Source organism: Sipha flava, unplaced genomic scaffold (genome assembly GCF_003268045.1).
Source record: "Sipha flava isolate LNK unplaced genomic scaffold, YSA_version1 181_pilon_pilon, whole genome shotgun sequence".
NCBI classification, from domain to species: domain Eukaryota; kingdom Metazoa; phylum Arthropoda; class Insecta; order Hemiptera; family Aphididae; genus Sipha; species Sipha flava.
Genome location: NW_020272220.1, coordinates 413865 through 482186, shown reverse-complemented (window position 1 = coordinate 482186; position 68322 = coordinate 413865). Strand labels below are relative to the sequence as shown.

General features: G+C 28.7%; 3 protein-coding genes across 5 annotated transcripts in view; 2 read left to right on the top strand and 1 right to left on the bottom strand.

Moving 5' to 3' along the window:
- The window catches only part of LOC112680903 (CDC42 small effector protein homolog), a 16562-nt gene extending 11928 nt beyond the window's left edge, over nt 1–4634 (top strand). The window contains exons 2-4 of the mRNA XM_025551138.1: nt 2132–2267; nt 3070–3240; nt 4012–4634. Coding sequence (XP_025406923.1) covers nt 2181–2267; nt 3070–3240; nt 4012–4020 — 267 coding nt within the window. The 5' untranslated portion in view covers nt 2132–2180 and the 3' untranslated portion in view covers nt 4021–4634. The remainder of the gene's footprint in view (nt 1–2131; nt 2268–3069; nt 3241–4011) is intronic.
- A 3040-nt stretch (nt 4635–7674) lies between these two features.
- On the bottom strand, nt 7675–42706 carry LOC112680908 (FH1/FH2 domain-containing protein 3). 3 transcript variants are annotated; one of them, XM_025551147.1, is made up of 24 exons: nt 42438–42706; nt 42293–42352; nt 41610–42219; nt 39573–41552; nt 39417–39502; nt 15708–15817; nt 13458–13516; nt 13129–13196; nt 12826–12931; nt 12560–12766; nt 12317–12497; nt 12136–12258; nt 11902–12068; nt 11552–11680; nt 11246–11443; nt 10877–11184; nt 10669–10806; nt 10166–10324; nt 9624–10061; nt 9412–9554; nt 8929–9308; nt 8721–8864; nt 8565–8643; nt 7914–8002 (listed from the first exon to the last, which is right to left on the bottom strand). In XM_025551147.1, the coding sequence occupies exons 1-23, from the start codon at nt 42462–42464 to the stop codon at nt 8570–8572; spliced, it is 5895 nt and encodes a 1964-aa protein (XP_025406932.1). In that variant the 5' UTR covers nt 42465–42706; the 3' UTR covers nt 7914–8002; nt 8565–8569. The 3 variants fall into 3 exon arrangements, with proteins under 3 accessions (XP_025406934.1, XP_025406932.1, XP_025406935.1); XM_025551149.1 differs by lacking the exon at nt 8565–8643 and having other exon boundaries at nt 7675–8002; XM_025551150.1 differs by lacking the exon at nt 11552–11680 and having other exon boundaries at nt 10166–10326; nt 10668–10806; nt 42438–42694.
- A 21583-nt stretch (nt 42707–64289) lies between these two features.
- LOC112680857 (paramyosin, long form) overlaps nt 64290–68322 on the top strand; it is a 12424-nt gene continuing 8391 nt past the window's right edge. The window contains exons 1-4 of the mRNA XM_025551078.1: nt 64290–64571; nt 64982–65038; nt 68082–68168; nt 68237–68322. The exon at nt 68237–68322 is cut by the window's right edge and continues 81 nt beyond it. Of these exons, the coding sequence (XP_025406863.1) occupies nt 64461–64571; nt 64982–65038; nt 68082–68168; nt 68237–68322 (341 nt within the window). The 5' untranslated portion in view covers nt 64290–64460. The remainder of the gene's footprint in view (nt 64572–64981; nt 65039–68081; nt 68169–68236) is intronic.

Genomic DNA, 68322 nt, shown 5'->3' with positions numbered 1-68322 from the left:
AATAATACATAAATGGTCATTTCTTTCAGTAATTAATTCTATTATAAGTTTATCTTTCTAAAAGTTAATCAACAAAATAAATAATTTTCAAACAAAAAATTCATAATTAATAAATTTTAAACTTATTTAGATAAGGGTAGTATTAGTGTAGTGTATAGGGAAATATTTCAATAGTTTTGATTTTTTCTCTTGTTTATTTTCAATTACAAAATAATAATTCAGAATAATAACAATGGTTTGATTAATACAGAATTTATTGAGAGACGAGAGCTGACTGCTGAAACTATGTATTTTCTTTCATTCGATCCTTATGAAGAAGATACTTTTATTTAAAATTTTTAAAATACTTTGAAGCTGGTTTAACGTATTCAAAAAGTACTCATGCGTACAAAACGTATAGTTTTTTGATTTTAAAAACTTCGGTTTACTCACTGGTACAAGGAACCTCCTTGGCAAGACCGGCATTATGGGGGGGGGGGGGGGTGCAATACTCTTCAACCATGAATGACATATTTATATAGTCGGCAATTATAACAACTTAAGTAATATTAATATTGCTGAATTTTGTTTTAGAAAGTTGACGGCAAATTTATATATTTATAATGTCTCCTCTCCAATCAATATTTGCTAACGCCGGCCCTGCTACTTTAATTCCACTTTTGCCTCGTAAGTAACAGCCAAAAAGAATGTACTCTGAAAAACATACTACAAGTATATTTCTTCAGTCGACAATATTTATAACGCAGCAATCGATGCCGTCGCCTGCATGGAGTGTGACTCATCTGCCACAAAACACTTTTACTGTTCCGTCGTGTTTTCTGTTCGTCGCCCACGAGATGAGCACGGCCCGGCAACCAGTTTCTCCTCCCATCGAATGTGCTATTATATACCATTATATACCATTGTCTCTTTCGTATAATATTACGCACGCGAGTACACGACAACAAAACAAAACTGTCATTAATCAGAATGTTTAAAAACAACACAATTTTTCATCTCCGCCTTCTATTTATAAACGCAGAGACAAAATAACTTTCACTCGTATGTGTGCACTTTAATTTCGAATCGTTTAATAATAATCGTTCGTCGTCGTTGTTATGCGTGCGTGTACATTTATTACGATTACGTCCGGTACGAATTATTTCATTACGAATGATTTCCGATCGTCCACTCATATTATCTAACGCGTTTAAAAAACAATAAATAGTACGTACCAGAACGTTATCAATAATATACGAATACGCATATATGTACACATATATTCATGTGTACATAATTATAAATAGATGTATATGTAGTTTAAAAAACTTCGCCACGACTCGTTTGTCCCGTTATAGAGCTCTTGCCCCGCGCGCGTGATTATATATACTTCATTGCATAGCGCGTATTATTATATATTGTATATATTATTATTATTATTATTATTATTATTATTATTATACTATGCGTTCGCCACAGCCACCATCATCACTGATTTGCGTTCGGCGAGGGGCTATCCTCCGTCGTTTCTGCCATTGTTGTTCCTGGTCGTGAGGTTCAACAACCAGGTATATACATATACCATATGCGAGTGTGTGCATGTGTGTACCTACATAATATCTTCGTCTAGCGTTGTGACCATGCAAATATATGATGGCAGTGTGTCGGTACCAGATTCGAACCAATCTAGCGCTGCGGTGCGGTGTATTCCTACTTCTCTGAATCATATTTGATTTATTTATTCACTAAAAATCATAGGCTATAGCTGTAAAAAAAATCTTTATGTATATAGATATATTTATATCTATATATATTTTTCGACCAACATTTATTGTATTTTGTCGGGTATTGCCTTCACGTGACCCGGGCCGAGTTAGTCATCGGCGAGCAGTGTTTGTTTACGAGTGTGTTCACTGAGTAGCGTGTAGAAAAAACGGAATGTCGTCAATAATGATGTTATTATTCTAATTATTCGTAAATATTTTATGTAGTGAAATGTAAATTATTTATCGATAATCGATATCTATACTGTTGTCATATTGACATACTATTATCACAATGTTATGATTTATACAATGGTGTGTATTATTAGTACACATTGTCTTGACTGTGTTAGTTAATTATTTAGCAAAACGTTTGTTCTGTTTTATAGAAATTTCCAGTTAACGTGATTTGTGAGAGGAACAACGCTGCTGCACATCATGTCGGCGGGATACCGATCAGGAAACATGCCTGGTGAAGTTTTATTCCAGTGGTTCTCTTGCTGTGTAAACCAACGTACTCAACAGGTAATTATAAGCCATCGGATTTACTGTGAATAAAATTTATTGTTTGTTCACAAACGGTGTTTTAAAATCATTTTTTCAATGTATTGTTCAAGAGTTAAATAAATAAATTTTAAAAAAACGATGCTCGTGTAAAGTATTGTAGTTACGACCGATTTTAAATTATTGTTTATTGTCTTCGAGATTCATTTTTTTTGATAAAAATTTGACCTTAAAAACAATTTTTCTCGTAAAATTTAACTCTGTATTAATCTACTACTGATTTTATCACGATGTGAATCAAACATTTTCCGAAAAAATTCGAAATTCTTTAAAAAAATAAAAAGTTAATGATACCTAAGTTATATATAAACATATTTTTTTAAAATATATATCACTATGTGTGATAAATAGTTCTCAACAGTCATTAAAAATATTAAGTATATATTAAAAAAACATATACTTTTTTCATTTTTAAGAATGAATAAACTGGTTTTAAAGCTTGTTTACTATACATTCTTTTACGTAATTTATTGATGTGTTCAAGTTTTCTTGTATACTTACATTATACAAGAGCAATTACATATTATATCTAATTAGATAATAGTTTTAAAGATACGTTTCTTATTTATCACCGTTTAAACATTTAATGGATACAAAATATTTGATTAATTTCAATAATCCTGATCCTATCCTAACCTGAACCATAATATCCGATAGTAAAATAACTGTTGAATTAGTTGTATATATTTTTTTTAATAATGAATTAAAATAAAAAAATGTCTCGTACTTCTGATTTAATTCAAATGTTATTGTTATTATTAAGGGCAAACGTCATGTAAATCGAGTACGCATTGATCGATCAATGATTGGAGCGCCCACTAATTTTCGGCATACCGGTCACATAGGTTCGTCCGATGTTGAAATGGGATCGTCTAGATTGCACGCCATCCATGGACAAATGCAGTCTAAAGGCGGTTACGAAGCTACCATTGAAGTAATTATATTTACCATTTTATATTTTTGTGTATTTTTTGTTTTTATTTAATCAGATTTTGTAATGGATGTGTAATATATGGCGAGTGTGACTACAACACTTTTAGTTTTTCGGCGGTTATTAATTTTTTAACAAACTGGATTCTTTAATTGTTTCCAATTGTCGGTCAATGAATTCAAATGCACAGAGTTTTAATTTATAACATACTATTTTGTTAACATTGTCAGTATAGTTAAGGTCGACGCTAAGATAAAATCGTATTATGGAAATGATTATTGCGGTTTCAATTTCCGGTTCACAATATTTTATTGAATATTTGTTGAGGTCTTCCAAAATAATTTATGTACATTATTATTGAATAATTATTATTTTTTATGTATTATTAAAGTTACTACCTATTACGTAAACATTTATTGTAAAGAATATTTTTAAGTTAAATTTATACGAATTAGGAAAAATCTTATTTTAGTACAATACTATTGAAATGCATTTAATTTAAAATAAGAGTTGTTTTAGATCATCATGAATAATAAAAATTCAAAAATGATTTAAATTTTCAAATTCTTTATTTTAGATTTCTACTAAATGTTTATGATGACTTTTTAGTTGTTTTTGATTTATTTTTTAGTGTTTGCATTTTTTATGGGTTGTGTGTAATAATTGTAAATATCAACTATACATTCAACATTCTAAAAGATAATGCGAATGACATGACCATGTGTTATGTTAATGAGGCGAAACTAATGAACCGTGTTTTTGTTTGTTTTCCAGGCGAATTGAACTCTGGCAATTGAGATGAACTGTGATCGAAATTCCTTGTGCGCCCAAAACAATTTTGGGATTGTTATTCCATTATTATTTTTTTTTTTATTTTTTTTTTTATTAATACTATAGCCAAGTATATGGATAGCATTCGTCATCAGTCAGACTAGTGTTTATATTCTCTATTATAATTATCATTAAATCAACTATTATTTTTTACTTTAATTTTAAAATTTTATTTAAACTATTAAGTAGTTTGTCGTGTCTTTAGTACACGATAGGCCGTCTTAATAAACATCTTGTGCTTACTAGTCTGGTTTTATTTATATATGTATCCATTTATATATATATATATATATATATATATATATATGTTTTTTATTTTATTTTATATGTATATATACATAAAAAATGTAATTAGCTTAAGATTTGAATTCAGTTGTGATGTTTTAGTGTTTTTTGTCTTTGAGTGCTTATCGATTTTTTTTTCAATAAAAATAATGTTCAATGTTGCCACTATTATATGATGCAAATCAAAAACAATTATATCCATTTGTACAATTTTTAATGGCATATATCAGTACCTCAAAAAAATGATAAGCCCAACAAAATTGTATTAACTATTAAGGCTTCTATATTAAGAAAAAATCTTATGCCATTATTATCATAATACTATAATAATAATTTGTACCATTCTTATTACCTAAAAGTAAGATTAACAATACTTTGTATTTAATTTATATCACATATGATTTAAGTTAGTTTTAAAATTGATAATCAGATATTGCATTTGAATGACTTAATAAATTTTACATGTTTGAAAGTATGAAAACATACACTGCCTATATATAAGCTCAAGTGTGTATGTGTGTTATATATTAAACAATAATTTGATTTCAAATATTTATGTTTGTATTAAAATTAAAACAAGAATTGAATAGAATCTTTGTAAAAATAATATAATACAAAATAAATATTTCATATTTAGGCAATAGTGTTGTTTAATGTTCATTGACTTAAGTTAAAATTGATAAAAATGTTTTTACAACAAATAATCGAAATGATGAAACATAAAAAAGTAAATTATTTTTACTATTGTATTTAGAATTATATTATTTTGTACAGAATAAGAGAAGGATCACTGAAGGTATTCCGATTTCACCCAAAACTTTTTTTAGTTAGTGTTAACAGATTTCACAAATAATGTTTTTAGTTATAATGAGAGTATATTATGTATATTTTTTTTTTTTTACTATTTGCTAATTATAGTCTTGCACAATCAATCAATTTATTATTGTGCTCATTTATAAGTCGATAAGTGTTTGGAATTTGCTATAAGATTATCATAAATCGGTAGAGTTCCTAAAACTTAAATGGTTCAATTTCATGATTTTGTATTTTATTATTGAACATATATCGTATAAATATTAGGATTTCAGATATTATTTGTATACCAATTTTATGAACATGATTTTAATATGTAGAAAAAATAGGTACTTTTTATGTGCAAAGCATTTTTTGGTTTAATTAGTTAATATTTCTTCATTCTCCAAAAACATTATTCAAATGTGTTATTATTTTATTTTCATAAAAAATTGGAAAACTAAATATAATGAAGCAGAAAGAAGAGAAAGAAAGAGTATTCTGAACAGTACTCGGATTGATAGTTGTTCTTATAATTTCACAACTTTTTTGTACGAATCAAGACGAGGTTAGTGAAACACTGACACATTGATATGGATCCTAGAATAACTGGTAGTTGTTTCCGCAATCGAAGATCTCGTACGTGAAAATAATTATGAAGATTTGGAGGTATAGCGTACATCAACTGACACTGTCGTGCGTCCATACTACTTTCAGCTAAAGAACTTAATTTTTCTGCGGTAAAAATAATATTTTGTACGTGTAATAGAATTTTTAACTTTTCAAAACAATCGTAACACAATCAGTAGTATGAAATAGGGGCTTCTGGAACTGCCTCTACCTTCCGTGATCCGTTACCATAGCCACCGCAAACTCAGTGTTCCCGATCCTCCACCACTGACTGATCGGAATAAAGAAAATTACAACAAAAATGTAATGTTTCAATTGGGTCTGATTAAAAATAGTGTTATAAAGTTTTGAGAACATTGATAACGAGATGAACAATGACATTTTATAATAGAAGGAATTTTGTTTGTAAAACCAAATCTAAACTGAGAGAGACAACGCAAGTCGAGAGTATAAAACAGTGGTTATCAACCAGTGTGCCGCGAGATCGACTAGGTGTGCCGTGAAAAATGTCTGATATTTGAAAATACCAATTGATGAAACTATGACAGTTAAATGTCAATTAATTGTGCAGATAAGACGATACAAATGTAGGTAAACTGTATAGTTTTAACCCAGCTGGATATCATAGCGTTTAGCCAAAGTTTTTGTTGTTGTCAAGTGGATGAGTGTACCGCGAAAACTTGTGATGTATAATGGTGTGCCGTGAACAAAAAAAGGTCGAGGACCACTGGTATAAAATATGCCATTGTGCACCGACCGAAATATAAAAGGATGGGTGATTCAATTTAAATGTTTAGAAAGGGAATTTCAGATAAATAGTGATCTCGAATTCTATTACAGCAACTTACTATAATACATAAAATTATTGTAAAACAGGTCAGTTACCCTAGAAACCATGAATAGTACAGTGTATATAAAAACTACACTATTATTTTACGTACTTAGTTTTTTTGTTGCACAATTTCGTGAACCTTCAACAAAAATTATTTTTGTTTTGCAAATTTTGAGATATAATTAGGCCTGTGCCTGAGTTGTATTTTCCTTGGTAAAGAAGAAATATTAGGATCCAGTGTATTATTTTTGTGGAAATTAAAAGAAAATACTTCTGTTCAGAACCGGCGCTACAAATTGCAGGGCCCCTTGCGAAATAGTTGAAATAAAATAATACACAACAATTAATATTTAATATAGACTCTATATTTTTTAGTTATATATAAAAAATAAATGTATAAAATTAAATAATATATTATATTATTTATTGTTGATTATATATTTTAAAACGATTTTTTTCTTGACTTTTCGCTAGGATCTGTAGTTTAAATAATTATATTTTTATTAATAATGTAATATTTTCTAAAGTATAATATTTATTCAGTAATGATTTGTTTTCCGCGGGGCTCCAAATATGTGCGGGGCCCTGTGCAGGTGCACTGGTTGTACTGCCGTTGCGCCCGCCCTGCTTCTGTTATATATTAATGAATTCATTTATTTTATTAATTTATGATGTACACATTTTTAAGACCTAATCACGAAATCTTATATTACTTACATATTTGTATTTATTTTTTTATATGATGGTATAGCGTATAACATAAAGATATTTGTTAAATTAGACAAAAATGTAGGTAACACATAATATTTAAATATTTAGGTTTTAGAATATGTAATTTACCGCTATCCTATCTATTATTTATGGATATTTTAAAAAAATGTTTAAATTAATACTACTTGAAAGCTGTTTATTTAAACAAATATCGCTTTATATCTATAATAAAGATTCATATTTTAACAAATAAATATATAGTAAAAATATATCAAAAGCTTGATATATTTCAAAAAAATTACTTCACAAATTGATTTTGATAACAACGTTCATTTACTTTGTATAACATTACAAAACTATTTAATAAATGCTTACATAATTTAATGTTCTTTTTTTCTGTTTGATAAATGCCGTAATTTTAGTTGAATTATGGTACACGTATTTTAGAATATGAGTAAATACACATAGAAGAAGAAGAAAACAAATAAAAAGTAATTTGTTACAACTATTGAGTGTTAAATAAATGTAAAAATAATGAAATAGGAAAATAATTAAGAAACATCTAAATATTATTATCAGTCATAAAATTTGACGTCATGAATATCACAGTTCAGTAGCCCTTTATGAAGGACGCCAAATGTTTTTTGTCTTCGTCGCTCAGACCGTTACGCAACGTACGCCTCACTGTAAATTTACAAAATTATGAACATTTCTTCACGTACATAGAATTAATCGTTACAATCAAGCAATTAAAAGATATTAAGTAGGCACTATAGAGTTACAAATAGTTACAAGACATTAAAAATTGCACAAAACTAGGGAACTAGATAAACAATAGTAGTAACACATCATGTCTAATGCTACGAAACGTCTATCAAATACTCGATAAACACTTATCAAATAATAGCTGTTAGGTGTCATATGTACGATGACTAATATAACGCCATAAGATTGTTGAACTTATTGCGCAAATACTATCATTACATCTTGTCCTAGATGTCGAGAATGATGTATCTTAACATCATATTTTAGATAATAACACGTTTCTTTAAATACGTGTAGTAGAAAATTGTTGAAATGTGTTTTGATATGTTTTTGGATTGTGAAATTAGAGAGAGAGAGATGAAAATAAAATTAATTAATCAAAAAAAAGTGAGCACATGAAGTCTAACTAATAATAAAGTAGGTAGGTTTATTTAAGTAGGACACAACAAAAAACACAAACGAACACAACATTTTAATTTACCAAAACTACGACATCGAATTACGAGAGTGACTGCTACTTTGTCTTGGTATATTATCCCTAGTCCGAGACCTTTTGATCACTGCGTAAGTCATTAAACATATCCAGGTAAAATATATAATATAGTTTCAAGTTAAAATGTTACATTTTATTACTCACGTGATTTTCTATGAGCGTCTTTAGTTCTCTTACGTTCCCGTTGAGCCGTTCTCGTGTTCGCCCCAGGCGTAGCAGTGACAGTTTTCACTAAGCTTTCAATCAACTCATCGTCATCGTTACTTAAGTGAACACCATTTGTATTTCCTGTTCGCGAAAATTTATAGCATTACACATTTTGTCAAAAAGTCGTTGGTGTAACCACACTAACCTATAGAATTTCTACACTGGTTTCTCCACGAGAACATTCTGTTGTGCGACGGGTCTTTGTCCAACAGTTGCCTGAGTTCTGTATCGGCGTCTTCGTTGTCTATTTTCCCCACTTCGGTAATCATTTTACCTCGTGTTTTATTCCGCTCTCGATGACTAGCCTTTTTATGAAGCTGTTGGATGACGCGCTCGCGAGTGGTACGATACTCTAACGAAAACTCGGAAACGATACGACACAATTCATTGGGCTTAGTGAGTTGAACTTTGTGCAAAGGAATACCGAGCCAAAGACAAAATTTATTGAAACGATTCATTACGCGTCGGTGGACTTTACCAAGAACTACAATGCGTTCTGCACAGTCTGCTAAAAATTCTGACATCCTAAAACAAAACATTCGATATTGACACAGAAAATTAACACTCACTATTAAACCATTTATTAAGTACTAATGTGTACATATTGTTACAACGATTTGTGGCGTACTTGGATTTAATAGCAGTTGCACCGTCGTGTTTGCTGATTGTCTTTAAATGATCGAAAGACGCTCTGCACTCTTGTTCGACTTTAGTTAACGTCGCAGATATTTCTCCGAAATCTACTCTGGATGCACGTGTAATAGCACCGATCTATGCTCAACAAATTATTCAATTAATCATTCTAAGTAACAATTATTGTTTTGAAAAACAAAAAATTACTTCAGAGTATAAATCCGTGGACTCGGGGAACTTATCCATAACGATATGACACAAATGATGAAGAAGAGAATGTTTATGTACAGTATCTTTGACTTCTGGTACTTTAGCCAAATACTCTATTTGAAACCCCTTGACCTCGGCGCCATTTAAAAATATTCCCACTGAGAGTAATGTGCCTAGTATTGCTTTAAATGTGCGATTGGTTTTTAATATTTCTATTCCTTGCATTAAGTCCATGAGTGGTTCAGCAATTTCTTTTTCAACATTTTCGTAATCCAGTTTAAAAGACCAGAGTTTCAGTCTAGCCGGTAGTTCAGATATCGACGCTAATGTTAATAGGAACTGTTCAGCACTGCCCAAAGGCAGATCTGGGCACGCAGATTGTGCCTCTTGAATTTTTGTACGCTCTTCTTCGCTAGGTAGCATTGTCATAAGTTTCTGTAAAAAAAATTATCCCAATTAAAAACAAAAATAATGAACATATAAATTTAGTTTTTTTAAATCAAGCATATAATAATTAATACGTGATTTAAATTTATTACCTCAATTCCCTCTCTATTAATGACAGTAGGATCCATTTTCAATATGGCCGCTTTGATGGACCGTGGCGGAGGTAACTTGGTCATGCCGATATTAATTGCATTGGATCGCTTTGGATCTAATACAATTACTTCTTTAGTTTTATTCATTTCTTGCTGTTTCTAAATATGTAAGTCATTATAAGAAAAATAGTAGTTGTATTAACACCCTCCACCCCTTTTAATCACAAGCATAAAGCCTTACCTCCTGGAACAATTTGTACAATCCGCGTTTTTTTCAGTTTGATAGAATTTAAAACAAACAAAATATAATTAAAAAGCTTCACAAAATATTATCAAGCATAAATGCAGATTATAATATTAAGAGAACTATTATAATATTTATCCGAAACCCCAAGTGTGTTACTTTTGCGTTACCCAAAACCATTTGTGAGGCCAAATATACAGCATTTATTACTTTATCAATGATAATAATAAATAATGAAAAATAATTTTTTATAATTTACCTTGGTAATAAAATCTTTTGCTCGAGATTCAAATAAGTGTTCAAGTTTATGGGTATCGACTTCGACAGGACTTAATTCTTCCCATAATAATCGTTCAGAGTTCAATTTAACTCTAGCCATTGGATCATCTCTAACTTCCTGAAAATAATAAAATTATACATTAAATTTAATTTAAAATAAATCGTTTGATTTATTAAATCATAATTACCTTCCAAAATAGTTTTACAGTCTTTTTGGTTTTCTTTGCCACATGTTGTTGCATGGGTGGTAACATAGGGCAAGGTGGCGGCGGAGGAGGAACTCCTCCAAGTAATGAAGAACATGCCAACACATCAGAATCGTCATCAGAGTGTAAAGTAGAAAAGTCTAAATCGCACAACTGAAGAGAACGATCGCACTCGCTTACTAATCTCTCCCATTGTAAATCAGTTTCAGTTTTTCTTGATAATATATCTATAGCTGAATCCGAAGTTGGACTTTTCACTACTTCATTTTTAGATTGAGATTTAGCAAGTCCTTTTAATAAAATTATAAGTGTTTAATTTAATAAATTATAATATTTATAAATATAATATACCTTCCATTGCTTTTGAAATTATTCCTCTCATATCATCTAAAGGTGGAGCAAGTTTGGTAGGTGATTCATCTGGACTGCGTAGACTTGTTAATTTCTGGGTTAAATCTTTTACTGAGCTTTCCCTTTGAACTTCCGAGTCTCCGTTACAAAATGACAAGTTAAATGGATGCAATCCATTTTGCCCTTCGGAACTTTCACCTAATAAAAAATCGTAATGGTCAATATAAATTGTATACAAAAGTATTAAATGAACTAATCTTACTGTATAATAAAATGATGCATGAAAAACAAAACAAATTTACATACCTTGATCATCAGTACTAGACCAATCGGGTCGAGCTATATTGTTCTTATACTGTTCGCGGAGCAAGCTCCGTTGTCTTTGAGCACGTTCCCTTCTTCGTTTTAAGCCAGGGGTCACTCCAGCGTCCTCACCTGATGCAAAGCGAAACAAACAAAAACACTTCACAACGACGGTTACAAATATTAATGCTTCAAGCTAAGCAGAAATAAGCAAAATAACGAACTACTTAGATTATGGTAAAACATTTTTTTTTTTTTTTTTTAATTGAATGTTAGAAAAAATTGTCAAAAACCATAAATAATAAATGGGTTAGATGAGATTCACAAATACTTTAAAACATATTCATCTATACCTGGATGAGGTAATTTATTTAGCTTTGGTTGAGGTGAATTTATATCAAGTCTTTCCATAAGTAAAGGCATCTGAACAGATGGGTTACCAGCCGAGTGTCTTCTAGATTTTCTTCTATCTACAGAATCTAATGAAGAATTCAAGGATTTTCTGTTTCTTAATGTTTTCCTATTAAGTATATTATTTAATAGAAATTAATTTTTTTAAATTTTTTATAATTTTTAATATAACTTACCTGATTGAATGGTCTACTCTGATTGGAGTAGATTTGTTATCTCCATCTTCGTGTTGCAGAACAACTTCATATATCTGAAGTTGTCTGAGAAGATCGAGTTCAGTTCCTGGCTTAGACATGTATCTGAAAACAAATATGTTTATTGTACCTAAATATAATAGTTAAAAAATTTTCATATTACTTTTGTACGACTTGTTCTATTCCTTGTTCTTCAATAGCATCAACTTGATCGTAATACGTATCTTGATCTGGTATACCGTTCAATGTTTTATTTATTAACGTCATAGCATAAACTAACAGTTCCGTGTCAACCATGTCGGGTTCAGTGAGCAATTTCATAACATTACTCCACAGTGGCGTGCCTGAACGAAGATTAAACCGTACAGAAAACATTCATTCAATGTAAATAAAACATGATGTTTACCATTAGATTGATGCACTGCATGAACAGCTTGAATAAAAATCAAACAATTGGATTCGACGTATTCTATAAAGACTAGCAACAGTTTTAACGCAGTTTTAACAACCAATCGAAATCTGGATGTTAGTAACGAGTACAACCATTGAATGGTAGGGTTATCTTCGATAACACCATTCATACCATCCACGTACAACATCACTTGACCGAGAGCTAAAAATAAAATGATTATAGTTATGGTATGTACAAATAAAAATCAATGTGCAAAATACCTCTTAATATATAATTTTGGTAATTTTGGTCGACATCCGATCCCAACTTGATGAGACACCTTAGCCCGTCATTCTGAATAAACTCGTGAACCAAATCCTTATCCTCCTACAACATATTATAATAATATTTCATCTGTATATCTGTGTATATGGCACTCGAACAATGGTTCAGGCTGTTTACATTGCTAATCATTAGGCGCACACGACAAACAGTTTCTTTAAACCTTGAAACGTGTGCCCCTGGCAAACACGCGCACAAAGGAATTATTGTTATAGTACGTTCCTTGTGTCGTGGTCTCTCACCTGAAATATGTGCTTGAGCGCGAACAAACATCTACGGAGCTCCTTACCTTCAGAGTTCATCAATTTGTCTGCAAAATAATACAAATTAAAGGTCACGATTTTTCGTGTACTATTCGGGAACAGAAGCAATTTTCACGGTGTTCATCATTATTCGTTATCAATTGTGCCCTAACGTATTCTATTCACATAAACGTTTAAAACGTACAGCCAAAACAATTCGCGACTTCACGCTATGAATTCGTTCGGACTAACATTGGTTTCAGACAATATAAGAACCACTCGACCATACATAATAAATTTTTCTTATTTACAATTTATGGAATACTTACCAATTATTGTATGTACTTTGACTGACAACTGCGTGCGCAAGACAATCGAATTTCTTTTACTGTAATAAAACATTTTTATTGTTAACAATCAATAAATTATAATAGTTGATAGTTGGATTATTACAACACAATATATTGTAAAATAATGTTTGCGTTTCAATTTTATCATAAAATTAAATTTTTTTTTTTACATGAACATACAAATATTTAATTTTACAATATTACCGTAGTATCCGTATGAAGTTTCTCTTAATGCAGAAGAATATTTAGAATTGTAAATGATAAAAAGTACGGCATGAAAAGAAAGAGGCCGAGATAGCAAACAATTACCGTGGGATACAAAACTATGTTTTTTGAACAGCCCGAAATCGTGACTAAAATAAAAACTCCATCCGACATTTAGATCTAAACGTTCGTTGAATTTTTCTCTTGGGTAACTACAACCCGTGTCGAAGGCGGTAACATAATAGCTCTCATTTATTTATTTAGTTTTTTAACTAAGTGTCCATATCGATCTTAATCTGTCCCCATAACGGTAATTTTTTATCGTAATTATAATACTCTGCTGAAGCTGTGACAGATTCTTTTTTTTGTTCGTTTTATTTACCATGTTTGATAGGACACGGTAACTAGATAATAACAGTAAAATTAGTTCACAGTTCATTAAATAAATATCTAGTCGAGTTCTAAAAAACAATAACTGTTGTATACACCGAATGACAAATACCTACCGAACATTATTGGTTGAAGTTTTATCGAATATTTTCATAGAATAATTACTATAGATCATGCAACTTATTTAACCAAACATTTTGAATATTTTTTTAACTAACTCAAAATAAACATAAAAAACTTTCAATTATAAAAGAATGTTGGAAATAGTAATTTAGAACAAAAAATGTATCGCATACATTACATACAATATTAATTTAACGTATTGCTTATGTGTTGTTCGATGTTGTCACGCAAACCGGAGAAACATTAAAACGATCATTATTATTTTAATACGTTTTTACAAGTAAGAACCTATAAAAAAAATAATTTTATTTTTAAATAATAATTATCACAATGAATTTATGATAACTCTCCATGACGCCATAAAAAATATTCTTCATACTTGATGTTTTAAAGTTCTCCGCAGTTCATTATATTTTCGTAATTACCTGTTCTTGTACACATGAATGCATCTATCCCTCGTTAGTGTATATAAAATTTAAAAAGAAAGAGTTATACTGAATATTTGATAAGTAGTTGTAATCGTTGTTTAAATTATAATGTTACTGTTCGTATAATGGCATAGTTTTATTTTGAATAGTTATTATTTATTGGATATTTAACAACTAACAATAACACGAACGACATATTAAATATATTTGTGTATATAATATACTATTTTGATACCTGTGCTACAACAAATAATATAATTACATCAAAATAAACATAGCAAATTATATTAAAATCTAGGAAAATTTGTTCTAACATATTACGTTTCGTGTTGAAAAGTTCTGGGATTTAAAAGATAATTGTATAACTCATACGTAATCTACCAGAGTTGGGGGAGCTACATGTCGGCGAATCGAAAATAACCTATTCAAATACAGAAGTGTATTGTAATCCCGGTATTTTTATTTCATAAATAGTATTTGTTAATATTGGCTGTTGAATTTCATTCGAAAACGACGGAACTATATCTCTATCAAAATAATCTACAATACACGTACGACACGTAGCTACACGTAGGCTAGATAATTGTTGAATACAAAACGATCGGTGATAGAAATACGAGTTGGGAGTCCCTGTACTCGAATACTTTTAAACCAAAATGTCTGTACCCATCTGTAACGCGTTCCGATTGAAAACAAATCGTTATGTTGAACACACTCGGTCGGGAGAAAAACATCGGACGGGATGTTCGATTGCGTCCGATCTTGGGAGATTTTTAACGTCGGAGTCTCGAACGTGAGAAAAATTAACGTCGCCGGTAGGAACCCACGCACGTTGAACGTAACGGCGATATGTTAATAACACGTCGCAGAACACGTTACGCCTATACTCTTATCCCGGGACGCGTTCGGATGTGACCGTCGTCACGATTCGCGTCTCGTCGCGGTCGCTGTCGACAGCGGTCCGCGGATCAACCCGTTGGACGACGACGACGATACGGATCGTTTCGTACGGATGATTCGTCGACACGACGCACGGATACGACGGCGGCCGCCGCAGCTATCGCGCGTGGATCGCCAAACTCACTCGTTTTGAAATCCTTCGAACTCCTCCGGCTGTTCGGAAATGGACGCCTCCATGTCCAGGTACGATCCGAAGTCGCCGTCCTTGTACAGCTGCAGGGCGGCGTCGTCCAGCTGAAACACACGGAACGGGACGGTCAGATCAGCACGTCGATGGCGAGTCCGAACAACGCTACGGTTGTATCTCTATCGACGAGCCCCGCACTGCACGGGAAGCGGCGACAACGACGACGGCGATACCACGGTAAGTATACCGGGCGGTGAGCGCGCAGGTGAATGACGCGGACCCGCCGACCGCGGGATGTGACACGCGGAGCGCGGCGCGGTGACGACATCGTGCAACGGCGAGTGGTGGCCGTCGGACGAGGGGTAGATGGTAGGGGGTAGGGGAGGGGGCACGGTCACGGTCGACCCGCGTGCGCGCGTGCAAGTACACGGCGGGGTACGCGGGCGGTGGTGGATCCGAGGGTTCCGCGCGCGGTTAATGATGTCGGGAACCGACCACGATTCGCGACGGTAATTATCAACGGGGCAAAAGGTCCGTGAACCTAAACCGACCGGTTGCGACGGATCTGGACCGCGTTTGTCACAGCGCCTTTTCTCTCTATTGCCGCCGCGTGGGAATCTCCCGACCGTGAAACGACTACGCGCGTTACACGATATCATTACTGTCGTTATCATTATCGCTGCTGTACGCACGTTCCTGCGCTGAGCACGCACATGGATATGCCCTGGGCCCACTGCGCGCGTTCGCGACTCGAAAACTTGGTCGGCTGCACGACGTAAGGTGCGCCGATGGTGCGAAGATTGCGACAAGATTTGTAGGACATTGCGCGCCAATCGTTATGAGATATTATGTACCTGTTATGGCTGTGCAACATAAGCGCCCCAAAAATTCATGTTTTATATATTTTACAAAAGTATTTAAAAATATTTAAGATTGTTAATGATAATCGACATGACATAACGTGCACGCAGGTAAGAATGGTCGAGAACAAATATAATTTTAATAAACTGGTTGACTTTTTAATCCAACTTTTTTTCCCATATCCTAAACTACTTATTTCACCATCCTGGTATTAACATACTTCCACTAAAGAACTATGTTATCGCGAGATATCCAAGGGGAAAATTAAGGGATTTAATGTATTATATGTTAGTATGTAATAAATACTTAATAAGTATGTCTTCAATTGAACATTGGTCAAAAGATTAACCACATTAATTAATCTTTTATATTTTATCATTTTAAAATATATTATGACTTATATACATATGCATTTAATAAAATTATATATTTAATATATAATATTTAAATATCTGTAAATACAAATTAGCCCCCTCTACTTATGTCATAATTGTAAGTCCGCCCTTGAATACATCTTTAATTTTTTGTTAGAAGGAAATTCATAAATGAATACGTTTCGCTTTGTAATTTTAATAATACATAAACTACGCGAACAGAACAATGAGCCATATAAAATTGATTTTTTTAAACGTCGACGACATGATTTAGCCGCATTTGCAGTCCGTGTAAATCTGAAACGGACGAAAATCCACAAAAATGTTGACCGTACACGTAATTATTTATATCAAAAGATGAATTTTTCGTGTGACACTAAGAGATACCCGTTCCTGTTGAATTTAAGTCAGAACTCGGACTAAGATCATCGGTATTCCAGGTTATCACGCTCGATCGCGTAGGTATCCGTATAATTGACGGTCACACGCTTCATGCAGTTCTTCAACCGCCGCGAATCCGTAACAAAGACGTGTGCACGCGCGCACGATGCGTCGCCGCCACCACCACCGGTGACCGTTATAAGCTTTTGCGCGATGTTCTCGTAATCGACGACGCCGAATCCGGTTAAATAAGGACCGTTATCCTGAGCGTTAGATCGTGGCACGGAGGAAACACCCCGTGGGGGGTGCGCAGTGCCGTTGCCCGCGGGAGAACGCGATCCGTTCGCCGCCCTGCCGCCGTTGCAACGCACGCGATAACGGGAACGACGCCGATAACCATTTGTACGTGTGCGCGTGGACACGATGGGACGAATAAGACGTACGCGAACACGCCGTCCATGCACTATTATTGTGTTTCCGTGGCGATGGCCGATGAGCAATGGCGTACGGGTCGAACGGGCTATCGGCGCTCGTCATCGCGGTATTACGCGCGGGCCCGTTTGTGCAGTCCGACCGAATGCGATCGGCCGTCAACGCGCGTTGACGGAAGAACGGAAGACCAATATCGGTATCGTTTGATAACCGCGACGGACCGTAACGGTCGCGGACACCGCCGCCACGCGATTTAAACGATTTCTCGACGTAAACCTACATGGGGTCTATATTATAGGAGTCGTATTTATTCGTGTTCTATGTTATACGTTAAAAACTATACCGTACAATATTACAGGGCTTATTTTAAGGTTTGTATTTAAAAATGTGTAAAACTTAAAATTCAACCCCTTCCCATACTCTCAAAAATATTACTCCCTGTGTATGATTATAAATCATACATATTATGTAATAACAAAATAATAATAATAATAATAACGCAGTCTTAATAAACCTAATCTGATGATTAACGGATCCTGCACTTGGCCATGAAGTCGATAACTACAATTTAGTAAGAAATAGATAGTATTTACAACTGCGCATTTTTTGAATTAGAGCTGCGCATTTTTCATTTAAAATCACGCAAAATGTGTACAAACGCACATTAAAATAAGCCTTGCAATATTATCATGTTGGTTTTTGTCATTCATTTATAAAATATCAACGATTCCCAAACTTTTTTGATTTACGTATCCTCGAAACAAAAAAAATGTAATCGTACATCCCTTGAATAAGTAAAACAACGAAATGTTTTTAATTATTTTAATAAATATAAATTACTGTCGATCTAAAAATAAATACTTAATAGTGTAACGTACAATGTAATTATTTGTCTTGCACCTCCTCCAATAAGTGCCTACGCCTCCCTAGAATGGCGCGTCTCACAGTTTGGAAAACAATGTGTATATCCAGATACATTTTAATAAGTGTCAGAATTGTATCATTATGTGTGTATAATAAACGTAGTTGAACAAGGTTTTTCTCAAAACTGTATAAAATCCGTTTATCGAACCGTAAAATCATTAATCAATGATGACTAAGAAATATTATTTAGTAATAAATTCAATAGTTCATATACTGGCTGGATATTTTTAATGCTCACTTATTAGTGACTAATGAAGGTACATGAAAAAATAAAAATCTAAACTATCATTTAAATTCCGACAAGAAAAGTTTCAGTTTAAGCAATTTTGTTCAGGAATTCGGTATTTAAGTCGTTTTTTTAGCACTAATAGACACAAAATCGATCATTTTTGTGCAGTAATTTACGTTTACTGCAATCCCAAGAAACAATCTCTAAGTAATAACAGTTTAATTTTCTAAGCTCTTTCATCCAAAAATACATTTTAAAGTGTAATATAAATCTTTAAAAATTACTTACATAGTGTAGTCATTAACCATGTGTGTCATTAAAAAACAATTTGTAATTTTGATATTATACTTTAAGTAATGCATTTAATCACATAAAAAGTGGCTAAGATAAATTATTATCATTTCTACCAAAATATTTAGCAGTATTGTACAGTATCCGTAGGTACTCTTTCAAATGTTCGCTAAAAATCGAACCGACAATATCGTTTTCACAAATAAAATTCAAGATGTACTAGCGATTACAAAAATCGCTATAAACATATAGATTGTTATAACTGCATTAAAAAATGAATCTAGACAAATTTAAATTACAATATTACTGATTAGAATATTAACAGATAACTAATATGTAACTAATTAAAATGATAAGATATAACTTTAAATAATTATACTTATATGGTTATACACACTTTAAGTTTTATAATTTAAGCGAAAAATTTTAATTATTTTTTATTGTTGCATAGTACGCTAATCTGCATTTCCAACGTAACGTAATTAAAATTTCAAACACATAATGTTAAACACTAAGCACATTATTACTTTTATTCTTAACAGTAACAAAATTCTGTAATTACATCTAGTATTATATTATAGTTAAGACATGAAGAAACTTGTTGAATAGTTCTGAATACACAAATATAATTTGATTATCGTGTAATAAGTAATATGATTAATTAAGTGGTTAATTTAACTACATTGTTATAAATTATAATTCATTATACACGAAAAAAACGTGAACCAAAAAGACTTTAACGAAAGGGAAAAATAATTTTATTTTATCTATGAATTACTAAAACAGCTATAGCCTTAATGTAGAATTGTTATACTAAAATAATATATGTATATTTAAAAGGAAAACCTCTAACGGCTATAACCATTAAACAAACAGCTATAAAATGTATTAAAATGTTAAGAATTTAATTGGTCTTAAAGTCGATAAAAATCGAATAATAGATATCTTCATAAATATACATATATAATAAATATGCTATACACTTTTATAATTATAAAAATACATAAGTAATTTATTTATAAGTTTATGCGATGACTGATATTTTGACAAAATCGCATGTCATATAATAATTTCTAACATAAGTCTCTTGTTTCTATTAAGAGCAGTAAAATAAAATATTTGTAGGATAACATGTATATAAAAAAAATAGAAGTAATCTTGACATTTTCTAAGTCATTAACTTTCTAGGTTTACCTTAAAACTAAATCAAATACCTCAGATATGTATTTTTTAAATATAATATATTTAAAAAAAAAGTTCAATGAATTTCATATGGCAGATCGTTAAAAATTCAAACAACATGGTATCTCGAAAGATCAAAGTGATTAAAGATCAATTGTTATAATTTTTATTATTAGATACTATGTATAATAGTTAAGCATATTTAATGTTGTAAAAGAGAAATGTAGATTTATGTAAAGTAATGCACTATAATATATAAATATATAAATTTTTTTTTTTTTTTTTTGTCAGTAATATAATAATATAATACTTAGGTATTGTATACAAATATTAGCTTAAATTAGTATATTATCCTAGTTATCAAATTATATATTGTAACCTATAATGTATAATGTATATGTAACAAAAAGGAAATTAAATTAAAAGTAAAGACCATGTGTAAAATTTATGAGTATAAGGATATAGTAAAATCATTCTTTTAATCCAATTAATTTTAATCGAATAGTCTGAGTGACTTATTAGTTTCTAATTCTTCATATATATATATATAATAAAGGTTCGTTTGTCTTAGAATTGCAAAACAAATAAAAAATTCACTAAAAAATATATGATAATGTAAATTTAATTTTTTTTTTCTTAAATGATTGAATAGTATAACCGAGCAATGTTTAAACTATATAGTAGATACATAAATCAATAATTTTGTAATATTACATAACTGAATATTATGATTTTAGTTGAGTATTTAACGACATTTTAATAAAAAAACATAATGAGAATAAAATATAATTGTTAAAACATAATATTATTTAACTTTTTAATTCTTAAATTACTAGTTAAATATACAATTAGTATTTTCAAAGTAAATAATATTATATGTAGATTAAATGGATACTATTACAAAATATTTTGAATAGAAATAACACATTACAGCATAGTAATTTAAATATTTTATAATACTTAGCTTAAACTTTATTCTGAAAGTCTCAACGAATAATAATATTGTATGGAAATTGTTGATGAAATCAAAATTGAGTGTTAGGAAATAGTGTAATAATGACAAAACTAAATTTTAAAATACACAGACATTCGAAGACATTCGAAAAAACTAGATCGTTAATCGAACAATATTTAAGAGTTATAGATTGCGAAAATCCGCTTGAAGAAGAAAAACGATCCGTATAAATCGGGAAAATACTTCTAACGAACAAGTTAATCTAACTATACAAGGTCATTATGCTAAGAAAGACCAACATAAGCAACATATAACAGCAATTGTGTTGGCAGTCCAAAGGGGGGCGTGATTCTAATAATGTGTTCCGGTTACATAGTCTGGCAGGTTCTGTTCTGCCCGTATTACGTATTATAAATCAACTTAGGCAGATGGACACCGCAGATAAAACTGGGTGGTGGTAGTGAGGACGAGATCAGTGAAAAGGTGAAGGGACAAGGATTCCATCTAATAAATGACGTATAATAAACTTCAGAACCCCTTGGATGTATGAAATCCGAATAAAAGAAAGAGAACGCATGATAACACTAACAGGATTTCACGTTCATTAGTTGCTTTTATTGAAACCGATTAATACCCACCCCCACATACGAAATGCCGAAATGTCACATTTATTATACCTACACCTACATAATACTTAAAGGTATTACGAAACGTTTGCAAACCAAGAGTATAATAAAATATATACGAGTCGGTACAAAAGTATCGGGTCACAGATACCCACCAGGCTTGGCTGTGAAAAAAGGCAACGAATATTACTATATACACGGATCGATTAAAATCAAAAAACGTATTTAATGTTATTTTATCTGCGTATATACTAAGTACAGCCAAACAATTTATTATCGTATACTGCAATATTGAATAATTGTGTGCCACCAAAGATCTCGAATTTTAAATAAAGTAACCTTTTTTTGTTATATTACTATAAGTATTGTACACTATACAAATTAGTGGTGAATATTTACGACTTGAATCAGTTTTATAGTAATAATCAAAAAATAAGTATGCAATCAAATTTTAGTATTAAAAATAATAATTTTAATTAAAATTGCTTTATGAAAAAATACCTAACTTGAAATATGAATAGTATAAATTGACATTTCTACTACAAATCTTAGATATATTTATATTTTCATATAGAAGCATGAGTGTTAGTCGCCATGTAAATAACTGTAACCTGTATGAATAACATTATAAATATATTTATAACTACAAACATTTTTAAATATTCTTTTTAAATGTACCTATTATATTTAAAGTGATAAGCTAAAAATAAAGCTTTATATAATCTACTTTTTAAAATTTCAAAAATATAATATCTCACTCAAAACTTAACCAAAACATTGGTATTACTCCAACTGTAAGTGAATATCTCATCGCCTGACGTTTATTATTTACGGAACATAACTCAGCATTAACGAACATTGTATAAATAAATATTAAACAAAAAATATATGTGGTAGGTTAGACTTCATAAGTACATATTTTACGAAGACTTCAAATGAAACAGATTAAAATCGGAAGTCCACAAGTAAATGCAAAAAAAAAAAACGATAAGAAATTCTTTTATACACGTCGGTCCATCAAACGGATTTTTTCCTTCTACTGTTTGTAATTAAACACAGTAATTTGCACAGAATTATTGGACGCTAACAAGTAACACGCAATACAAGTAACATGAAAAAAGATATTGGAAAAAATGTTAAGGTCACACAATCTAATCGAAAAAAAATTTGTATGAATTATGGAAAATATATATATTTATACGAAGAAGAATACAATATAGTCCATTATAATAAATAAAATAATCAGCAATGGTTCGTATACAAATTTTTAATAGAGTGTTTGTAGAAAATAAATATTTTTTTAAATCTATATATAATCTACTTTTGGCGAAAAATAAAAGAACAAAAATAATGAAAAACAATATTAATTCAAATTAACTAAATTGGTTCCAAAGCACTAAATCTTCTCATTAAATTTTATACTCATAGTAGAGATGTATTAACAAATCAAAAATTATCACAAATGCTTTAATAATAACTGCTAATGATCCTATAAGAAAAACAATGGGGAAAAATATTAGTTATATGGTAATATATAACAGATTTTCGATTTTATTATACATGAGTACATATTTATGATATTTATTTTTGTTAAAACATTATAAATTATTATACATATAAACCTAGAAAATCATAAAATTCAAGACTACATTTTAATAGAAATATATAAACAGATCAAAATAAATAATATGATGGTCGATTTTTCAATTATTAAATTTTACTTATAGCTCATGGGTCATGATAATATCGAAGTATATTTTCTTACAATATTTACGATTAAAAAAGTATATTTTTTAATATTAATTCTATAAAAAGAACTACACGCACAATGTGTGGGTGTGTGTGTGTGTGTGTGTGTGTGTGTGTGTGTGTGTGTGTTTATATATTGTATTATTCATGACTAGATTTTGTAATTTAATATTTTAGTGTATAAAATAGAAGTTAACTATTTTAGTAACTTCATATAAACTAGTGAATCGTGAAATTAAAATTTTTCATGCGGTACGTTCTACATAAATAATTTTTTTTTTTGCGTTCGATTATCCTATAATTGCAAAACGTCAGAAATTATAATATTATGTAAATATGTTTAAAAATAATAAATGGAATACGTCGGGGTGGGAGAAGTTATATTGAACGGGTAGTTGAAAACTGAAGTAAAGTCTGTACACATGCTCAAGAGTGCACGTGCATGCGTGAGTGTGTACGTGCGTGCGCGCGCTTGTGTTTGTGTGTGTGTACGTGTACGTGTGCGTTTGTATGCGTGTATGTACAGAATATGCTAGATGACCAGCTGGATTGTCGACTTGGAAAAAAAGATTAAAAAAAAAACGAAGACGGATAAACCGGTTGTACGCTACAATCGGGACTACACAACTTTTATCATCGCGTTAATATTATATTATTTCCTCTAAAACTATATACATTCCCCCAACTCGAAACCGTATAATAGCGATTTCTCTCTTTTTGTCCCTGGGAAAAATTCGACCACATATACAGACACAAATAATTACAGCCATCCAAATTATTTTCAGATACCATTTGTACATTTTTTCATTCTTCCCCGATGCCACTACTATCGAAAACGTAGTAAAAAATTAGCGGTAACGCATAGGAATAAAATAGTTCGTTCGTAGTCTTCGTTGTGATTTTTTTCGCGTTCGACCAAAAAAATCGTATTGTAGTACACTCACGGTGCTATAATGTCACGCCGAGGTTCAGCTAAAAAGACAGTGGTTAGGTGTTTTTCGAACAAGTATTTTTTATAATACATGATGAGCGGAAGAGAGGAAGAAGGACGAAAACCTATGGGAGACCAGTTAACACCAATGTAGAGTTTTTTTATTGATAGCAATTTATCAAGTCCTCCAAACTTTCATAATATCTTTAAAATTAAATACATTGAACACTATCTTTGAAATGTCGTGTGGACTTAAACCAAATTATTTTAATAGTTGTTATGTACACACAATATTTTGCTTCATATATAAACACAATTTCAAACTTTGCCATATCTATATTCCATAAATCACTAAAAATAATATCGAAATAGCGATAACGTAAACCAATTACACATACATTTGACAGTCGAATAATGTCATATGTGTACCTGTATAAAAGTTTAACTGACGATAATATCTAACGCAATGGTAATATAATACATTATTAATTTCAGGGTTCAATGAAAATATTAATACCTACTAGTTTTAATTTATAATAGAACATTAATGGAATATTTTATCAACCAATATTCGGAGATGAGGTAGCAAGAAATAAATCCACACGCGGACACAATTAATTGCAATTTTTATGTTGTAAGTACTGGGTTTGGGTTAGGAATAAATTAATTCTCACGCTAAATAAGGTATTTTTATACATAAAATAAATTATAACCGTCATCGAAACTATCATACAGTTGGTATAACATGCCTTAAAAAACCTTCTAAGGTTTCCCGTAGTAAGGCTTCTCTGTAGTACCTACTAATTCATATTTATCCTCAATAGAATAAACGCATCATAAAAATAACATTCACGGTAAGATTTCAATTATATACGTGTCCATGAAACTACGAAAATGCATTATCAATATTTCAAAATTAACATTCCAATATTTATAAACCAAATAGGTAAGTTTCATGGATTAGCGGTTTTGTGCAATGAAAATCGTGTAACTTATTCGTCATATAATTGAAACAAATGAAATGTTTCGTTATAACTTTTTTGATTTTGCGAAATTAACAATTTCATAAATCTATTCATACTTATATTAACCTTAACTAGAGGGATTGATAAATTAAACACACAAAACATATATAAAATATATTGGAAATGAACGCGGATAACCTAAAATTGTGTTTCATCCATTTATTTTTCTATTGAACAAAAAAAAACTTTTCATTGTAATTTTAGTACAACTAATTGAATTATATAGCGAGGAATTTTGGCATAAAAAATGGGTCAGCCCTAACCACGAGTAACATCATCTGATACGCATCCGCCTACACATGGTATACTGGTGTACGTTTACGTCTCTAAAAATAATCACATTGGATGTACCGGTAAATTAGTAATACCTTAATTTTTGTCACGCGCATACGTATTTTCATACAATTGCATGAAACTTAATCGACTGGAAAATTTCACGGCAGAAGAAAAATATATTTTTTAGACCGATGAATCTATTGTGTTTTATATTTTTTTTCTATTCGTTGTTAATTTAATTTACGCACAGAAATACAGATTTAACTTTCATCCTTCCGTGATTTAATGAATGTGATAATGATAACATTAAGTTCAATAAGCAATCAAATAAAAAAATTTATATATTTGATGTAAAAAATAAAAATATAAAAACATAAACCTGTTTATACTTATTCACAAATAATGACCATAAGTAGATTCCACACATTCACTCATTAACTCTTAGAATGAAAAAATATCTTTTTATTGTTAATAGAAAGCCTTTATAAAGTAGGTACTTTAAATGTATGAAAGTTTTTATTTTTTTATTTTCGCCCACAACTTGTTAGATTATTATGCATTATTATTAGAAATATTTGTATTAATTTTTATACAATAGTAAATTTATAATTTAAATAAAAAATATTATACAATTGTACTTTATATATATATATATGTAATGTACAATGTACAAAAATACAAAATTTAAAAATTAATCGAAAATTATTAAACAAAAAAAAACTTAATATTATACTTCTGAAGTATTGTGTAATTATAAAATAAGTTCCTTGAGGCTTAAAAGACTAGTTTTTCACTTCGAATAGATACTTATTAATATTCCTATTAAGTACAGTCAAAACGTCGACAACTATGTAAGAGACAATACAACATCAATGGAAAATTGAAACGTTACATAAATATGGACAAATAGCATGAAATCATATGGAAATATAGAGGAACCTAAATGCAGACTAAATTAAGAATATCGTAAAAGGAATTATGTAAATATGGGTAATGTACAAGTTATTAATGATGAATAATGTTTATTTTTAATTTCAAATATTTGATAAATATTAATGTATATTATACCCATTTTACGAATACCTTATTCAACTTCATTACAATTTTTTAAAAAAAATATACCTACAACATTTTCATTAATTAAATTCATGAATTTCACTCATTAATTGTATACATACATCATTCATTCATTAAACCAATAATATTTTGTCTAAACTTCCTCATTTCAAATTAAATGTAGTAACAATTCTCCCAGGAAGATGTAAACAACTATAAAGCTAAAATATAATTTCCTTACTGTTATGTATAAAATGGAATATAAATTGTTTTATATTGTCTTTTAAATTTAAGTATATTTCACCGGTAGTTCTGTTTACTTGATACGATTCTTGATTTTTTAAATTATGTAATTAATTGTAAAATCGTCTCATTAGTATTATTTGCATGATTGAATAAAGAATATTTCAACGTGTTTTTTATATCTGTAGCACACTAGCTACAAAATCAGACACAGAATCCTAAATATCAGAAAGAATCTCATCAAAATTATGAACATAATGAGCTCAAACTAAAAAAAGTGTTTGAATACTTTAATGGTGACAATAATAGTAATGTATAATATAATATAATTCTCGCAATGATTTTTTTCTAGTCACTTAAAATATGACATGCCAACATGTATAATGTTAAATTTTTTACCAGCTTATTAAATATTCTGTAATCGTAAATCGTAATAATTTACAATTCTTTTTTTTTTCAGAACTGTTCGTGTGACAATATACTACTGAGTAAATCGTATCATAGGTACACGAGGGGAAGGACGCAAGAGTACGAGACCATACCAAAGATAATACGAGCCAGGAATCTACATACTTCCTGAGTGTATCACTAGAAATATGAATCGGCCGTTCGCAGGATATTTCATAACATATTATTATTATGTGTACAGTCGCTCGCACACCCGTCCGTATTTTTGTATAATAAACGTTATAAGTCAAGGAGCGTTGCGTTCAAATAATATTATAATAACAAAACAAATGATTGTTGTAAAGGAAATTACAATGACAACTTATGGTACAGTTGTGTTGTGTAGTGAATGAAAGGAAATGCACGGTTTTCCCCCATTATGTAAATATTCAACAATAATAACAACGCTACCAATCCACACAGGTGTCTAACCGTCCAACAATGGTCTAGTTGTGGCAGTTATAGTAAGATAAGCTGCATAATATTATGTTATTGTATTTTAGTTGGTAAAGAAATTAATATTTTGTCCGACCTCATGATTGATTAGTTTTCACGATGAGTTAGAATTTACCACTTGTTTTTAAATTTTTGGGTGTACCTATTACAGGAATTTAAAACGCGTTTATTCGAGAGAAAAATATACTTCTATCCTAATTGAAGATTACATTTTAATAATAATAATAACGATACGGTTGTAATACGTATACCTAGTTCTATTATACACTTCGTATACAAAAATATGGGAAAGTCTTAACCTTGTGAACGAGTTTATCCTAATCAATCAAATATTATGGTACGTGCAATAAACATTTTAATCATTCGTATGTTCTGTACATGAAAAAAATTACCTATGCACTTAATAAAAAATTATTAGTTTATTAATTCAAAGTCCAAATTCTTAGTAACACAAGCATTTGTTTAATTTTTCGTTTAGTATAAATGAAAGCAACGAATCAAACCCAACACAATTTATAACAATATTAACCTTTGAGTATAATAAATTATTCACGATAAAATAGTAAAATCAAATAACAACCAGTTAGACTCACAATAAATGATATCCTCTATAAATCTTTTTTATTTTACTGTGATGCAAATAAAAATACAAGTATTATATGCCTTAACACGATTATTATATTAAATATGATCACCAAATACAAGTTTTTTAAGATTTAGAAAACAAGTAATTAAATATTAGAGATTATCAATAGATGTAACTAGGTGCAATAAATAATTTCTTAAAGTCTTTAAAGTAACAAGTAATTGTAAATGACATTGCTTATTCTGTAACCAGAGTAACAGCCAATATGTTTTTTATTGTTAATAATTACCTCCAAGGTATGTCTAGATTTTGTATAGAATTAAGTGTTACCATAAAATAATTAGGTCAAAAGTGTTTATTTAATTAAAATATTGTAAACCAACAAACAATAGCATATATAATAAATTATAATTATGATTCGAGATTAAAAATATGTTATACAACAAGAAAAGTAACAGGATATTTCAATCGTCAAATAGTTATTATTTAACTTAAGACAAAAATAGAAATTAATGCGCATCATTTTAAAAAAAAATCTTCATTATTAAAACACGTTACTCTATACATTTTGCATATTACGTATTATAATTATGTACCAATGTGCAGCTGTGTTGTAATGGAATAATATAAATTATTTTTAAAAATATCAAAAAATTACAGAAAATTAATATTTATATATTTTTATATTTTTATGATAAAATCTATACGGTAATGACATTTACAAATACATTCACCATTCGGATCATAGCAAAAGTAATTAACATTAGATTAAATATATATATTGTTATACTTGAATTTTTTTACAATGTGGTTTTTATATGGAATAATAATAATGAAATATAATGGAGACCAGAAATCTTCAGGCTAAACAATAGTATGAAAATCGATATGCAGAGACACGGAACACAGCATAGGTATCAGATTATCAGACAATTATTTTTTTATAATCGAATTCGTTTATTGTTATGACAGAAAATATTTAACCTCGATAACTTTAGCCAATAATCTTTATCATAGAACGGTCCACAGTCTGGTCAAATAAATTTTTTAAAATAATACAACAATAAAGTATAGCGAAAAATAAAAAATATTGTGTAAGACGCGCTCGTTCCTAATAAAAAAAAAAAACAATGAACTATGTATTTATAATATTATTAATTGAACACGATTAGTCACACTCAATAAAAAAATAATATACAGAAGTTTTAAAGTGACTTTTTATCATAGTTCATCAAATTATATCTTATACTAATTGGTAGTAAAACCATGTGTGACAGATAAGCTATTTATTTGTATCTACATAGTTTGGTTTTGTATAATATATTTGCACGGATCAGTATAATCCGTGACATTTATTATTATTATAACTGTTTTTTTTTTTTTTTTTTTGGCAATATTCAAATGACTAACCAAATGCCAAATAGCACAAACGTCATAATGTTTTGTGAAGCAAATAGTTCTGTGATTCGATAATATTGTTTAGAAGCCAACATTTTCTAATGTTAAATAGTAATTATATGACATATAGGTTCAAATACGATAATTTTAGAAAAATAGAGTTGTAGGTTTTCATATTAGCTATTCTAACATAATATACTTTACTTTCACCCTTCCACTATGTACGGAATACGAAATTTTAACAAAAGCGTTCCAGTTTTAAAAATATATCACATATAATATATAGGAATATCGGTACTTTCGCTAAATATCGTTAACAATTTTTATCTCACCGATAATCTTAATGCTACAAGTCGATTTTGATACCCAACCGCCGTACATTCAAATTTGAAAATGTCCAAGTGTACGGTTTAACTCAGAGGTTCCCAACCAGGGTACCGCAGCACCCTAGGGTACCGCGAGATTAAATTTAGGGTGCCGCAAAAATATTTGAAATATATATTTATTTTTAAACGCCTTCATGAAAAATATAGCACTGTGAGTAATAAAACAGACTATACTCTATGTCGTAGAGCATAAAACCTATTGTGTATAATTAATTAGGTATATATAATTTAATGAATTAATTATAAACACATATAATTTTTACATAGTAATACTGAGATGTTCAATCTATTTTAATTTTCATACTGGCTCGATTGCTATTGATTTGATGTGAACTGTTTTAAAGTTATTAACGGTGAAATACTTGTAACTTTATCTTTTCTTTATTGTTTATTAATGCTAAATAAAACCGAAGTTACAAAATATAAATTTAAAAAAAACGATATATTAGTATTGCGTATTCAGTATAAACTACAGAGTATAGGGCATAGGCTATAGCAGTGGTGCCCAACCCACGACCGGCGGGCCACATGTGGCTCGCGAAGGTATTCTATGTGGCCCATTATGAATTTTCAAAAATAAAAAAAATAAATTTAAATTATTTATTTTTATTCAAATTATTCCAAAAAATACAATTATGTATACTTCAATTCATAATCTTTTTAATATACAATAAAATATAATAAAACAAATCCAATATATAAGATTATTTTTGTACTTTTATACTTTGTGGCCCGCTTGAAGATAATTGTTTACCAAAGTGGCCCGTCAAAGGAAAAAGGTTGGGCATCACTGGGTTATAGAGTGCCTCTAAATTTTTAGAAAATAGTAAAGGGTGCATGAGTCAAAAAAGGTTGGGAACCTCTGGTTTAACCAATTGTTTCGAAGAAGACAACAATGAGAAGATTAAATGAATAATTATTAATTAGTAATTAAAAATTAATGTCAAATACTGATTTTTATGTCAGATATTTCACGTTTTTTAATACATATTTTGGCAAAAATAAGAATTTTGTTACATAAAAATCCGGGCCCTAGCAATTAGTATTATAATACAAATAAAAGCTTAACCTACCATCTATAACTTGATACATTTTTCTTTTTACTCCGTTCAAATATTTCAAGTAAATAGTTATCATAGAAAAATTTTATATAGCCAATATTATTTAAACAAGTAGATGTCATGAGTAACTATTATTTTTCCATAAGATGTTGTTTACAATTTAAAATTATCATTGGATAACTCTAATTAAATAATTTTTGTATGGTAATTATCTACAAAAATTAGGATATCATATATTTAATTAATTTATACATAATATACAGAAATATGATATAAATATAATATATTTTACACAATAATTAAAGAAAAATAATGATGGTTCTGTGTTTCGCCAAAGATTTATGATTTAGATAAAAAACAAGAAAGCAACGCTAAAAAACAGAAATTCAAATAGAATATTCAAACAAGTTCGGTGTATGTTATGTTTTACTACGAAGTACGAAAGTAACTGTATCTAAATCAATATGAAATGGGAAAAAAAAATGTTCAGAAGAAAACAAGGGATCAAATTACACAAAACAAAAATTCTATATCAGTTTAACCTCATGCGGTTACATTTGACAGAAATTTGATTAAAAAACAACAGATTCGTCGTTATTTTGTCGAAATATTCTTATAGAAATATCTATGTATTAATAGTGAAAAATAAAACAGATCGATATCGTTTCATAAATGTGGTCATAAAAATGAATTGCAATTAATTTGGTAAGCTTTTATTCGTGATTTTTTCATTAGATCTGAAAGACTAATAGGCAGTTCACACACGCCGAAACACCGCGCGGTGTTTCGGCGTTGAAATGTATATTATACGTTAATACGTGAAATATTTTACCAGAATTAAGAAAGTGGTTTTTTTTATTTTTGTCGGTACAAACACGATAAGTCGACCTATTCGGTTGACAATTTTCAGACGCTTATTTTATCGTTCACGTGGTCGTACTTCAAACGTACGGCGCGGAATAGGTTCGTTGTGTAGGTATACCCACCATGTACATTATAATAACAAAATATTATAGCTACGGCGTTTTTTTCGTGCAGCTGAAGAAAGCAAGCCGGGTCATTTATCCTCACGATTTTTTCGATTCGCGCGCATTAGTAGAGTCATGCGAAAAAATCGTCGTGATTTGTATAGTATTTACACGTTGGATTTCGAAAAATATCATTTTATTCCGCGTTATTCGCCGTTCAATATCGGTTTCGAAATAATAATAATAATAATAATAATAATAATATAAAAGAAATAATAATAATAATAATAATAATTATTATTATTTTTGCAATTATGTATTCATCCAACACCCATCGTATCATAATCATTCGGGTTTCGCATTCGGATCAAAGAGACTCAATCGGGGCACGACGAGCCGACCGGATAGCGAACGCGTTATGTAACTGTGTACCTACCGCACTGCGGATTCGAGTGCATCGGTTTTCAAGGTCGCTCGTCATTATCGCATTGCCATTACGTACTGTTACCACACACGGGTACGTAATTGTAATGACGATCGTAGAGATGTGACCGGAGAGATTATTGTCGTTGCTCGGTGACACTTGTACTCGGAGAGACTTGATCGAGTACCGGCGGACGCGGCGAGTCCTTCACGCGCATCGGGTACATGTAACACCGTCCGCAGGTCTATAACCCGACCGAAAACTATCCCACACGTTTCCAGCGGACCATTTTCATCTTGTGTTTCTAACCGTTGTGTCCCGTGTAAAAGGATTGGGATGGACGGCGGTGGAATCCCCTCATCTAGGCACACCAACGGGACGAAAAAAGAACGTAATAATGGCCAAGATCGAACTACTATTATCAACACCGACCTTATGCGAACGGGGGCAGGGACAGTGACATACGGATGTATTACGTGCTCGGGGCAGGGTTCCGTCGAAGCGTTATTGTTGTTACGCGGCCGAAGAGTTGCGTCGGGGGCAGGACGAACCACCGATCCCGATATTATACACGCGTGTGTACTAGATGACGCGCAGAGGAGGACTTACTCGGTGCGGCGCCCGGAGGACCCTGTGCACGCCGGCGATCTGGTTGATCAGGGGCAACGTGAGGCTGAACGAGTGGACGGGCGGGGCTCGTTGAGGCTCGGGCACGTTTGCCGAGTACTCAAATGGATCGGTGTCGTCCACGTACTGCACGCGGCACGTCAGCGACATGATGTTGGATTCAAACGGCAGTGGTCATCGACGAAGACGTCGTTCGTGTTCCGTTGCCCGTCTAGTCCGGAACGTGCGAGCGCGTTCACATGGCACGTACCTCCCGACGTGTGTTCCTCTCACCGGGATCGGGTCGGACTCCTGGAAGACCCGGAAACCAAAACGCGTACCGATCAACGTTATTTTGTCGCCGCGTTACGAATCACACGGATCGACTGACAGCGAACGAACGGTGCACGAGCGTGCAGGTGTTACGTACGTAAACGACGACGGCAACACGCGAACGTCACGCGTATCGAGATCGATCGTACGGGACGGACTGAATGATCGGCGTTTACCGCGGTCGGAGGACGCCACCGCCACCGCCGGGCGGTCGGTCGGTTGCAGCTGCGGATCCCCGTAGTTCCCCCTACCACGCGCTTCCCGATAACAGCTGATGGAAACAGCGCGGGCACAACGACGACGGCCGCTGCGATTGTTGTTGTTGTTGTCGTCGCCGTCTTCGTTGTTTTTGCGGCATACGCGCGCGCATCTGCTACACGAACACCCTCCGCGAGAACGCTGTTCAACCCTCCGCGCGGCCATCAAATGCTCGTGCGCATCAGTGGCGTAGAAAGACTCGCTAGCGTCCCTGGCAAACTTAGAAAAAATTACCTTTCTAACCAATTAAAATTCGATGACACGATATTTTTTTTCTAACCTTTAATTTTACTAATATTTTTAAGTACACAATTTATACTTAAAATTCATTACTACAGTGTTAATTTTAAACTTTGAAAATTCGCTTTTCTCGCTTTATGACTGGCCAATTCATCGATAATTTCTTCATATGAAATTTTTTATTTAAATGCTCTATTTTCATAATTTCATCATTAAATTCACACGTAGTGTATACGAATAGACAACATCTACGTATTTCAAAAATATAATGGAGAAATGTCGATTTAAAATTGTAGGATGAAAATACGACTTTTGCACAATTTTGCGCTCCTTTGCAATTCTCGCCCCTGGCGTAGGTAGGCATAGTTCGCTATACCCTTGCCATGCCACTGGTGCGCACGCGTTCACGAAAATCGGTACAATACACGGTCAACATATCACGTTACGGTGCGGTTGGCGTGGGACGTTCGAATGGAGACAGCACCTCCGAATGTTAAGCCGGAAGAATTCTTAACTGCGCGCACTCGTTTGAATCGTGAAATCGATGAAATCGTATATTGCCTGGCTCACTTGCGCGTTACCACCACATTTCGCAAACGTTGTGTTACGTCAACATCGCTGATTTAAACAAAATCATAACTTAATCACCCGACAGTGCTATGGACCGAAGACGTACTTAATATAAATTAAAATAAACGAAAATCGTTAGATTAAATAAAACAATGAGTTCACATTTTTTTTAAGTTTTTTATTAGATTATGTATTTGAAAAATGTGTTATAGGCACATTTTAATATAGGCTTATATCTCGAAGGGGTGTGGTGGCATAGCCCTCGCAGCTATATAATTTTAAAAATATTAACATCCCTCACAAGGTCAACAGTTACGTCACGGGTGGGGCGTGCTATTCTGTTCGAAAGAGCACTGCGCACGTATTGCTTAGACCTATTACATTCTTTCCGTCAACGGACGCACGTGCATTGTACGTAGCCGTGTAGCCGTACAAGTATATGTCTAGTGATCTAGGTTAACTTATTGTATTCACACCAATTCATCGATTTTGAACTGTCGGTATAAAATTGTGTGCGCGCCAAGTTAGATAATTGTTTATAATAAAAAAAAAATCTATAATATAGGCCCATTAATTACAGTACAAAGACGAAGTGTTAAAACAAACACGTTGTTTATTGTCATATGGACGGCAAACAAGATAGTCGACGGCCGGGATAACGTTAAAAATGTTAATATATTGAAGAATCTTGTTCCATCTGGTACGTTCAGGTTTTAGAACTTAAAGTCGCATCCTGTCTCATCCTTCTTATTTTAACCATTTAGTAATGATACTAATAGGCATGCGCGGAAAATGTAATTAATCCGTATGGAATTTCGTGGTTTACGACACTTGTTAAAACGTTCAAGAGAACGAGTGAAAGATAGAGACAGAAAATTACCGCTTAAAACGATTTTGCTCGACGAAATATTTTATTCCAAGACAGACACGAGTGATTTAGAACGCGCTGAAATTGTCCGAACGCGGTAATCGTACGTCAGTACAGTTGACAGGTTGCGAAAAAACCATAAAAGCGCGCATGACCTGCAACGGATAAAATTCAAATTTTATTCAGGTGCAGATTTTTCTACGTGCAAATGTAATCCGGACACGGGGGAGTGGACCGAGATCCCATCCATAAATGGTCAGAACACGTCACTGCGACATCGACGATTTGCCGAACTTCAGTCAACGCGCGTGATTTCGCCATCAACACGTCGTCGCCGTCAATCGGACACGGTCGGTCGGGTCGTCTAGTGCCGGTTGCCAACTTTTGATTTCCGTTGTTATTATTTAAAACGACGACCACCGCGTTACAATACGTACATAACGCACTGCATTATTATGAAACACAATAACACGGCGACGGCCATAGACAAGAGGTCTCGGAAACGAATCGAGTGAAAGTACATAATACACATTACACATTAAACGTGTACGCATCACGTCTGCCGTAAGGAACGCTACGTACTGCGAGTGCCGTAAAAACACCGTAAAACCTATTGCATTTAAATTGATGTTGGACATTTTTTTTTTTCCGAAACAATTACGTCCAAGGCTTTAATGTCAAGGCAATTATTTTGTTTTGGTTTTTTTATTTTATTTTTATTTTTCTGTGATGCAACACGCCTTAATATTTTAATTAACTATACGCGTTATACCCCTGGTGGTCTCACATACGTTCTCGTTAAGCGATTCGAATAGTTTCCGAAAAGTATTCATTACTAATTTATACTGGTATTTAACACGTTTCAAACAAATGCAACTATCTATTATAACTAAAACAGTTTAAATTCGACGAGTTAAATATTTAAAACACTAATACACGCTGTATTAGTGCTCTTACTAATTTACGAGAAAAAATATACATTTTTCAGTTTCACATTATTTACGTTTACTTATGATGTTAGAGAATTATTCTCAAATCATAAAATATGTTTATTGTTCAAAAAACATGTATATATACAATAAATTATTTATAATAATGTATACTATGTGCTTAAAAAGAATTTTTGTAATATGTTCACAAATAGTTGAAAAGGAATTGGAGAATAACGGTTAGGTATGTTGTGTAATGTAAAAGCTATACGGACAATATATTTTCAATAGGTTCAAAAGATCAGATGAATGGTACAAAAAAAAAATTTGTCCATTATGCCGACAGACTTACCACTGATTCGGGTAGGTTACTTGCTGACATTTTTTCATGGTAGGTAATAGATATATATGACTGAGAATTATTGTAACCTATATGTACGTATTATCTACAGTTTCGTTTCAATAGCAATACTGCAAGTAAGCTAATACAAAAATATCTAAAACGATCCTCACTTCTCATCAATAAATATTTCTATCGTACAAATTATTGCCAATTTAATTATTTAAACCTATCTGTTTACAATTTATTTGAATTTTAAATTAATAACATTATGACGAATATAATACATTGAGTACGTAAACTTCTAATGACATGCATTACTGAACAGTATATTCTACACACTAAGGCATTTTATTACATAAAATAAATCACAATATATGTATTTATAACGAATTAACAGAAAAAAAGTTGTTTGATATGAAAAATTCAATAGAAGTAAAGAATGTAAAATTGTGCTGAAACAGTACTAAATAAATATAATCTATTAATCAAATTATATTTTTCAATTCTGTTTATAGTTTAAATGGTAGTCAACCCCAAGTAGTTAGGAGAAAGATGAAGAAGAAGAAGAATTATATTATAGTTTCTTCTCATGTTCTAGTTAACTGAAATTAATTAATTTTTCAGTTTCATATATTTCATAATTATTTTATATATTTTTATCAATATTTATTGTTAAAGAAACTAAAAATACAATTTATCACGTCCCCACATTATTTATTATTACTAAATATTATATAATATATTCATTATTTTGTATGTTAATTTAGATATATTTCATGATAAAATTAAACTTAAGAATTAGTATTTTCGTATCTATCATTAATCTAATAGTAAAGATCAAGTCTAGGGTACCTAAAAGGAAGTTAGTGGAACAACTCCTCTATTATCTGTAGAATAATAATAAAAATCTATCTAAAAGATATGCGTTTTGAATTTTTCTATAAAACTACACCTAAATAAATAGTTTTGTTTTTCTATTCTAAACATATATATTTGTGGAAAATCTTGGATTCGAATATATTATTTATGAATAGGATATAATGATCAATCGTATATAATTATGTTTTAAAACAATAAAATTGTAAGTTCGAAAAATTGATTTTGGTTGAAACTAAGCAGTTTAAATTTAACCATTTGTCAATTTAAAGTTTCATTATTGTCTTAATAGATTTAATAAGATAAATCAAAATCCATGCAGAAAATTAAAAGTAAAGTTTATACAAATATCACATATAATGAAATCTAATCAAATTGCTTAATGTAGGTAAAAATAATTATATAATTTCAGCAACTTAACAATTCATCTTGAAATGAAAAATGGAATCAAAATGAATGACAACGATATGTGTTAAGTTATCACATATTGTTGTCATTCATTGATAACATTAATTTCGATATTTAATCATAACTAAAAATTAATGAGCACAAAATATATACCTAAAAAAATCTCCAAACATTTGAAATTTTAAACATTTTTCATTATAATATTTCATTACTGAACATAACAAATTATATTGATTCATTAAAACTATAACCATAATCAATAATACAAGTTTTTGATATTTTCATTTTTTTTTTAATAATAAACAGAAATGTTATATAATTTCAAAGCTATTTGAACTCATATTAATGAAAATTTAAAATCAAATAATATATTCGATAATTTTGATTAAAACCGGAGAACGTTACATAAAAATAATTCATATAAAAAAATAATTTCTTAAGATCAATAGCCACAAGCACATAACAGATATACTTTATTCAAAATCGAAAATATTATTATGAATTACGTTTAATCAGTTAAAATACTACCTATATATTTTTAAATTTCTTAATAGATTAAGATAATGAATTTTAATAATTTGAAAAAGTTTTAAATACATTCTTGTAAATTAAAATTTAAATATTAATTAATATATATATATATATATATATATATGTATAAATATATTAATTATACTTGATATTATAAATACATATTAAAAAATTACAAATTGCATTTATAATAAAATATTTACTACAAAAATATAAGATTATAATAAATAAATATAATTCACTAATATTATTCTCAATAGTTATGCATACAATATTATACATAATAAAGTCTTAGGTGTACCTATAACAACAGCTTCATTGGATTTTGCTTTCAAGTATTTTTAACCCTCTATTCGAATTTAAAAATGCAGTTAACACATATCAATTTTCAATCAAATTTTGGTTTAATATTATTAATAATGAGAAGCTGTTCAGGTAGAGGATAAATGTGAGTGCTAGATGGTTTAAAAAATATGTGCTTACCGTTGTAAGTTTATTTTGTATAGTCGACATTTGTGCAGTGCTATCATGAATATGAACTTGATCAACTCCAACTTCCACACAATCATCTAAAAAATGGTTATTACAATTCTTATATTTCCTTATAATATTTGTGTATAAATAGTGAAATTATATTACCTGAGTCAGTATCTGGTGGTGTTGTTGGTGCTGCAGGTGGCGGTTCTTCGTTACCGAGTAGTTCGTCAATATTTCGACAACCTCCAATAAACAACATTAATTGATCCAACTCATGTTGTAAATTTGGTTCTTTTGGAGCATGAGCTCCAAAAGAACTAACATTTAGTTCCTCTGCAGTCTCATTAATGACATTCTCAATTTTTTTTATTCGTAAGGAAGTCCTTTTGGTTCTAACAAAATCATCACTTTCATTTTTTTCTCCCCACCAATCGGGACTACTATCAACTAATTCATCTACTCGCTTTGAACTTGAACTTATTATATCACCACTACTAGTATTCTTAGGCTCATGACTTTGAGATTCCGATTCTTCGCTTGCTAACCAAGACGGGCTATCAAATGAATCAATTTTTCGAATGTTGGGAATATTTTCCAGAGGACTATCTGTCAAATTACTTTTTATTTGGTTTGACGATTCTGGGTCATCTCGTGACCAATCAATCGAAATACTTGTACTTCTTGTATCTGTATTTTTTTGGTCTTCTGTCCACCATTGAGATTCAGACGAATCCATTTTCCTAACTGATGGATAGTTATTGTCCCAAGGCTCTAATTTTTTCGAATTTAAATAATTATTATCGACTTGGTTAAAATTTGAATTTATATTAATTTCAATCATATCGGTTTCCAATTGAGATCCTGTGCCAGGTTCTAACCACCTCTGATTTTCAATAAAATTCATATTAACTTCATTTTCAGAATTAATTGGAAATAATTCATTTGGATTTTCTTTGCTTTGATCTTTTTCTTCATATTCAATACGTTGATTTTTATTTGAAATATCACTTGATGAATTTATTTGTTTAGTCTCATCTCTCGATAGCCACCATGGACTATCGAATGAATCCATTTTTCTGACTCCGTAAGAAAGAGTAATTTCTGGATTTTTTGTTATAGAGTGATCACTGTTTGTACACTCAACATTGTTTGAACTTAAATTTGACTCATCACTTACACATGAAGCTTTTTCTTCTTTTAACCACCAGGGTGTATCAAAAGAATCCATTTTCCTTACACAATATGTTGGATTTTTAGTTGATAAAGAATTATCAGTATATGAATCTATATTTGAAACACTATCAACATATGAGATTGAATTTTGAATATTTAATTCTGGTTTTTCACCATTTTGTTGGTATAGATTTCTATTGATTGATTTTGATCTTTTTATATCATGTGTCGGACTAATATTTGATAGTGTGTTACTTTTAATAGATTCAGAATTGCTATTAGTACTTGATTTCGAATTTTCATTTATATTATCTTCTTGGGCTGCTTCTTGTAACCATGCATTTCTATCAGAAGAATCCATTTTTCTAATACTATATGCATGATTTTTATTTGATGTAGAATTACTCATTGTTGATTCTGAACGAGAAGTACTTTCTGTACCTGATAATGACCCTTCGTTATGATTTGCTTGTCCAGCTTCTTGTAACCATCGATTTCTGTCTGAAGAATCCATTTTTCTTAGACTATAGGAAGGGATTTTACTACCCAAAGTATTGTTCATATTTAAATCAAAATCTATACCAGTATTTGTATTTAATGTTGGTTCTACGTAAGTATTTTCTTTCTGTTCAGAATCTTCTAACCACCAGGCCTGATCAGAAGAATCAATTTTTCTTATTGGATATTGTGGTCTCGGTGTTTCTGATATGATTGCAATACCAGAAGTGACTGGCGTAATACTTCTAACTGTAACTAATTTTGGTTCTTCGATTTTTCGACCTGTTGGCGGCTTTTCCTCTGCCGTGCTGGAAAGTGACGGAGAACGGCTGATACCAGATTCTTCTCGATTTTTTTCTAAAGATCTATTTCTAGTCCAATTTGGTTGTGGTAGTTTCGATGTCTCTGTCCCACTTGAACGACTTTTACTATGACTTGAGGAATCGGAAAGATACGAATCTTGTTCATGACCTAAAACATTAAATCCATTACGTTTTTAATTTAAAAATTATAAAAACAAAAACATACCTGAATTATCACTAGTTGATCCAGAATCTTTAGACTTATAATAATTATAACCTGATCTATTGCCGACATACCTAGCTACAGGAATTGAAGATATTGCTTTAAAACTTGGCATGTTACGAAGGAATCTTTCATCAGTTTGTACATTGACATCCATTCCTTTTTCATATTTTCGTGGTACTGTTGACATGATAAATTCTTGTTGTCCAGCATGTTTACTTCGAAGGAATGTACTATGAGCCGGGGGTGTAGGTGACGTACCACGAGTAATAACTGATACCATGATGTCAACGGGAGTTTTTTCCGTCTCAATATCCGGTACATTACATACCCCAAAAACTGTTACAGACTGCTCCTTGATCGGACTTCGAACGATTGGTGCACCAAAACGGCTAGTACTTCCTGTTCTCAAAGTAGATTTGTTTCCAAAACCCGATGATGCTACTCTCAGCCTTTTATCAGCTAAGACAGCTTTGTCCCTCGCTATAGAAGAAAATTTGTCTTTAAGTGTAGTCACCGAACTTGAATCGCCGTAAGTACGATTTGGAAGTGCCGAATTTCCTGTGAGAGCTCTGTATGAAGTTCCACTTAAAAAACGGTTTGAATTTGTATTCTAAAAATTACCAAAAATGTAATAAATACAATTTATCTATAATTTGATTAAAAATATTGTATATTTTACTTACTAAAGTGGAAGGACGTTCTGGAGCTGGCGTGTAATTCTGATTTGGAGACCTCCATGGTGGCTGTTTATTAGTTAAAAAAATACATCTTAGATTATAATAACACAAAAATAAGCAAATATAAATATTTAATAAGTAAATTACTTACTCTTGAGTTTCTGTATGAAGAAGTCATGCTTACATTCGCATATTATCAAGACGTATAACTACAGTTCGACTGCTGGATATAAAATGTCAACAACGCAATGTGCACCGGAGTATTGAATGCGGGCCAACTACACGTCCACTGATCCCGTAATGGTTATTTTTATATTCAACTCAAAGTGCCTAGTGCGAACTTGAAGCCAAATGCGATTTAAAAACACGAAAATTAGACATATGTAGAACTCGTGGAACTTATATAGTTATTATGTAAAAAAAAAAAAAAAACAATTTAAGATTTAACGCAATTAAAAAAAAAAAAAGTGTAAAAATAGTTTAAATATTTTTATATTGAATAACCACTGGGTATTGTTGGAAAAAAATCCATATAGAATATTATAATAAAATCATACTTGTTATTAATATAAAGTTTTAAATTAACGATACAAAACAATACGTTCTGTTTAAATTTGTACAACTACACTACAAATGAAAAACAAGAAAAACTGAACACAAACTGTGTGTCTGGGCGTCTGATGAAACATTAAATTATATTATGGTTCATTTAGGCTACATTTGTAGATATTTGGCACACAAGCAATCTGTCTATTATGCATTTCTCCTATCCCCAGACCAACACATATCCGTCCGAGAATACAATATGTTCTGTTCCGCAGTAAAAACTGCCAAAACACTGTAATTACTGAGCAACTACGCTTTTCTAGCCAAAATGTATTTTATACGTAAATTTTTTATTTTGGTAATTATAATTAATACTGAAAAATTTAATAAGTGTAAAAAATATAATTTATTTTATTGTAAATTATTTTGTAATGGAAAATTTAAAAAATTAAAAGCAGAAAAAAACGAATGAAATAAAACATATAATGAATTCATTATTGCTTTTAGATTTTAGAATTTATTTTAATATTATTAATATAATTGGCACTCCATTTGATTATTTAATTATTATATTAATAAGGCTAAATAGTACTATGATTTTAAATATTTTAAATAATATATAATTTAAAACTTAAGCATTATCTGTTTTTCACGAATAACTTTTAGTACTCAAGTCATGTAACAAATGTTTATAAATAAATAATAATGTGCATTTTTAATTTTATCATTTTATTGCACCCATGATGGTAATTATGACGTCCTAGCATCAAAATGTTATTTATTAATTTTATTATGTTTCCCATTATATGGCTTAAAATATATATTAAACACTCAGTTAAATTCGTGAATATGTGAGATTTACTCTTGATTCGCTACCCACTAAACCTATCTTAGTATACTTATAATTGAATGACCAAACTTACAGTTTAATATCAACATTAAACAATTTATCTCACGAAACTACATTTAGTACCAACACTTATACCTACTGGTTATTTAATGGATTATATGTCAGTAATATTACAGTAACCTACACCAAAATCATTTTAAATGACTACACAATTACTTTTTATTCGTAGAATAAAACTGTAATCCTATCTCTTTCATTGTATTTTTTAACACTGAATATTAACAAAAGAATTTACATTATTTATTTAAAATTAAATCGTAATAATAAGGAAATTAATTCCATGAACATGTAACATATATTATAAAGTTATAAAAAATAATTAAATCAAAATTATTTTGAATTATCTGTGATAGTCATTTAAAAATAAATCAAGTAGAAAAATTAATTAATTATTTGATATTTTTTAAAAATAACTGAATATTCGGATTGTCTTGTCTCTTGTATAAAGACAACTTATACTACTTATAGAAAATATATTTTGAATTCGCTAATAAAAGCACGAAATGTTAATACCTTTATTTAAATTACGTCAGATCTTGTTAAATTCTTATTAATAATTGGACATCTACTATCAAATGTTGTAAGTTTACTATGTGTCTTTATTCAAACTTATACACTAAAATATATTTAGGTATATTATAAACCATAACATGAATTCAAATTTATAAGATCAAACAAATCAATAAACACTACTGTAAATTAGTAATTTTATGTGGTAAACGATAAAAGGAAAGCTTGTAAGTAATTTATATTACAATGATAATGTAATGAAAATATTTTTAAATTTCAATGGCTTAATTTAGAAACTAATCATTTATCTCTTAAAATTTTAAAAATTCATCATTTCGAAATACTACCGTTATCGTGATGAATTTGTTAATATAAACATAATATTTCTAAAAAGCTTCGTTTATTTAAATTAGCAGTTTCGAAATAAAATATTTTTCAAAAATCTATACATAAATAATATTAATTTCTAAAAATGTTAAAAGTTTAAGTTATTGCAATCATAAATATTATATTTTAATTTAAATATATTTTTATATTTACATGTATTTTTTATAAGTCGCAAATTATTAACTTTGTTTTTCAGGTTAGGTTAGATTATATACGATGAAGTTTTTATAAAAACCAACCGCGCTTTAAAAATATAAAAACACACCAATTTAAACTTTTATTTATTTATTTCTATACAAAAAATATTTTTTATTTATTTATCAATCAATTTACGAGTATTAACCATTTAATCACTTTTAATTTTTATATTTTTCATTGCTTTATTATATTGTTGTAGGTCAATTATTAACGCCTGTTAATATTTTGTGTATGCAATTTAAGTTACTTATACTCACTATGTGTCTATATAACTCAACACACCATATCAATACAGCTAACTAGTATCTATCATAGTATTGTTAGACACCAATCCTATTTTTTTTTTAACCAATTTGTTGCCAGAAAATATACTTAGAATGCCATTTGTAGGGGAAAAACCAACATAGACGAAGGTACATTCGCGAAAATGCTCAAAGACGACCTATTGAAAATCACTCTCGCAATGTTATACAACCCAAAAAGGTAAGATATTCTATCGACCAATTTACATTAGTTTATTTGGTAAACTCATATTCAGATAAATTATCTAACTAGAATGAATTCAATATCCTGAACGTAAGTATAATTTCCCTGTTGAGTTTTATATTAGTACTAAACAAAATTAAATTAGTTCCCGTAATTAAATAACAATATTACATTATTTTAACTTTAATTAACGATACGAATAATGATATTAAGTAATTAAATAACTTATTATTTAGTCAGTGAATTAAATATTTTTTTTTTTAAATTATGTTGCATATCTACTGATAGTAAATGAATTAGTTTTTTTACACAAAATTAACTTGGTGAGAAATCACGTCTTATTCTCTTTTTGTAGCTAATAGTCTCACGACCGGTGTCAGTGCCAAACCTATTAGATTCGAGCATTTCACATATATTGTATGTTACCATAGTACCACGTCGTTACGTCGTGTAGATTCGCTACGAAAACAGGGATTCATTACCGTTTTGTCACTTCCATAACAATTTGTTATAAACTGTATTTTTAGGATATTAATTTAGCTCAAAATAAATAACTTCAACTATCGTTTGCTATAAAGATCTAATTTTAAAACATCTAATAAAATTGCGAAACTTCAATAACGACTAACCAATGAATACGCATACATGTGGAATATAACCAAAATAGTTGGTCATACATTACATAATGTATATTTATTTATATATGTAGGTATATTTATAACCCATGACAGTTTCGGTCATTGGATGAAAAATAGGTGTTTATAAGTCAGGATTACTTTAATATGTTGACATTTTCCAAGATAGTTTTTATAGGTATGAGTTCGTAGAGAACACACCATGGTCACCCATTAGGGAGGGGATAAGACGACGCCCAACCCTCCAGAAAAATAATATGAACTAGTAATTTTTTTAAATATCATTATTATCATTATATCATAATTATCATTATTATTATTAGTATTAAGTATAGGAAAAAAATATAAAATGCACAACTATTATCGAGGTCCGTATCACCAGCACGGCCACTTTTGAATAATAGTACCAAACCTTGATAGTATTTTGTACTTTTTATTGTACAATTTTATACAACCAAAATAAAATTTTGTACACCTACCCAAACCCGAGAAAACCCGATTTTTCTATGGCCGTGCTGGGGATACGCATCCCCAGCACGGCCATTAACCAATTATTATAAAATTGAAATTTAACATATACAGTATTTTGTACTTTTTTTGTACAGTTTTGTATACCCATCCAAGCCCGATAATGATACAATCACCTATAAAATACTGTATTTAATTTATTATATTTTTCTCATAAGGTCAATAATACGTACTACGGAGTACCTTTTACCATTCTAATCTATTAAGTAGTAATTACCATTATACAATTTTTAATTATTAACTTTTGTTACCTATAAGATAGCAGTGGTACAGGTACCTAACCTAACCTACCTTGTACAGGTACGAGTTCATACTTACAAAGGACATAGTCATGTCTTAGTATTTTGCATATTTTATTGACACACCATGTACTAGTATTAATGATGTACCTAATTATATTAATAAAGAATTGAAATATTAATTTAAAACTTTTTTTTAATGAATTCATGTTGAAATTTATTAATATAATAATTAGGTGATAAAACTATTTAATTATTTATGATTTTTTTTTAAAAAAAAAATAGCAGATACGCCTAAAGTGAAGATTTTAAGGATACGGGAAAAGATATAGGAGTATATAAATGTATTTAAATTGAATGTATTTATTTCGTATTAAAATGTAAAATACTACTACTACAAAAATTATTTTTTTTTCATTCATTATTTTAATATTTTTCGTGGTTGTGGTTTTGTATTTTGAGGTGCTATCCCTCAGTATTACTCCTCGGTAATATTATGACTGAATTTTTGATTTGTTTGAGAGTAAAAATTTGATACAAAATAGTTAAAGCAAATTTTAAATAGACTAAAAACACTAAAAAATATAAATAACGATGTAATAGTAATGTAAAATGTAATAACGCTCCCTTTTGCCCCTCCCGTGGCTACGGGCCTGGTCGACCATCCAGTATTTTTGAATGTCTACTTTCAGTTTTTTTCGCCCTCTTCCTAAAAATGTTCTTATATGCGCCCATGGTGAACACTAAGATACCGGCTGCACAGTGATAATCCGTCCAGAATACGGTAGTATTCATAGAACGGTAGTTTCGTTAGGTACATGTTGGGCTGGGAGAGAAAGCGAAACCATGGGTGACCGAGTTCGAACCATTTATTGTGCGTGTAGACGGGAGCGCGTATAATAGCCGATAATATATTCTAGCCAAGAAATATTTCAGCCAAAAATTAAATTATCCTACTCGTAATTTGTCCGAATCGTATTTTAGCCGACACTCCTAAAATATGTTATCTCCTACTATCTTATACCGAATTACTGATTAGGATGTAGATAAGGATATAACATGATATAAGATGTTTTGGCGCCCTTAATCCCCTCCTTACCTAGTTTGAGTAGTAGTAAAATTAAGTTTTTTAGTAAGTTTAAATAAAATTTAAATAGGTATTTTGTATTATAACTTTAAACTTTATTACCTGATCATATAATATTGTAATAAAGTTATTAACTTATAAAATTGTAGATTGTTGCTTTATATTGTAGCTTTCGCCGGTTCTGACTAGTACCTATCTGACTATCATAACATATTATCTATAACCGTGGTTCAAACTATTACCACAGTATGATATTACCATGCTCAAGTGACAAATAATATCGGCTAAAATATTTTCGTTTAAATGATGTCGGCTACAATATTTTCGACTATTTTAGAGCTCCTCAATATTATTAGATAAAACCCAGGTTTTAAAAATAGATAAAATATTTCAAAAGATTCTTAATTTGGCCACTCTAGAGAGTACGCATATACTAGTTTCCTCAACCATTTCAGAAACACCATGTATATATTGACATCGGGCCTTAGATCGACATCTTTTGAAAATTTACGATAGGACATTAATTTTGGGCCAAAATTCGGCTGCCAAACCGTATGAAAGTTTCATTACAAAATTAAAGCCTAACATCAATATATTTTCTTCCACTATATCCCTCTCTCTGTATGCCATTGGGCAATGGGGTGATATTTAGATATTGTGGCCTCTTTTTTATAATTTATAATGTATATATTACATACAACCAATAAAAGATGCCAATTCGTATTCGATAGCAAATATGTCACCGGTCATATGGAAATTTATGCTTTTTGCGAAAAGAGTTTTTGCATTGACTCAGGCTTAGGCTCTTTGCATTGAGGTTAGTGACGGCGCGAAATATTTTACTTCATGTGTCCTGTTAGGATTTTATCCACCCACCCACCCATCTAAAAAGAAATTTAAGGGTAGCTTGTAAAAAGAGCTCCCCCATTATTCGTTCTACATGCTACATACCCACTCGATACCCAATGGTCAATACCCGCCACCTACTCACCCACTGACATGAGTCCAGGGACTCAAAAATCTGCCGTCACGCCGCCAGTGATTGAGGTAGTCCATTTGCAAGCAACTTATTATTTTTCGAGACAGCCTGCTGTTTTTCAGGTTTATTTCTTATAGACGAACAGCAGTTAGGCATTTTAATATCTGTAATTATATATAAAAATAATGATTTTACTTATTTCATTTCAAGTGTAATTTATTCTTTGTAAAAAAAAAAAAATAGAATTATTATATCATGTAAACTGAATAAGTATAATACCTATTACATTGTATCATTAATGTCATTTTATATTACAAAAAAAAAAAAAAAAATCTGTAAAATATTAAAAAAAAAAGAAGTATTTCATTTGTAAAATATTTACTCATTGTTACGTGTGGTTTTTTGTTGAATTTAGAGATAAACAGTACGTTATTTTTCCGATAAGAGCATCTATTTGTTTTGTATAATGTTTAGAAAAAACATTTTTGATATTCCTGCCCTCCAGATATCCTACAACATAACTTCCAACTTCAACTGCCATATACCTAATTAATTTATTATCGCTAACTTATATCGTTCTGACTGTAACTTTTTTTTGCCCTTCAAAAACTTATACTATTTTTTTCTGAATTTCTTTTTCTTTTACACATGTGTCACATGTATCACATGAAGATTCTTTATTTATGAAAGATACTTTAGAATTTCACTTTATACAGTCATACATACTACTATAATTTTCGTTAGTTTTTTTTTTTACCTTCTTATTTTTCACTATCTTCACTTACTTCAGAAACAATTAACATGTTTAAATTTTTTTTGTTGTAATCGATTGTAAGATATCATTAGGTAAATTCTTTAGTTTAAATAAATATATTAATTAATATAATACGTACTCAATAAAATATCTGTAAATATTTCATTCTTGTTTCTCTTAACCTTGTTCCAATTGTAGGCAAATAAACACAGATGTTGGAGCATTTATTTAAAAAAAAAAAATATATATATACAAACAAATTCGGCCGTTTTAACGATAACGCAGAAGTGTAGAAATATTAAATACTATTATTATGCATCAAATAGTTGTTTTTTTTTTATTTCAGTTACCTATATTTCTAAAACTACTTACTGTGGTACTATAAAGTTTTTAATTAATTTTGAATCATCAAAAGTGCAATAATAAAATATGTATAAGGGAAAATTTAGCCTTTAATGATTTAAAATAAAATGCTACATTAAATAGAGCCATTTAAAAACTATGAACCTTCTCTCAATACATTAGATATAGACCACATTATCCGATCATGGGTATAGACTATAACATATTAATGCATTTAAGAACTGTATGAATCAAAAAACTTACGTAGTTGGCTTTTAAAGATAAATATCGTTGTTCAGTAATTGTTTATATTGATTTAAGACACCGGGAAAGTGTTGATAATTCGTCACTTCTAATTTAGTATTCATTCGGTCAATACATTATTATCGAATCATAGTAATATATCCGTATTATATGAGAAAATGTTTTTTGTACTGCAAAGTGGCGTTTATAACGTCCATGGCTAATGGTAAGTTATCAGAAAACACCGTAATTTGGATTATGGATCGATAACGGATTGTAGTTAGTGTATATTATTGAAGTAGATGTAATACAACTTGTATTCTGATTATTAGATTAGTCTGACTAATCTGGATTCGTTTTTACTATGTAGGTACAAAAATATAAATTGTTTATTCAACTTAATCGTATATACTTATTTTCATATTTTAATTGCATTTTAAAACAATTATATTTAATGCTGAAAATTGAGATTAAAACCCAGCTGTATGTATGGCTATACAAATTGCCATTACTTTACCTGCAACTTCATGTTCAGTAGAAAGATCTTTTCGGTAATATTTTCTATAGGTATTATATTTCTCATTTTTTATTCGGTATATTATTCTTATAAAATATATAATCATTATATTTTTAGTACATTATGTCGTTTAAAGACATGGCTGAAAAACAGAATGGGAAATGAAAGGTTAAGTAATTTAGGTCAAGTTAATATTCATCGACAAAGATAGGAGGAAATTAAAGAATTTGTTGAACAGCAATTAGAAGGTATTATTGAAAAGTTTAGATTGAGTTCTAGACAGTAACGCATTTCAATGATTAATAATGTATTAATGTAAGGAATAATATACATTTTTATTAGAAGTAATAAATAAAATGAGTTATGTTTTAAATATATTTTGTTATACCCATCATTGATGATAAATAATATGTCATTTAATTCGTATTAGGTGGTGTGAGAGCCGAAGCCCCCCCCCCCCCATAGCTTATATTGACACTTTATATTTTGCACCTAGCTACATATTTGCGGGCGTACCTGGTAAATACAGGCGTCGCCCGATTGCGGCCCAAAGTAACCTTTTTACCTTTTCACCTATCCCGATTACGGCCCGTACATAGCAGGTAGGAATTACTATTCAAGTGGTAATCAAAACCAAATAAATATCCCGATTGCATCCGATACGTATTTTGACATCGTAATCAACTATCGTAATCACGATTCATACGATAACCAATTTTCGGCGTGGTAATTTCCATAGATATATACAACAACTATTATCTATTTTTTTACTGTAGACAATTTATTGTTTTAATATTCGACTATTTATTGATGATTTACTGACATAATTGTATTTCATATCTTTTTATATTGTAAAAAATGTATTATTTTACTATTTTACTATTTGTTACTGCAATCTTGTAATTATATTTTTAAAATAAATATTAAACATTTTGTGAACCAATGTGTGTCTGGACGCAATCGGGATACTTATATTTGGGATAAAATACGACTACCTGGATTCGGGCCGCAATCGGGCAACTAGGGTAAATACCATATGCCAAACTATAAAAAACCTGTATGTACCTACAAAATATAAAATAGTTTTTATTGGATCAAAATGCTTTGATATTTATTTTAAATAGTACATCATTAATTATTTAAACATTAAAGTTCAACATTTTAAATTTTAAAAAACTGCAATTATTTTGTTAACAACGAACATCATCTTGAAAAAAAGCCAAATCTACTGTAAATAATCATATTTCATTTAATTACCAAATTGTTTTCCGTTTTTATTTAGTTATAAATAAAGAAACTTGATATTTTTATTTAACTTTCTATTTATACTATATGGAAAAGTTTAAATGTTTTCAAACAATTTAAAATTAATAAATTTTAAAACTATTCATTATTTCCGAAAAATAAATTAGTTTTTACAAATTTTTTGTTCAAGATAAAAGTTAATAGGTTATAATTATTTGGGTTTGAGAAATTGGTCGTTTCCACAATAAATTATCTAATTATTTTTAGTGTTTATTTTCTAAGATCCTTTAGAAAACAAGTCAAGTTTGATGAATATTTAGATAAAAAGTATTCCATTTTTATTTTATACTAGGTAACTTATCAATCCTATTGTCATAGAAATTGGCATAAAATACAAACTTTGGTTTAGAAAATTCAACAATCTTTATTAGTAAAATTTAATGTAATAATCACTGTTTTAATATTTATAACATATTTATAACAGTTAATACTATTTATTATATAAAATTAATGAAATACTTAATAACAAATAGTTATTAAAAAATGAAGATATTTTTAGAAAATTATGTATTTCATGTGAACGCTATCTATTAAATATATGGTGCATAATTTTGTAACTTTTTTAATATATAGATGGAGTCTAGTATATGAAATATTACGATATTGTATTGGTGTTTTCAGTCGATTTGTATCTCGATTGGTATTTTAGAAATTCATAAATATCCTGTAACTCAATTCAAGAATATTTTTGTAGTTGATAATTAAATTGAAAAATTATTATTTTTTATTCTTGAACAAAAACTCAGATTGAGTTGTTGTAATTAAATATTATCATTGTTTAAACCATTAAATTGTACAACGACTGCAAGTTATTGACTTTGTTCACAAAAAGAGATCAACATTAAAAATCAAAAAAAGTATATAACAATATAATACGTTTATGCTAATTAGTTTATTGATTAATTAACTATATTATTTAAATACTTGGATGTAATACTAGGTAACGGGTATTATATTAAATTAATAGGGCGGATAAAACTTGATTAGGAATGAAAATGCATTAAGATTTTCAATATACATATAGACTATTATACTAAATACAATCCTAGTGCAATTAATTTTAAATTTATCCTATGGTACAGTTATTTAGTTTTATAAAACCTATTATTTTATTCTGTTCTAAAAATAGGTATGTCGCCATGTTTTGTTATTTAGATGTCAATGAGTCAACTTGCAAAATTATCGTCATAGTCATAGCTTTGGAAGAATATTAACTCTTACCACCTACATAATAGACAAATAACCAAAAAAAAAAGTAATTTTTATTAAATATAAATGAGTATATATTTAAAAATATAAATACATGATAAAATAGATGAATCATACGATTTTAGAACCGAAATGTGTTTTTTAATATCAAAAAAATAAATCAAACTTATAAATTACTAATATACCTACTCTATATGTGAGATATAAGACTGCCATTATTTTAATGAAATCAAGAGACATTTATTAAAATAATCATTGTTTATAAAAATGTAGTCATAAAGTATAATGTAATATAAGTACTTTATATGTAGGTACAGGAGTGTACCAAGGAATTTTTTATGAGGCGGGTCCAAAATTTTTATTTTATCTGTTCTCTAATTATAATTACAGTTTAACTCAATACCAACAAATTACTGTTAATATACTAAAGTATGGTTTATACATTTTAGGTATATTATATAATCTATAAATTTTGTATATTGAAGATAATGGGAAATTAAAATACACTATATACTTTTATTATATTATTATAATATTTATGGTACTATTAAATAGTTGAGTATGTAGGAAATTAAATGGGGGATCCGGACTCGAAAACCCCCCCTTGAGTACGCCCTTGTGTAGGTATATTAATTTGTTTTCAATATTGATCCCTCTTTGTATGCAAAAATATCCAAATGACTTTAAAAAAAAAAAATTAAGATCAATTTAACTTGAAAAAAAGCTGTTCTGAACATTGAATCCTTATAAATCGATTTAATCACATGAATATATTCCAATGCGTATAGTTAAAGAATTAAATAATAATGTTAGAATTACCTATAGTAATTTTATAAATTTTATTTTGTGTTTATATTTACGATTTCTACTAGAAAAATTGTTCCAATCATAATAATCATAAAATAATTTTGAAAAAAAAATATTGCCTAGATGGTACTCATTGAATGGTACTCAACGAACCATTACAAAAAAAACCGAAAAATTTAGGGTATTTCTTTAACGGTTTTCTTTAAAATCGAATTATTTTTATTGCAACCGAAAATAATAATTATAAAGAATTAAATATTACGTTGGATTTTACCATAAATGGTTTAATTTTCAAGTTTTTTTTTTTTTGATCTATTTATAAGTAATTGAAATATTGATGTTTTCTTCGATTTTTTTTCGAAAATGTAGAATAAATAATTTTGGTTTGATACATATTTATACTAATTTAATAATATTATTAAATAATAATATTATAAATAATATTAAATATATTACTAATTAACAATATTATAAAAAAATGTCCTTTCAAAATATTTATTTAAACATAAATTTACATTAAATCATCTTATTTTTGTAATAACATTATAAACAAATATTAAAATTCAGAAAAATATTTTTATTTTTTATTTTAAATTATAAAAATGTATATAAAATGATATGTAAATTATTAAAAAAATGTGTACAAATTTGAATTTAACAAATTATTACACTGTATAATAAAAGCATCTTTAATATTTTGAAATTTAATTGATCGACGGTTGTCTGCCAACAAGTTTTAATGCACTGACCTTTCTACATTAACTAAGGTGATAGAAATATACTTGACAAATTCCATATCGTTGGTGTCAAGTCTTCTGGAATAATATTTTCTGGATCAATATCTTCTTCTTCTAATATTTGACATATGTTTTACTTGTTTAAAGCAAGCCTTTATTTTTGTTTAAAACGTTGTCAACATTTATATTTAAGTTTTTTCCAATTTCACTTGGTGAATTTTTAATAATATTTTTAATCGTATATATAACATTTATATACTCTGTTAATGTTAATTTTGATTTTTCTAGCTTAATTATTGCAATTAGAACGACACTAAAGTGTAAAGTACCTTAAATTAGTAATTTTTGACATTTTGCAATTAAAGTTGAATATTCTTTATCAAATTGTTTTACGATGGCATGAATAATCATCAATAATCACAATAATATAATGCTGCATTTAAACATGTACAACATCAATTTACTATAGGTTGAAGTGGCAAAGGAATACCAAGAGCCATGGTTTTAAATGTATTCACACTAGCTGACACTTTTAAGAACATTTTCTTTGAATTTTAAATTAATTTATCAGCTTCGAAAAATTATCCATAGATCTCGTCTGATACTATATGTAAATTATGCAGTAAACAACAAACATGTATCATTTTAGAATACTAGAAAATTAAAGATTGCCCAGACTTGGCCATGTATGGAACTGCATCACTTAAAAAAGTAATACCAAGTCATGTATTATTCCTGTTGGCCACAAAATTAAAAGAAATCTATCAAATAATTTCATGATTGCTCTGTGGTTCACTTATTATAAACATCACTATTTAGTAGAAATACTTTTCCAGGTGTATATAATTCTAATGTTCCAACTATTACTATGATTCATATTACGCAGTACTATGTTTATATTTCAATGAAATCATAGTCATAATATAATAAATAGGTCAAAAATGTCAAAAAAAAAAAAATTTAAAAAACGCATTAAAAACGTCAAAAATGCCCCAAAAACTATAAAATCCACTAAAAATTCAAAAAATACCCCAAAAAATTTGTATTTTCAACATGGAATACTTGAAACACACTTTGAACTTGAAAAGCATCGTGTAAGACATTAAAAAAAAAGATCCAAATATATTTAAATCCTAGTCCTAATTATAATTAATTAATTATCATTTATAAATAAATACATCAATGTATTGAAAAATAAATAAGTTTTCTATATTTTATAAAGTTGATGGTAAAAGAGTGTAATTTATATTTACAAGTTGTTTCAAATTAACAAAATTTCTATTCATGCTTTTGTTATTATGTTACTCCATATTCACCATATGAAGTATCCTCAATATTGAACTACCTATAGTTTTAAATAGTAGGTATATTATATTAAAATATGAACACAATAAAAGGATTTTGGATCTGTATATTTTAAATCATCAGTGTATTACTGTTCTAGATTGTTGTATTCAATATTTTAGCAATGATATTTACATTTATAAAAATTAATTATTTCTATTTAGTTTAATTTTGGAAAAACCTTGAAATCTAATTATGTTAAAAGTACCAGAAACAGAAATGTTTAATTTTTTCATACCAGATACAAATTTAATATTTTATAACCATTTTTTGAGCTGTTACAAATTTAGAAATACTGATGGATATTTTATTACACTACATATCATAAATCTAAAATCTAATCTAAACAAAATATTTTATCTATTCGAAAAAAATTTAGAATAAAATGAATCTAAAATATCCAAATTGTGATTTAATCGCAATTGCAAATTATTTATAGGATGAAACTATTAATTGTACTTAAGTATAAAAAAAATTGAACTATCGAATTTTCAAATTATCTATATGAAACGTTTGAGTGTAATTACGACTTCTAGAGGAATTTATTTTGTTTAGAACTATCATAGTTCAATTATGAAGAACTTAACTTATCATTGCAAAAACTACATACATTTATTTAAAAATCATTGTATTTTTTACTTAGTCCTTAAGTTTTCAAACATTTAACATAAACCATTATATTTTTAACAAATTAACCATCATAGTGTACAAATTGTACTTTTAACACCGTCTATGAATTAATCAATTGGATACAAACATGTTTTATTGTAATTGCAATAGCATAAATTACGTATACCTTGTCCTTATTTTATTTTTAGAATTATAAAAGATTATATTTGGATATAGTGAATATAAAATTGTTGAATAAGTAAATTAATACAATAATACATTAAATTTGATATGTTTGTATTATTTTTGCAATTTTACCAAGATGTTTAGGTACTATGTTGGATATGATCCATCGAATTGAGTGTATTTTTGTGACTAATGTCATAGTAAAGACATTTTTTTTAGAATTCTCAAGTTTTGAATAAGACCGTGTAAATTGTTATATTTAATCATACTTATTTTATAAAACAATTTTTTAATTTATCATATTCTATCCATAAATAAAATAGCAAATTATTATCAATAAACAAAAACAGTGATTAAAAAACATAGCATTTAAAATTTTTTCTATTAAAAAATATCACATTTTTAAAGTATTATTTGTGTAACATTCAGTAATTAAAAATAAGTCAAATAATGTACTTAAACATTAAAATTAAATTGAAATATCATTCAAAACAACTCCAATGTAATGATAATTTTCACTATTAAATAACCATGTACATAAATGGTGTTTTATATTGTAATTTTATTTTATTTATTAAATATTTAATTATTCCAATATTCCAATTAATTAATAAATAATAATTACAGCCTTTATATCAATAAAGCCATATTTTTTGTGTAAATTCCTCAAAAATCATTAAACTGTTGGTAAATCAAAACAAACAAAAATAGTCATATATATATATATATATATATATATATATATATAAACTCCTCGTTTGTAAGGAAATCCAATAAAAATAAAACTGTATAAAAATAACAAAAACAATTAGACATACTTCAAGCATTGAGTCATGTTGTTTTGATAAACGTAGGCATTTTTCTCGTCCGAATTACCATATCGTCTATATATATAGATGAAATATGTAGAGATTTTATCCTCAATTTTGAGAGGATCAGATTTATGGGGGAGGGGTAGAGTGACCATCATCCCTCTTGGGCTTTTTTTACCATAGATTTATTTAACATTTTTGATAATGGTATTAAGTCATACAGATAGAATAGTATTAATAATAATATTTCTATTCACCTTCCACCCCTGAATTTTGATAATTATGGAATGAATTAAATTAAAATTGTAAAATTATTATAAAGTACATTATACTTCGACCCCTTAATTTTAATTTCAAATAGCATGATTTAATTTGTTGGAAATTAAAAATGTATAAATAAATAAATAAACCACATAGTACCAATCATTAATATATAATTAATTGTAAAAAATGAAAATAACGTAAATATGTTTGATATACAACTATTAATTTATAAAAATAAAAATAATAAATTTTTGAACTATATCAAACTGTGAAGAAAATTGCATACGTATAAAATATGAACATTTTACAAGCACAAAAACAATAAAAGTAATAAGTTACGTATTAAGTATAAATTTTTTGTAGTTATATCGGAGAAAGAAAAAATAATTAATACATGTGTTTGTATAAAATATGCAATGCATATTAAAAGTTTATTGGAATAATATGCAATTGTGAGGGCGTCATGGTAGCGCAGAATAAGGCAATTCGACCTCAATCAACGATGGTTTCGTTTTTCTCACTAGAGAAACACGAATTTGATTCTAAAAAAAATCATAATTTATGAAGAATTACAGTCCAGTTTTGATACTTCTTAACATAAAAAATAAATAAATAAAAAATTGCATATGAATGGTAACTTTATGACAATCCTAAAATTCAATGGTTATAAAGCGGTTTATTTTTAAAACTAATGTAAAATAAATAATAACTGACTACTACATACATAAAGAGAGAAATGTTACTAATAACGATATCGATACAACAATTCTACAGCTTGACTAAATTTGAGTTTGAATTATATAATATTCTTATTTATTACTCAAAAATATTATTAATGTTGATTGTGACGTAAAATATTAATCAGTTTTAAAATATATGTATTTTAAAACGGTTTCAAAAACTTGGAAAGAATAACAGTAAAGAATGAAAAATTGTAATTAGCATACTAGACTCTTGAAAATTTCTCAAAACATTAAACAGAATTCAATATGTTATGTTATATATGAATATGATATATATGATATGAATCCTAAAATCTATCTACCAAAATCTTTAGACCAAAGACATTTAAAAATGTTGCTACAATATATATATATATATTTTAAATTATAGCTCAAATAAACAAAGAAACAATGATTGTGTATTTAATAAAATATTGCTGATAATTATATCAAGATTTTTGTACTACTCAATTGTCAGTAGAAGTTCTATAATTCCAAAGAATTTATAAAGAAAAAAAATTAAAGAAAATCTTTAACCAACGCAAACTCATAATATAGTCCGCTCTGGGCGCGAGTTGTAGTTTTAATAAAAATCAAATCTAGATTTGCCAAATGGGCGTGTTTATACGCAACCACTCTCCAGAGATCTGGCAAAAATGGAGGGGGATGACGAACGTTCAAAAGTTCCCGAAATAATTTTGTCACGAACCACTCGGTTGGGTTCGTGTTACGTCGAACCTTTTATAGACACCACCCAACTGACTGTGAAAATCCCTACCCCACTCTATTTTTCTGGGTCCCATAACACCTATGCTGGCGTTACTCCAGGGATATCACGGTAGCTCCATAAATCCGGCCCAAGAGAAAATACCTAAGTAAATTAATTTTTTTTTCGTCGTGCAAACGCAAAACAAGAATTACGTACGTGAAATTAGAATTACAGCGAAAAATCAAAAAAAAAAAAAAAATTAAATTATATCAAAAATCGAATAATACATTCGGTTCTTAATAAGCGTATGTTATTAAAACAGCCGTCTGCGTTAAAGTCTCATCAACACAAAGAAATGTCGATACTAATAAATGCATCTTGCACAATCCTCAAACAGACACTGATACTTTTTGTAATCAAGAAAAATGTATAAATATACTAATGTCCCATGTTTGTTCACGACCCGTTGTACAGCGTTTCAGCGAATATTTCAACGCCTACGGGTCCACCGAGCCAGATTAGGCCCTTTGCGCCCCACTCCGTTCTATTTCTAGAGATGACAATGCTATGCTAACGTGTGTAGTACACCCGTACAATATTTCAGGAATTCGTTATGATTATCTTGTTTATTTTTAACAGTCGTATCGATTTGGTTTTTCGTTAAAACATTTTAATCCTATCTTTTTTTTTTTTTTAAAAAACACAAAACTGTTAACTATTTAATAATATTATATTCATTACAAGTCGGAAAGAATAATCAGTTATAATTTCAATTTTAAAATACATTTTTTGGTTTTATTAAATATTATAATTAAAGTCAATCAAAATAAAACGAAATACCATAAGAACATTAAAAATATTAATGCTTTATAACATTGAACAGGAACTATTTTCCTTCAAAAATTGAGATATTATTTTTCTTCTCTAAATTTCCATACTTTTATAAGAATACTTCTTATATTTCATCACACACTAATATCATAGAAAATGTTCTTCAAATAGCAATTTAATCAATATTTTTTTAATTTGCCAATGGACTACATTTGACGCTAGAAAATATAAATTATTATTTAATTCCAACTATCTACATTAAAATTATAAACCGATAATTCAAGTATTATTTCTTATTACTTTATTAGAATTAATTTAATACAATAAATGCAAATGTATATAAATATTTACAAAATCTTAACTATTTTAAAATATTATATTAATATGTAGATGTGTTGTTTGTGATTTATAGTTTTCTTCGACCAACTCTCATACTGAAATTATAAACCATTATTTAATTTATATTTTACCCGGTGACCGGCATTAACCTGAACTTATTTAAAAGAAAATTTTAAATTTAAACTTGTTTCATATTTTATAACATTAAAATATGACTATTTTAATAATGGTGTAAAATGGTGAACAAAAAATTAAAAAAATGGAGAAAATAATAAACAGTAGAAGAAAATGGCCATGGCCATGGTAATATAATCAGTAACTATTTTTGTTCAGTTCAATAATTTTAAATACAAGTACGTGATGGTAATTTCATATTTTAATTGATATTTTTGATATTCTAAATCAACACTTTTCAAACTAATAAAATGTATAGTTCAAAGTAATATTAAGTAGGTAAAATAGTATAATATTAATATTATTTACAATATACTGCTATTTCCATAATTTTGTATATTAAAATTATTTGACAACATTAATACAATTACTTTTCAATGTGTTACATTAATTATATTTAAGTTTAATTGAATATAATTATTTAAATAATACGCACAAGTCATCAGATATATAATTTTATAACTTTATAAATTTAACATGTACCTATTACAAATATAATTAGAAAATGTGATAATAAAAAATAGAAAAACATTTTTAATTAAATTTGGAAATATTTATTGTAAACATACATTAGTTACATCAAAGGATTTTTTTCAAATGCCAACGTAAATGTACACAAAAAATAACTAGTCCTCACATGAATGACACAAATCGTATTTTTAACGACATGTCATCTTGACACAATATATACTTAGCAGATGAAGCCATATAAATTATAACTCGTCAGTTTAAGATATAGTAATATAATTTCAACAAATAAATATTAATCAAAATAATCCGTTTCCCTGTCATTAACTATGTACATTTCACCATTTTAAATTATGGGTGAAGATATAGAATATCAGAAGTTAAAAAAATCTTCATGATAAATCACGAAACTAGGACAACACACCAAAATATTTAAAAGCTCTGAATATTATATTTAACTGAACATTTTAACAATAGTATATTTTAAGTGTTATGCTTAACATGTTTTTCAGAAATGCGTCTAAAATGTATTTTTAATGTTCTAAAAAAATATTAGTTCACATAATTTTATATACATATAAAAATGTTAACATATTATATTATATACATCAAGATAAAATATCATAATATTGGTCAAAATTAAATTAAAATGAAAGTTAAGCATAAAAAGTTAACTAAATCTCGTCAAAATCATCACCACATTTAGTAGATTTTTATTAAGATATCAAATCAGAATAATTCTGAATAATATTAACCGTTTTAATTATTAAAACGGTTATTATTATCTATATTCATAAAATAACGTGAAACAATGTGCCGATAGTTAAAGTATAAATAAAAATTATATGAAACTGAAATTATTTTTCATATATTATTTTTTATATTTAAGACATAAAAAAATAGTTATATCAAATCAAAATAAAAATTTAAGGAAATTCAAAAATACAATATTATAAAACAATAAAGGCACATACAAAATATTAAAGCCGAAATGTAATATAGGTGTACAAAAAATAATACAATTATAGTAACAATTTAACTTTTATAAAATAGGTTATCGATTGTCACTTATTCAATGAACTCTTACTTAATAGACACTTTTCAATGGCTTTTATTGGATTGTTTTTTTTGTTATGAAAATAAAATAGATACACTTTTTCACTCTTCATAATGTATTTATCTTAAATTTTATTATTAATTATAAATTAAAACTAATAATTTATTTATTTATCTTATAACAATATACATACATAAAATATATTGTCTAATTTTGTATTTTTATGAAATAAGCATTCACCTGCTAAATACTATGCATAATATATAATATGAAAAAATAATAAATATTATTTTTCTTACAAAATAATTGTTTATTACTTTATACATTTTAAAAGAATAACATCTTCATTTTAAATTTTTTTCAGATATTTCTGAAACTAACACATTAAAGGATGTCAAGTACATTGCATTTTATAATTTTGTGGTTTACAATTCAATTGCATAAAAAAAAAAAAAAAAAAAACAGAAAATAAAATTTAGTAAATTATTTTCATTATATTCATTAAATTAGTGGTAATAATAAAAATATTATTTTCTGCAAAACAAATATCCATCAGTTAAGTCATATTCAACTCAATAAATAAAATAAACTTCAGCAATTATTATTTATAAATTAAATAGCCTAATAGATTTGTCAAATATGCTAAAAGGTATACATTATCAATGATATCGGTTTATACAACAAATTTCTGAATATTCTGACGTTATTATATGTTCAGCATATTTTTCAATATTTTAACAAAAATAATGTGCAAATATATAACTAACAATCAAAAAAAGGTGTTGAGTTAAAAAAAAAAAAACAGATTATAGGTATGTTTATACATCAAATATTTTACCTCTCAAAGAATATTCGAACGCTAAAAGTAGATTAATAAATTTTCATAGGTTAGTTATACGAGTTTTATACTGGAGACATGGCTTTACCTATTTTATCTAATCTTGTTTATAAAATATCCGAAAGAACATAGGAGTAAATAGGTACATTATTACAACCTCTGCTACATTTATAAATACAAGAAAATTGTTTCTAAGAATAATGTTTTGGCCAAGTTAATGTATTGAGTATACGTGTTTTTTCGCCGAAAATTATTTTGTAATTAACCAATTTACTTTTAAACAGTAAAATGCCCAACATTCTAAAGTTTAATAAAATGAATAAATAATTATCACTTCAAAATAAAATCAAATATAAAATTAAATAAAAATTAAATTTTATTTTGCATGTTTTTCATTTCATTCTTACATATTTTAACTATTTTTAGTGTATTTTAATGTGTATATTTTACAATTTAGGATGCATGTAAATCCGGTCTTTAATTATCACATATTCCGTTTTCCAAAAGCTTTTTGATAAAAAATAATTAAGAACATCATTTTTTATTTACTTAGCAATAACTTATAATTAACTAATAGAAACCAATATAAGTTGATTATTATTATATTATTAATTATTAATATGAGCATTAATGAAACTATTAAGTATAAGGAACGGTCACTAAATAATGACCGACTTTTATTTATTTCCCTATTACATATTAATATCTTAAAACAAAAAATTTTCTTTTTCTTGTAGTATAATAATTTAATTTTAATTTTACTTAAATTTTTAAATGTTAGAATTCAATTCAATAGTACCAAATTATAATATAGAAACATACCTAAACGTTTTAAATTAAATATTAAAGTTATTCTGAAATTACTTCTTATCGTTGTAGATATAAAACCACTATATAAATGTATATTCTGGCAACTATTTTTTTCATTGTGTATTTTTGAACCTTAACTTAAAAAAAATATGATGCTAAAAATAGTGCAAATAAATATACTTTTGGGATTAGTTTTAAATATGTAGATATTAATTTTTGAAATAATTATAATCATTAAAAATGCTTGCATCTTTTTGTGTGGTATTTATTTCCAGTAATTTTTAGCTAGATATGTCTTTCAAGGACACAAAGAGCCGACCTCAAATGTTCAAGTTCGTTACTCTCCAGCCCTAGAAGTAAACAAAAAGTATGTGGAGGGAGAAACTTGTGAGTGGGCGTGAAAATGGGGGCTAGTACTAGTCGGACGCACAGCCTTCAGTTAAGTACGGCAGCTCAGCTCGGTCCATCCTCAGCGCTTGGATAATCTAAAAATAATTATAATATTTTCGGTTTCAACCTTAAGTGCGATTTCAAAGTTCTAGTGATACTGAAAAAAATTATTTTTTAACCGTTCGTTTTATTTGGTGTAAACATGTCTTCAACCAAGACGACTAAGTCTTACAGTTACCGATCGGTCGGAGGCGGAAACGCTGACATAAACATCGACTACAGTCACGACCTCAGCGCTTTATCTCGGCTTGAAGTAAGTAAAAACAAAATTACATGCACACTAAATTTCATCAGAGTTACATAATCATATATCCAATAATATTTTTCCCTAAAGCTATCAACTCACTATGTTTAGGTACCATAAAAATAGAATAAATCACATTTTTCAGGTTTATTAATCATCTTCAGCTGCCAGAAGAAGAACGAATATTGTTCATAATGGTCAATTGAGACTATAAAATATTTTGTTCACAGATTTAAGAAAAATGGAATAGGGAATTATAGCTTTTTTGAGGTAGGTGGAGAGAGGTTTCTTCTTCTTGGTAGTCTGAAGGAAGCACGGTGTGAAGCCGCCTACCCTCAAGCCCCTTACAATATAAACAATTAAATAAATTTACTGTTTTGATTTGATTAACCAATTCCTACGTTTGTTTTTCCCTTTAGGATAAGATCAGACTTTTGCAAGAAGATTTAGAATCTGAACGTGAACTTCGACAACGTGTAAGTACATAATATAACGTTGATGTCAATCGTAAAGTGAAGTTACTATTTAATTGAGATAAAAACATAATGCAGACGAATTGTTTTATTTTTTTGTATTAAATGTAATCAATAGTCTTTAGTATACTCCAAAAATAATCTAGTAGACATTGGTATATTTAAGAATTTTCCAAAATAATAATAAGAAAATATTTAACATATTTTCAGAAAAATTTTGTTTTTTTCAATATTTCAAATATAAACTTTTATTTAACTGTAAATACAGAGTATACAATTAACATAATATTATAAATTTAGTTTGAGTAATTTTAATTTCTTAACTTTTGTCAAAATTATGATTTAAATTTCTTGATTTCCCTTATTATTTAAAATAAATTGGGTGTACACCTTATTTTTGTTAGTTACCAATCGTAATCGGATCCAAAAGTATTTGTATTACCAAGAGTAAAATACATGAATTCCTTTAAATAAGTCAACACTATGTTATAAATAACCGCAGGACAGCTTAATTACCATAGTCAACGATAGCGGGGTGAGGAAGTACTTTTCTTTATGGTTGCCAGAATTATGAGACAGTTCAAATCTATTTTCCCACTGTTTGCCATGGCAAATGACCAAAATATAAAAATGCTAAAAAATATTAACAGATCGTCGAATCCTGGCAACAGTAATTACATAATATAAGCTAAAGCCATCGTGATATGCCTAAATATTATTTTACACACGATACTAGATACGGTCTAATAATAAAACTGATTAACATATTCGTAAGCTCAGTTATTTTCAATAACTCGGTTTTTATTTAGATTTTAAAAACATATTTAGGTGTATTTTGAGTTATCCAACGATATTCCTACAAATATTCACTGCATAAAAGAAATTCGTCAATTTTTTACTGGTTCTATGTCATTTTTAATATTTTAAAATTTAATAGGTATTAAATTTTAATAAAGAAAAAAATCAGAACACATAATATTTCACCTAACATTTCAATAAACAATATATCAATAACCTTTATTTATAATTATATAAATATAATAAAATAGAGTCAAACTTTTATTAAATTTTTCCGAATGGTATTTTATTTTTAATTTTTTGATCTTAAAACGAATAGTTACTAAATAAAATGAATTTTCAAATTGAAATATCAAAAAAGTAAAAAATGATGAACATTTTATGCATCATTGTTTTATGCTCTTATATAAATATAATTTAAACATTCTAAGCAATCAAAATTATTTATTAATTTAAACATTTTTAAAACTTATAATTCCCAAAAATATTTCATTTCTTTAATTTCTGACTTAGATTACAAATGTAAATTAAAATTTGTGTTAAATTATGTTGATATATGTTAAATTCTAAATCTGTAAGACTTTTATAAATTCCTAAAATACTATAACTGTGTAATCTATTTATTTTTTTTATTGCATATAGTATGTGATATTGGTGTACAAAACAAAAAATAATTACAGAATAAAATAAAATAAAAACAAATGTGGTAACGGATTAAAGTATATAAATAAGCAAAACAAATAGAAACATAAATAAATAAATAACAAGCTACAATGTAATAATTATAAAAATGCTATAATCAATTTAAAAAGTCAATAGTATAATTACAAAATTATAACTTTGTAATGCTCATAATAATAAGCTGTTGAATAAACTTGCATATTGATAATTTAAATTGGAATTAATTAATTAATACATTTACAATTTTAAAAGTTTCTGAAAATATTAATACCAATAACTTTTTTCTGCAGCTTGAAAAAAAAATGTTGTATATATAAATATAATATATATTTATAAACATAACTTTCATGAATAATTAATAAAATAAATTATATTTGTGTTGTATCGCTTTATAGATCAGGAAACTTAAGAAATACTTAATTAATAAGCTATTATCAAAATTAGGAACTTAAATGAATGTAAATTTAAAATTCAAATAATACATACCTATTTTTCAAAAATTATTATATATTTAAGCATATTTTCGTATCAAATTTAATACACTTCAAATTCAAGATCAGAAGAAAAACATTTTTTCCTAAACGATAATACCAAAAACTTACATAAAATAAATTAAATCTTATTTTGGTTACAAAAGTAAATCTTTATGTTATATATATTATTGTATTAACTTTTTAATAATATTGAAAAACCTTAATCCTTTTTATTTTATAAATCGCAAGTTAAATTTTTTTTGGCACGGAGCTTAAGAAAGGTATTCTAAAAATAAGCACAAAGAAAGTGATGCTATGCCGAACGAGACGAATGAAGTGTGAACAGCCACTAAGCTGACCATCCAGTTATATTTTTACGAATGGAATTTAGCCTGGTTTCATTGACATGTGTCAATCTGCACATTTGATTCACCTAATCTAACTTAAATGTTTATTTTTGAATTTTGGCGAGTACCTACCTAAAACATTTTAAAAATGAAAACCAAACACTGTAACCACATAAACTTTGACTGATTACAACGTACTAAAAACAATATAGTTGATTATAAATAAAAATGTTAAGATATTTTAATTACTAATATGAATGATGTTAAACATAAAGTTTAGATAATCTAATTTTGTAGAAAAAAAAAATCACATATAATAACGCGGTACAATGAAATATTGGTACAATACTTTAATGATTTATTTAATTTTTATAATTTAGTTTAATTTGTTATTGTAATATTTAATCAATATAAATTATCATAAGTGTTCTACTAAAAATTAAGGCTTTCTAAGCTTTCTAGGCTCATTGTAACAAAAGAAAATAATTATATTATTAATTTATTTATAATAATTATTATTGATTAGGTATAAAATTATAAGTTTATAAACATATTGTACTGTGTTACTCATCCTAAAAAAAGCTTTAATTTCTAACAAAATGGGTAACTCAACAATATTCTAAGTAATTCATTTTTCTCGCTATACACGTTATTATTTTTCATTTTTAAACGACAAAGAATATTCATCATATAATAGAGTATAAGACAGAATATCTTTATAATAAATTACTTTTATTTATTATTCAGATTGAAAGAGAAAAGGCTGATTATAGTGTGCAATTAATAGCACTCAGTGAACGTTTAGAAGAAGCTGAAGGTGGAGCCGAAAGCCAAGTAATTTATCAAACTTTAAAAATTATAAACATTAACTAATAAAGACTTGTTTTTGTTAATTTAACTAGTTTGAAATTAACAAAAAACGCGATACAGAATTAACGAAACTTAGGAAACTGTTGGAAGATGTTCACATTGAATCCGAAGAAACCGC

Excerpts from the sequence above, each read along its gene's own strand:
- LOC112680908 (XM_025551149.1), bottom strand. The coding sequence starts at position 42,464 with ATGACTTCTTCATACAGAAACTCAAGA. Across the intron at positions 12,069-12,135 it reads AGAGTAGACCATTCAATCAG|GAAAACATTAAGAAACAGAA; the intron begins GTAAGTTATATT and ends TATACTTAATAG. Across the intron at positions 9,309-9,411 it reads GCAACTGCTATTAAATCCAA|GATGTCAGAATTTTTAGCAG; the intron begins GTACGCCACAAA and ends GTTTTGTTTTAG.